The sequence below is a fragment of the Mytilus trossulus genome, chromosome 9, assembly GCF_036588685.1.
Source record: "Mytilus trossulus isolate FHL-02 chromosome 9, PNRI_Mtr1.1.1.hap1, whole genome shotgun sequence".
Classification (NCBI taxonomy): domain Eukaryota; kingdom Metazoa; phylum Mollusca; class Bivalvia; order Mytilida; family Mytilidae; genus Mytilus; species Mytilus trossulus.
Window position 1 is genome coordinate 32,891,681 of NC_086381.1, and position 72,089 is coordinate 32,963,769.

At 30.9% G+C, this 72,089-nt stretch overlaps 2 protein-coding genes across 6 annotated transcripts; one reads left to right on the forward strand and one right to left on the reverse strand.

Moving 5' to 3' along the window:
• Positions 1 to 3,555: 3,555 nt before the first annotated feature.
• Positions 3,556 to 8,366, reverse strand: LOC134685591 (large ribosomal subunit protein uL15-like). The gene is made up of 5 exons (XM_063545423.1): positions 8,175 to 8,366; positions 6,905 to 6,968; positions 6,005 to 6,080; positions 5,243 to 5,414; positions 3,556 to 3,709 (listed from the first exon to the last, which is right to left on the reverse strand). Exons 1-5 carry the CDS (start codon positions 8,349 to 8,351, stop codon positions 3,581 to 3,583), a joined length of 618 nt encoding a protein of 205 aa, XP_063401493.1. The 5' UTR covers positions 8,352 to 8,366; the 3' UTR covers positions 3,556 to 3,580.
• Positions 8,222 to 43,975, forward strand: LOC134685590 (DENN domain-containing protein 2C-like). Of its 5 annotated transcripts, XM_063545418.1 has the most exons (20): positions 8,222 to 8,332; positions 9,484 to 11,025; positions 13,948 to 13,986; positions 16,814 to 16,951; positions 17,714 to 17,813; positions 20,374 to 20,450; positions 21,772 to 21,912; positions 24,785 to 24,835; positions 25,636 to 25,653; positions 28,616 to 28,701; positions 30,497 to 30,566; positions 31,153 to 31,230; positions 31,876 to 31,995; positions 32,566 to 32,628; positions 34,479 to 34,585; positions 35,228 to 35,405; positions 36,131 to 36,254; positions 36,554 to 36,672; positions 38,566 to 38,701; positions 39,416 to 43,975. In XM_063545418.1, exons 2-20 carry the CDS (start codon positions 9,586 to 9,588, stop codon positions 39,511 to 39,513), a joined length of 3,183 nt encoding a protein of 1,060 aa, XP_063401488.1. In that variant the 5' UTR covers positions 8,222 to 8,332; positions 9,484 to 9,585; the 3' UTR covers positions 39,514 to 43,975. The 5 variants fall into 5 exon arrangements, with proteins under 5 accessions (XP_063401488.1, XP_063401489.1, XP_063401491.1 ...); XM_063545419.1 differs by lacking the exon at positions 25,636 to 25,653; XM_063545421.1 differs by lacking the exon at positions 24,785 to 24,835.
• Positions 43,976 to 72,089: the final 28,114 nt, after the last annotated feature.

Consider the following 72,089-nt stretch of genomic DNA (forward strand, 5'->3'; position numbering starts at 1 on the left):
CGTGGATCGCTGATTACAATAAAAAAATCAGATCCATAATTCGTGGATTTCTTTTTGATTTAGGAGATCATATTACCTCCTTGGTTTGATCAATAATAAAAAAAAAAAAAAAAAAGGAATTCATTGAAAAAGTTTTGAATTGTCAAAATCCTTGCTTGGTCAATTTAGGTTAAAGTGTTCATTAAAATCTTCTAGCACAATACTGGACAAAGACAACTAATTATTTGTTTGTTTTACGATTTATAAATGCTTGTCGGAATTCTATAATGCAATCAAAACTTTATGATAGAAAGCTTATTTCCCTAATCACGATAAAATAAACAGTCATATAAGTAAAAGGTGTGAAAATAAATGTTGCTGTCATAAACAATATTACCTACGGGCAATATCCCCGTACTTAATCCCATTGATTTTCAATCACTAGTAAACCAAACTATGACACGGTAATTAATCAAAGAGCTGATAGCTCTGAAGTGGAAGAAGGTGAATAAAAAGTAACTTGAATTACCATAAAAGCAGCCCCACTTACCCAGGCTGCTTTGTTCCATTATTGTTAAAATGTATTTTTTTCTTCAAACAAGAAAAGGTCATAAGTACATGGATTTCCCATCCGTACAATCATTTTCTATGTTCAGTTGACTATGAAAATTAGGTAAAATCTTTAATTTGGCAGTAAAATTAAGAAGATCATATCAAGAGGAACACATGTGTACTAAGTTTCAAGTTGATTGGATTTCAACTTCATCAAAAACTACCTCGACCATAAACTTTATAACCAGAAGCAGGACGGTCGGACAGACTAGAAAACATATTGCCCATAAATGGAGCATAAAAATAGTAAGACTTGTTACATACCCGCCAACTTTTGAAAGTTCCCATATGGGTTTTTAAAGGTTACCATTTTTAGCGACGTATTTTGCAAGATCTGGATTGTCTAGAAAAAGTGTCATATTTGTATGATGAACTTACATGCCTTTTCCTTAAGTCTGTTTGCATGATTCTACTTATATATTAAATCGGTAGAAAAAATATACATGAAGCTAGGAGACCAGGGTTTATTTTCCAGATTAAGAATATTAGATGCTTGTTGAAATTTCCAATTTTGAATAATGCACAATGATGAACCTTTAACAGGTTGGGAACAACACTCCAAATGAGGGTAACCTAACTGGAAGATCATCACAACCCACTGTAAAAAATGAGCACAAAAAAATTCATTTATATTCATATTATTTGATGAAACTTTTCCCCAAGAACTATGCATCTATTAAGTACTGAATGGTCAAAACATCATGTTTTTTTCGACATAAATTTTGTCGTAAATGTGACCAAATAATGTAGAAATTGTGTTTTTTCTTCAAATTTCCATCAAATTGTAATGTTTATAGTTCCCTTATTGACTCTATTTGAATAAAATAAAATAATAAGAAGAATCTGTTTCTTGTTTTGTTTTGTTTTTGACAAATGATTGTTCACTGCTTGCAAATAAATCATTATATTTATATATCTTATCTGTATATATTTTTGTTCATGTCTCCATCTCCTTATCATTTATAAATGTTTAGACAAATAAGAAAGAAATAAGCTCCACATGTATATTTGCAACATCGTAAATTAATTAAAAAAATAACACACACTAACACTAGTACTGCATGGAATTTAAGCATTATGAAAGTCATATTAAAAGACTTAAAAACAATGTAAAGTATCTTGCTATTTCTTAGCTGACACAATAAAATCTAATATATACTATCATTTACAAATTTAAATTTTAAGATTTTACTAGGAATTAGTCTATTAATCTAACTACTAGTCCTTTTATTAGTCTAGTTGTACATATTGTATGTTAACTTCTCATCAATAAGAAACAAATTTATCATATAAACTTCAATGTAATCCTTGAAAGGAGGTCTAGATTGCTAAAATAATTTATAAATTTTAATTTTTTTATTTGTCCAAAATCATTTAAATTCATTTAATCAACATCATTTTATGATTATTTGATTAAAATATTAATCATTTATAGTCTTTTTACAATTTACACTTTTAAAAGCAAAATAACTGAAAACAGGCTAAAACAAAGGGAAGTAACAAAAAAGTATTTCAATATTCCCAATACACATCGTTTTGATAACACAACGGCAGTTAGCCGGAGGTAAACATCGTTGATTACCAGTATGTTTGACACCCAAGCTGTCAAGTGAAGCCATATAATTATACATCTTCTTTGATGTTCAGGTAAAATTTAACACAGGTGTCAATTACACCCGTACAGTAGTGAGAAATGATCAAATATGGCGTCTAAAAATTTTCATTCATGAAATATTTCATACACGGGAGTTTTTTCTCCTAAACGGGAGGACGGGAGGAGACCCCTGAAAACGAGAGTTTTGTTCTCCCGCTGGGAGGTTCACATGTATGTTACGAAGGACATCTAATTCACATGACAAAGGAAAACCATGAATAAAGACAACACTTTATATATCCTTTTTATTTATATAAAAACAAAATCTTCTTGTCTGCAGGATTGCAAATTCGTAACTTCAAGGGCGAACTTGTAAATAGGGAGAGTTGTCCCAATACCAAATTCACGCATGCGTAATACAAATATCTACAGTTAAAACATCCTGTTACAAGTAAACAAATAACGTTCATGTGGATGAGATGAAATCTAATAATTTACATAAATAAAAGATTCATATTTACGATAGCGATTGTTTTACAATCATGATTTACAAATTAAATGATTCAGATGCCTAATCATGTGTAAAAATCGGTGTAAGGAATCTAAGTTGTTTTGAAATTGTAATACACGAAATGAATGCGGAATACAGAGACTCAATGCCAAGGGTCGGCCCCTTAAGTCTTCAGAAGACTTGACGTCTTCTTCCACTAAAAACTTATTTTCCATGAAGTTTTAATCAATTTTAAAATGGTAAATTATCACTGATATTCGATATATTTATTATTGATTTATTTCAAATACTTGTATCTTCTTTCAATAAAAAACATGTGTTATGTTACAATGTTTATCGCTAGTCAACACTTTACTAGAACTGCATAACATAACCGGAAATAAACATCCGGCTCCATACACACTTATCGGGATTATTCTTCGTTGAATTCTTAAATTCGTGGTTCGCTGTGACCCACGAAAATTGGTATACCACGAACAAAATTGAATCCACAGTACATGTTGATTATAATTATGGCTAATGTGTATGTGTGAGGAATGTGTAAAATGACATCACACCTTCAGAAAGAGAACTATATACTAGGTGGGAATTCTGAATTGACAAATGTAAGTACAAAACTAGTTAACAATTACATACCACAAAATTTCCTCAATTTACCACAGGACATAGAGTCTGAACACAAGTAACAATCAAGGTCAAGAAACTTAAAACCAAAGCAAACAGATTTTTTACCATGTCATCATTAAATCATTTGTTATGGTTTCCAAATCGATTCCAGTCTACAAAAGGAAATGAATTTAGGCTGTTGGTATTCAGCTGTTTAAACAAAGCAATATGAAAATAGACACTGAACCCAATAAAGACTGTAGTTATTTTATTGACACTTATGCCACTAGGACACATGTTCCACCAACAGAGTTTATTTTCTTTTCTGCCTCTCGACTGAAGAATCTGGCTTTAACAATCATTGGCTGTTTTGGTAAATGTCCTTTTCCCAGAACTTTGTAGTATCCCTGTAAAAAGAAAATGTTTGCGATTAATCTCAACTTTGCTGATATCTGTCCACAACCATTTTTGATGTAGTATTTAATATGCAGATAAAGTAACTTCTTCTTATAGAGATCTGGTTATCAAGCACATCTTCAACTGTTCACTATAACAATGCAGATTATCAAATAGTTCACTTTTACACAAATAAGAACATTTTTGTAGTTTGAAATAAATTTTTGAGTACGGATTTGTGTGAAGAAAACCCTTTTTTGACAATGCTTGAGCAATACCACCTGATCAAATATGAAGTTATTTTATTTGGTAATAAAATATAGGTAAAATATTTTAAAGGTGAATGCAATATAGCCCCCCATACTAGATTGGATATACTAATAATCAAACAGGAAGAGTTGTCTCATTGGCAACCATAACACATCTTCTTAATCATATATTTAAAGGGGCACTTGCTACGATGTTTATCAAAAATCTAAAGTTTGATTTTTTTTGTTCAATTAATAATGAAAGTGAAATAGTGAAAAAACAATTTGCTTTTTGCAGCCAAAAAGGTTCAATTTTGTCAAATTACGCTTAGAGACATTGATAATTAGGTTTTCACTTGCAAGTGAATGAGTCGACCTCTTTAAATCCGTATTCATGTGAACTTCAATTTAACCCCTAGCTAGAGATTGACAACGCATGCATTGTACGTGTACTGTTAATTTAAAGAAAAGAATGTCAACAATGAAAGTGAAACTACGGTTAATCATTTGATAACTAATTCAATGCACATTTATACGGTTAAAAGCAATGAGAATCTATTTTAAATCTATATAATTTAATCAAACAGACCTATAAAAATCCAATTGCACATGTTGGTTTAATCTATTCATATCTTTATTTATGTTTACATCGCTTATATGATCATCTGAGGTCAAATCAATAGTTAATTAATTGGCGTCAGGACTAATATACACACGAAACAAACCTATATTTTATCTACCCCATGCTCTGTAAACTGTTTATTTTAGACTTTTGATAGTGTGGATAATTGTTTTACATTGTTATAAATCAAATATGAGAATTTGAGTCAAATCGGTGACAATGAATTTGACAGGAAGTGCCCCTTTGAAGTCTTTTTGAAAGATAAATGTCCTATGGCAATAGAGGATTCTTGAACTAAATGCAAGGTCAATGCAATAAGATTTTAGAAAATGTAAAAAGTACACTAAAAAATGTGTGGAAGAACATATTTCAATTGTAGTGTAATCAACAATCCAATGTTGTATACTATCCTTGGCAGAGATGTTGAATAAAGTGATAAGAAGATATAGGGAATAATTTCAACTTGAACATTTATTTCTTTATAGGTCCACAAATCTAAAACTTCTTTTTTTTTATTACTCAGACAGCATTAAATCCATAACTCTAAAAGGTGAGGAGTACAGGATCTTTAGCTATTTTTTTTTAAAACATAACCTTATTTTGATAAACATAACCAAAAATAAACTGTGGTTGTTACTGGTACGGTGTCTATTTTTCTGGGTCTTCATACTTACAGCTCTTACTACATCAATGACTGGTGCCTTGTCTTTTTTGTCTTTATACACTTGTCTGGTTTGATCTGATACTAAACTCCATAATCTTTCTATGTTAACAGCAGGACAGTGGAACTTATTCAAGGTCTTGTGGTAGTATCTCATACCTACTTTACCGAAGTAACCAGGATGGCTGTCAAATAATATTGAATATCATATCATAATTGGTTAAATAATACATGAACACCACAATTAAGCTTTTTAATGTTAACATAATATGAATGTTGCTGAAACTCTACTCATGATCCTCCAGTTAAATTTTTTATATCATCATATAAGGCCGAAACTCAGTAAAAGCAACGTTTTATATTTTCTGTTAAAAAAGCCAGTAGGTATTTCAATAAACAATATTTAACCCCAATGTTCTATTTTTTTGTCTCGGCAACCATGTTAGTTGGCAGGTGAGATCATGAGATACCTTTTATATATTTTCAAAAAACATTATGCTGTAAAGATGATTGCTATTGCAAATGGTTAAAATTGGCCCTGTAGATTTAAATAAATTTTACCAAAAAAACATGTAGAGATAAGATTGAATCACACACACTGGCTCTTTCAGAACATGTTCAGAATTTTGACCTTTGCCACCAAAAATCTAGAAATGAATTTTTGTCTGCCATTTAAAGTCTGACAGACAAAGTTTGGGACACTCTGACCTTATTATCATTGACCAATACGGACTAGTAGTTGAAAAAGTTTTTGGTGCAGACTGTAAATACTTACTATTTATCAAAGTTGATTCTATGATGATGCTGACCACCAGCATTACCACGACCACCAGGATGCTTCCTGTGTTTGCCTAAAAAGAAAATAAATCTTTACACACTATTCTATGTGTTTACCAACCATGCCAATGCATCTCACAATGTGTCTGAGACGCAATTCATGTAACGTTTAGCCTAAGATAAACTTGATTTTTCTCTACAAAGTATGTATGATTATATTACAGGGCTAAAATGATGTGTTTCTTAAATCTCCTTTAATTTGTCACCTCAATTTTGGCTTTGAAAGCTCAAGTTTTCTTTGAGCATGCAAGATTTGACAATTGGTTACAGTTTCAATGCTTTCCGTATTTCCAAAGTTTCTTTGTTCAGCACTGGTTATGGTATTTTATAGATATTAATGTATTGTTTGACTATTTATTAGTCCATACATGTATATTCTTCAACCATTCTTTCCTTAAAATGTTTTTTCCCCCGTGTTCTGATGAAGATGAAATTTACAATTGCATTAAAATGAGAAGGTTGCGTTTCATCAAACTACTTGTACATGTACATGTAGTTTCATTCTCTTTTATGTGCATTCCATCAAGAAGAACACAAGGTCAATTTGTGATTTATTAATTACATTTGTGGTTAATGTTAAACTTGTTGACCAGTGTGTAAATACAATGTCAAATTTATAAATTTGTTCAGCCTGTTTCATACCATCATCAGGACAATATGGGTACACAATCAACATTAAAAACAATATGGTAATCTGAAATTGACTATTTTAGGGATCTAATTTGCATTGGATCATTTGTAATTGTTGTCAATTAGATAGAGATAATATACTTCAAAGAAAGAAAATCAGTGTAAGCATCTTTCTACAATTTAAACTTAAATAAATGAATGAACATACCAATACGACCATGTCCATGACTGACATGACCTCTCAGCTTCCTGGTCTTCTTATTTTTTGTTGTCTGAAAAAGAATGGTAATTATAATAGATAAAATTATGAATAAGCCTTCCACAAATTTCTTAAATTATCATGTACGAGGTAAGTAATATGCTTTAGTCAGACGTCAAATGGTCATTGTTGGCTACCATAAACGTCAAATTGGTTAAAATTTTACCTTGATTTGTCAGAGGTCACAAATATATAACTTTAGCATCGAAATTAGACAATTTATTTATTGCGTAAAAGAAAGTGTTCATTTCATTATCATACACAAAAGTTTGTAAACGTCAATTAGAATGATTTTTTGTTCGTCATGAAGGTACACCAATTACTACCCTCATGTATTCATGGGAGACCTACTACACAGTGACAAATAAGATTTTTCCACAAGAATGAAAAGAAGCAAACATTGCACTTTAAAACTTCACAATCTGCTAAGTAATTAAAAATAAAAAGTTCAGCGATTAAGCTGACCGATTGATTGGTATTCAAGTTGCCACTTCCAACACTATTGAGCTATTTCGTGGTGATCATGAGTGCCAGGAGGGATTCATCACCCCTAGGTACAAAGTAGGAACACTTACAACCATGGTCAATTAAGATTGGAGTCGGGTGTACCTGCCTTTTGTAGTATTCAAACACACAAACTTAAGTATGAGTTTACTGGCTTGTGATAGTGATACAGCATAGTCGGACTACTTGTATAAATTTGTAGACCACTTGACCATCCAGAGCCCAGGGACTATCATGACCATCTATATATTTGTAATCTAATCAATCTAATAATAAAGTATGCAACTGTTTCGGTGCAGCCTGCATCATATTTAGCCTTGCAATCAAATCTTGAAATCTCATTTAGAAATTGACAATGACGGTTGGTTGAGAGCACATATATTTATACAATGTTATTTCAACTTGGGGAAATAATTATAGACGTCAGTCTCTACATATATGAGTACCCGCATATATGTAATTCTAAAATCGACAATTAATTTATATTCGACTTCATTAATAGACCGGACCACTAGTTAACCTAAACTGAACACCAAATAGATTGTTTCAAAAAAAACATTTATATTTTCCTTCAACATGTATAATAGGATAAAAATTGTGACATGAAACAGCATACACTTTAATTTTTGTTTAAATATACTTTTAAGCATAAAATTATAAAGGGGAAGACAAGATGACTTCGGATTCGAAAAAGACAGAACAGAAAATAGCCCACCATGTTGACAATATTGTACGGAAAGACCGGAAGCGGAAACGAGATAAGAAATATGGCTCTTGACGGTATAGGAAGTGAATAGTAAATGTAAAGCGAAAACATGTAAAAATCCACATAATTAGATAGTTTCTTGTGCTTCTGTTGAATCAAAAGTATAGGTAGGATATACATTGACATGCTAAATAAAGAGTTTTGTCAGAATTTTTCACAAAATGAGCAAATGGACATCTTCTTCTAGTCCGAAATTCAGTTGTTAGTTTCACCAGATTTACTAAATAATGTTTGTGACTAACAATGACTGTCAATCATGTAACATTTCTGGGGTTGCATATTGCAGAAATAGTCATGCCAATTCCATTGCATGATCATAAAAATAAAAGCATCATTATAATTGTATCTGCTCCACAAATGTTTCTATCCTTTACTACTTATTACTATTTATTAGTAAAAAAATAAAAATAAACTTTTACCTATTCAGCATGAGATTCACTGAACACTGTCAATGCATATTTTTTTTTTTTTACTAGCAGAAGATCCTCATGCTAGTTATCTTTACCTCTTTAAATAGGTCACCTTTTTATAAATCATGCTTTTGTGACGACAGGATTGCTTCCCTTAGAAAATATAGTAATCAAATTAATAGTTATAAATAGTAAGCCATAAGAGGTTGAGCTAAGGATTTACATCTTTAGCACAGTCTGTTAACGCGCTGCCTTGTAACACAGAGGTACCGGTTTCAAATCATGGTGGAGGCAAAGATGATGTTGTATTAATGTAAGAAGAATCATGCTCCTCGGTTACACTTTCACTAAATATTTTTAATAAACCAAATAGTAGCTGAGAAAGATTCTACCCTAACATTCTCAATCAGCATGCATACATGTATCAATTAGAGAATAAATTAATAAACAAAATGATGTGTATACATTGTCTTATTTCCTATGTTTCCTCAAAAATGTTTCTAGCTACATATGTCATATATATGTATATTAATAGATAAATGTAGTACCGGGGTAATTGCATATTTATACATAACTGACAGTCCTTTACTGTTAATGATACGTTCATCTTTTTTAGAGGTGAATATACATAAAAAAGAAGATGTGGTATGATTGCAAACGAGACAACTCTCAACAAGAGACCAAAATAAAACACAAATTAACAACTATAGGTCACTGTAAAACCTTCAACAATGAGCAAAGCCCATACCAATAGTCAGCTATAAAAGGCCCTGTATATAATGTATTGGAATTCACTTCCTAATTCAGAAAACTATTAAACATGTTAAAGGAATGTCTTTTTTTTCCAGATGCAAGATATAAAGATTTGTTAAGGAAAATGAAAAAGAAAAGAGAATTTATGCAAAAATGTTCAATATGGAATTTTTTTCTAAAAGCAAACTTTATCAAATATGTCTGAATATGTGAACCCCAAAACAAGTGTACGCCAATTGAATGCTGGTCAGATGGAAAACATCCGTAAAAGATTTGAAAATACTGGAGAAGGTACCAATCCAAAACCTCCAATTAGTCCTAAGAAAATTCCTAGACCAGTATCAGCTGCTGTGTCAAATTCTAGCAATGTAAGCCCAAAGAGGACCTTCCCAAAACCTGCATTGACATCACAAAATGGGAGTAGTAATGACAAGGGAGAATTGACATCAATGCGAGATCAAATTTTACATAAACGTAGACCAAGTAGTGAATCTCCAGCAATCAGTAAATTAGTTCAGAATTTTAGTGAGGGTAATACACAGCCGACTGGAAAGTTAAAAACTGTACATTCAGACAATGATATTGCCTCTGAAGTATTGCGACGAAATCCTGTATCAAGGTTCACTCCCTCGCGGCCAGTTTCTGTTGCAGAAAGAACAAAAAGATTTGAAAGTATAGACAATTCTGAGGATACCTTTGTTACAGGTCAGTCTACAGTTTCCTCATTACGGCCACCTTCTATTGCTAGAACAAGATCACAACGTATAAGTTCTTCATCAGGAGAAGATGATCATAATGTTATTAAACGAACACCTACTGCAAAACCCAGATCACGACCAGTTAGTTCTGAGGTTGATTCTAAAGATATAAAACCAACACCACCAATTAAACCTCGTTCTCGACCTCCCAGTCAAGCTCAAGAGGAAGATAATGAATATGGTGCTGTTTGGGAGTCTGGGCCAACAGGTCCAAATCCACCTCCTGTTAAACCCCCACGTACAGGTGCTCATGATGATTATATGAAACTTAAAGATTTGAACATACAAGACAAACAAATATCTCAGGAAAAATTTAAAGTAAAACATCATTATGAAACCGTTCCAGATGATTTTATTCCAAATACAGTAACACCAGTTTATAAAAGAATTAATAAATCTGAAAGTGAAAATAATGAAAGTGTTTCAAAACAAGCCCTGAGGCCAAACAGACCTCCACCTCCTAGAGACAAACCAGATACCATGGCAACAAGTACCCCTCAAAAATCAAATTCGTTTTGTAAGAGGGAAAAGCCAGAAGTACCAAAACGACCATCAGGAGAAACACACACTGGTAATGTATCACCTCTGTATGAGGAACTTGATTCAGTAAGAAATTCTAAATTTGATTTAAATAAAATCAAACATTGGGATCGACCTGATGATAATATATCTGAAGGAAGTGGCAGCTTGAAAAGAAGTTATAGTGCTGAATGTTTGCGGAGAGATAACTATTTTGACGATCCTATCTATGTTGATCCCATTAAGGTTAACTTCAGAGACGACACAGAGTGTGATGTTTATGTTGATCCATCAGGTTACGCAGTACCCTACAGACACAACATGCACAAACGACTTCAACAAACAGCTTCAACACCAGCGGTAAGATTTAATTGATTTAGATTACAGCTTGTCACAATTGTAAATCCAACATATTTTTAATGATTTGATATAATATAAATAGATGTAAAAAATTTAAATTATACCTGATTGTACGTGCAAGCACAAATGTACAATGTACATGGGAAAAGCACTTGTTTTAAATGTTACTTTAGCATGACTGGTTGCAATTTCATATAAGCTTGATACATGTAAGTCTGTGATAACTTTAATTCTAAATAGGGACACTCAACATGATATGTGTACATTGTAAACCAAGGCATTACACAATGAAACCAAGATTTTTTTTAAAAGCATGAAGTGCAACATCATGAACATGTCATGCATGTATTTCAATAAAATGAAAAGCTTTGGAAATAAATTTCATCACAAAATTAAAGTTGTTGATTATAATTATTCTAAGTAAAATATCAGTTAGTCCATGTTAGTGATGTCCTAAATATATATACATGTTGAATTTGACATACTAAAATACCAAAATTGACCATTTACATACATGACATATATGGACCATAATTTGCTATTGGGCTCCGTTTCCTATAACTATAGAAAAGTGATAAAATGTGAATTACTGTAAGAAAAGTTGCAACTACATCTGAAGATGCCATTATTTTTATCAACATACAAGTGTATGCTACTCTTCCCTAGAAAAAAAATTAAAATATACGAATTTCAAAGATTCTACAAACGTATTTTTGTGTCGTTTCTCGCGTTACTTATTGCTTCTGAAGAGCATAACGCTGACTGATTTATAGATATTCGTCACCGGCAAATTCGTAACTTTTGCTTTCAAATAACAAAGAACATCGACCAATAAGAATAGTGAGAAGAAAATGCTGAGAACTATAAGTATTTATGTAGCAGATGTAAGAACAGTGGCGTGATTCTTGTGTCTGATTTCGTAACGCAATTTTTAGATGATGTAATCTGCTTTGTTGTAATAGAATTCTTAAAAACAATATGCAAATATGAACTCTCGCGAGATGTTCAAACAGGTAAATCCGAGATGATTTACATTCTTGTTTTGATCTTCGTAATAATTAAGTAAGAAAATTACGTTGTCGTTATGTGTTACATTTCACACGAAACAGAAGTCCAGTTATTTATTAAAATTGTTTTTGTCCTTAAGTTCTAACCATTTCTGGTCATACGTGAAACATGTGACTAACATGTGATAACGCCATTACAGACGGATGTACGAAATACTAGGTCTAAACATTGTTTTTGTTTCCAACGGGATGTTAGCAAACATAATCTGTAGACTTGTTTCGTCTTGTTTAAAAGAGGAAAATACAATTGTCAAAGAGATTGCGCCGGTGGTCTGTTATTTTTCCTATGTGCATTATGTTACATACGATCCTGTGTGAAAATAAATGCCCAATGACTTGACAAAATCGATTTCATATTTGACAGACGTTAGAACACACTTCGTTTCCCGATAATGACGTGAAGAGTCCTTGAAAAAATCAATCGAAATTACGTCTCTTATCATTGTACCAATGCTCGTTGGATTGATTTAACTTCAGCAGTAAATATTACTGGATATTTTAGGTGAATAAATATAATTTAATAACAAATACATGTTAATATACCGTTACACTTAGAATGTACAAAGTTGGAATCCTGTCACAGTTTTTAATTAATATTTTTTATTCATGTTCTGCAAACACTTATCAGAAACGCAATAAACTTGTCAAAGGAGAAGTAAACTTTTACCATGCATGACTTGAAAGGAAGTACTTTATTGATTTTAGCCCACTAAAGTAGGTTAAAATGTGGAAACCATGTAGATGGTGTACAGGTAACAAGTATCACATTGTGCCTATTTTAAAGATTTTAATTCCATGTTAAAAGTTTTTTTCTTTACTGGATTTAAAGAATGTTACATTGCCAATGATTTGGAATAAATTGTATATAACTGGAATATGAAAACCAAATATAAATACATTTTGTTTGCTTAAACATCAAGATTCAACGATTATGGTATCCTGTATCAATGGAGAAAATATGGAAAATTCTGAATAAATTGTACTAATTGTTTTCAAAACAAGCACATATTTAGGAGTTTTATAATACTGTTACATTTAAGATGGATTTTAAGAAAAAGTATACTGTTCAGATTATTTTAAGCAGATTTTGCAATAAAATAAAACTAAAAAAATGCTTTCGGTTTCTTATGGTTTCCTGTCAGGTTTAAAAAAAACTTTAATATAACATTGAAAATTGATTTTAAATATTAACATGAAGCAAGTAACACTAGTAATGGTGTTTATTTATGCCTTTTGAATTATATTGTGCAAAATAAAGAAAATAAAGATTGGTTTCCTGTTTGGTTTCATGTCACGTAAACGGTGAATCAAAATGTATTAATTTTTTCTCGAAAAACTCAATTGTTCCATTCATACTATTCTAACACCAACACAACCCACAAAATAAAAGTTAAAATTTTAGAACTTATAAAAAAGGATACAAAAAGAAACCAAAGGCTGAATACCAAATTATGGTCCATATATTAATTACAAACTAAATTCTATTTATATGAGCCTATAACAAACACCAGCTGGTTGACAAAAAAAGAAGATAATAGGCACATTCCTTCAATAATAACAACTACTGGTCATGCTGGTACTAAATAATATTCTGGTTTTTTTTTGGTACTTTTTGCAGTTTTGAACTCATATGCAACATGTGCAAGAAACTTCATGCCTTAACAACATGAACAATGACAGAAAATATGTAGGACATACATGTATACACAATTCACAAATATAAATAGTTCATCTTTCTGACAAACTATAATCATGATAATGTTTTGTGATTATCTGATAAATATAGAAAACCGTAGAATGGTAGATTCTCTTATATTTTCCAATATACAATTGCTACACATACACTGTATTACAGCAACCAAAGAAAAGTAAACTGTACCGTCAGTTAAGTATGGTAGGTGTGGGATAGTTGTTTACATTTGGTACTAACCTATGACACCATAATTTAGTTTTGTGAACCCTTTCTGCCATTGACCATATATATATTATGCTTGTTAAACCTTATTTGTTAGCTCTGTTAGTTCTGTTTGTTTGTTGTTTGTGTATCAACAAATTGTCCATGTTAGGTTTACAATCGTTTATATCTAATACATTTTATTTTGTGTGTTATGAAACCTTTGGGATGCTGGTAAAGTAGAGTTAAAAAGCAATAAAATCAAATAAATATAATCAGCATTTAAACAAAACATGGATTGATCATGATGATCATGATGATAGGCAAAAATGTTTTTAAAAATGTATAACTAATTACAATATACATGTATATATTTCCTTTACATGTATAACCTGCTTTACCAAATGATTTTACAATAAGCACAAAGACAGATTTTTAAAGCCTATTGACATTATTTATAAGCAGTACTTAGTTTGATCATGATTTCTGTAATCATTGACTTTATTTGTTTTTCTTATGTTTTTATATGCCCGTCAAAATTTTGACGGGACGTATTATGGTATACAAATGTCCGGTGTCCGTCTGTCTGTCTGTCAGTCTGTCTGTCTGGCGTAAATATGTCGCACCATGACTTGAGAACGACTTATCATAGTTGTTTCTTATGATTGTCAAAGATCTGTATACTTTTTGGTGAAAATAAGATTAAAACTTTTTGAGTTATGGCACTTTGTAACTAAAACAGGGGTTATTTTTTTCACATGTCAAACCGTATCTCAAAAACAATTCTTGATAATGGCTTAAAACTTTAAACACTTCTTAGTTATATTAATCTCAATATCTGTATACTTTTTGGTGATGATTCAAAATTTTATTTTTGAGTTATTGAGTATTTTGTAAAAAAGGGGGAGTTTTTTTTTATATGTCACACCATATCTCAAAAACGATTTATGCTTATAGCTTAAAACTTTACACATGTCTTTGTTATATTAATCTAAAGATCTGTATTCTTTTTGGTGATGATTCAAAATTTCATTTTTGAGTTATTGAGTATTTTGTAAAAAAGGGGAAGGTTTTTTTTACATGTTGTGTCGTTTCTCAAAAACAATTTATGATTATTGCTTAAAACTTTACACACTTTTTTGTTATACAAATCTCAATATCTGTATACTTTTTGGTGATGATTCAAAATTTTATTTTTGAGTTATTGAGTATTTTGTAAAAAGGGGGAGTTTTTTTTTATATGTCACACCATATCTCAAAAACGATTTATGCTTATAGCTTAAAACTTTACACATGTCTTTGTTATATTAATCTAAAGATCTGTATTCTTTTTGGTGATGATTCAAAATTTCATTTTTGAGTTATTGAGTATTTTGTAAAAAAGGGGAAGGTTTTTTTTACATGTCGTGCCGTATCTCAAAAATGATTTATGATTATTGCTTAATATTTTACACACTTCTTTGTTATATTCATCTTAAGATCTGTATACATTTTGGTTTTGATTCAAAATTTTATTTTAGTGATATTTAGTTTTTTGTGAAAAAAAACCAGGGTTGGGGGTTTCTCATGTCCCGCCGTGTCTCAAAAAGCAATATATGGTTATTGCTTAAAACTTTCTCAGAAACTATTTATGATTATTGCATAAAACTTCCACACAAGACGTCGGGCATATCATCATGATCATGCGCTCATGGCGCAGCTGTTTATTAAGTTGCTGTCTCATCATTGCTCATTGACATGCATGAAAAACCTCCCCTTATTTGTGTTAATTTTATAAGAATAAATAATGAAATATTTTTCCAATCAATGGTTATTCATCACAATTTATAAGCCATTTTTTTTTTGGAGTTTATATATACATTAAGTAAAAATGAGATTTATACCTACTCCACTGGACCTTGTTGATACACATTTAGCCAGTTTTTGATCATGTTGATACTGGTTACTGAACATGATAGTGAAATTTTGAAAATACCTATATTGGTTGTTGGTTACATTGATCCTACATATACATGTTTAAAATGTTTAATGGCAACATAACTACACACTTAAGAAGGGAATCTGATTGGTTCATATATTTTCAATAGTATTATTGTCTAAAACTTAGTGGCAACAAACATCAAAAGTATCAACTGTGTTATCTTCTAAAATTAAGTGACAACTAACCTCTGAAATATCAACATGTACAGTATAAATGTATTTTAAATACACAAGCTAATATATATACTGATATAATTGTTCATTTGTAAACTGTAAAAAAATGCTGCCAAAACATGTAAAATGCGTAAACATCCAAATTGAATATTATTTTTTTGTTGGTTTATTGAATAGCTATTTTACGAAACTTGCTATAATTTTAGTAAGACAGTAACACATGTAACAGAGTATTGAGTGTTTGTTAAATAAATTGAAACCTTCATCCTGTTTCAACTTATTTTATTGTTGGTCAATATTTGTGCAACATGCACTTTCGTTTCCTTGATTTGAAATACATTTTTAATGTAGTTTTAAGTAAGATTTTCAATATACAATGTATATTTTAACATTAACAGAGACAAAAATCATGAATTGAAAATGATAGCAGAATTTTTGTGTGGACTATGTTTAAAGTCTTAAAAAATAAGCACATGAAGCATTTGGTTCAACTTATATATTAAAGACAGTAACACATTTACATTACATGCATTATAGTGATCTGAAGTCAGTTTGTTTAAAAAAAAATAAAAAAAACCCATTTTAATGATAAGATGATTATATGCTTTGAAATTTAATATGGTTATCCATGAAATGAGAAAAGGGATTTTATTTTTTGTTGATTTATTTACAGGAAGCCAGACCTATAAGTCAAGCAGTGAGATGCAAGCTGGGAAACTTGAGGAAGAGAATATTCAGTCCGGACACTCACCACTTAACTAAAGATAGAAAAGAATTTGACATTTCAAAGAATAAGAAGAAACTCCAAAGTGTATGTAACATTGCTGATGGCATATATAATTACTTTATTACCTTCTGACTATATGGTAGAAAAGTACAAGATTGTGTTGAGTCAAATTAAAATCAAAAGCACACACATTCTGGGATACAAAATTCCAAATGAAGTATGACAATTATATAAGAAATGTAGTTCAATAGTAGAAGTATTCACGAGAAAAAAACCTAAATGTATTATGAATACTTTGGATCTCTAATCTACATGTACCCAATATCACATTTATGATTAAACTAATGTTTAAGTTAAAAATAATTATTATTCTCATTTCATTTTTCAATCAACAACCTACTGGGTCAGGTAGATAGATATACTTACACTTATATGTATATATTTTGTAAGCCAGGGGTTGTTACAACATTTCCAAAATACGAATACATTCACAAATGGAGAATAACTGCCTTTTTATCACAGAATCCAATATAAAGAATTTAACAAATAATTTTATTGCTTTAATTTAAGACTGTCATGGTTGCTGTCTACTGTACATATATAGACACACTGCATGTCCCCAAAACCACAATCATAATCATGATAAATAAATCAAGGAAAAAACACAAAACCATGACAAAAACAAAACAAACATAAAAACAGCATAGAAAACTCAAAGACTGGTTGATTATTATTTAGAATAATGTTTTAGGGTGAGATACAATATTAATGTAAGATTTACTTTAATCTACTTAAATATCTTTATCAATATTTAAGAGAAAAAATGTGTTGACTTTGTTCTTGCAGGTTAAAATGAAGATCAATATAGCGTTTGCAATTATGAGGAAAGCAAAGAAAACAGAAAATGAGGACCATGAAGGATCTCAGAGTCCTGAATTAGGTTCTTGTAAGTCACCGTACTTAAGAATAAAGATATATGGATATAGAAAGATGTGGTATGAGTGCTAATGAGACAACTCCCCACCTAAGTCACAATTTATAAAAGTAAACCATTATAAGTCAAGGTATGGTCTTAAACACGGGCGCAGGACATTTGAGCGCCACATTAGAGCCCATTTAAGCGCCGGATTAATCTGCTCACCTGTATTTTCGATAGTTCCGTGCAACTAAAATGGGTTAAAATTATGGCACTCAAATGTCCTCTGTCACTTCAACACAGAGCCTTGGCTCACACAGATGTCTTCAATTATCAATGAGGTAACAATCTAACACAAGTTTAAGTTTACATGTATTCTGAAGTTGAATACTTGTGCCAACCAGGGATGGCAATCTATTAAATCTTAAAATCTCAGCTTTAAACATATGTTAAATCCCAAAGACCAAAGATATGAAATAAGAAGGACAGATACCCACTAGGACAACCTAGTTTTGATTGGTTGTAGATCAATTTTACATTTAAAAAAACCCAGGTATTTGATAAACTACTTGAAGGAATTATTTTTATTTTACATAAATGGTGATTGTAGACTCATCAGAAAACAATGGTAACAGTTTTTTTATTTATTTGTTTCGAGATATAAGCTATAAGAAATTTAAAGAAATGATTTATTATTTATAGGAAAAACCATAAAATAATCAGCAGAAATATTAAACATATCAGCATTTTCTTATTACTGTAAATTCAGAAATTAATGCGAGATTTTTATTATTGCTAAAAATGCGACTGAGTTGTAAACGCAATAATTTAAACTCGCACTTTGAAATATTTTATATGAATTTAACAGAATTTTTCTCAAACTGGTCAAACGTAAAATCGCATTTAAGTCTAAAATGACAAAATCGCAATAATAAATGCACGCAATAATTTCTGAATTTACAGTAACTAAATTATTAGTTCTGTGAATTGATATTAAAATTTTTCATAGCATTGATAAACATGATAAATGAATAAAATTTTAAAGGGTGCTAGGCTGCAATTAACTCCTCAGCAACCATTGGCAATTGTGTTTGTTTTTAAGGTATATATCTGGCTGAATAATTATGAAAAATGGTAATTTTCTGTATATTTTTTTTATATATATAGAATGATGTAGCTTACAACACTGTTGTTCTAAAGCAAATAATTAGTGTGAATTTGCATATTCAAAACTACTAGTAAGAGAATTAAATTTTGGATCAATGTACTATGATAAAACACCACAATTTACTTTTGAATATTCTGTTTGACTTGATATGGGTAATGAAGTAATAAAATGAAAGTTAATTCAATAAAGTCCTTCAATAACACAAAATCTTTGCTATTTGAAGACTCATGCATGTTGAGGAATTATTTAGAGCACAACCATAACCCAAAAAGAAATTTATGTAACAAGTATATTTTTGATCTTGTTATTTATTTTTTATTCACTGTCATTATTCATGTTATTGGGTAATTCTTGTGCTCTAGGTTTAATTAACAAAATATTTCTGCAGTATGTCAGTTTTTTGTTTATTTTAACAAACAAAACTTTATAACATCACTTTAATGCATCCCATTGAAAGCATTCATTCTATAAGCTTATATTCACATTTAATATAGGCCTGTTTCTGAAGTTTTTAAAACTCAAATAATCATGTTAATAAGTATCTAACATTTTTTTTTTTTTCCCCATGAATTTGCATGAACTTTTAAGGAATGACTGTAATATTTTTTCTGTCTATGAAGAAATAATATAAAAATGTGGTGCACACTGAATAACGTGCATAGCGGGTTATTTAACCGTGTGCAGCATGTTTTTTTTTATATTATTTCGAATAGACTGACATAATATTACAGTTATTTCTTATAAATTAAATCTAAATTCCATTTTAAACTGTAAATCACGAAAAAACTGTGTTGACCTCATGGTCACATGACAAAATTGTGTCAATAATATGATAAATAAAACGACGTCAGCCAAAAAGAAAATGTGTTACATCCAAAATTAAATTATTTCAGTATAATTTAAGATAATTTTTTTATTATCCAGAGCTTGTTACAAAATGGTCTAAATACTGACATGTAAGATTGGGAAGGATGGCTCTTCATAACAGGTTCTAAAGAAACAAAAAAAGATCACAAAGGGCAAAAGATAAAAATTTACAGGAGTTGTTCACTACATACCAACTTATTTTTCTCAGAGAATTCTTTTTTTTGTATTTTGTATTTATGTTGTTTGAGATTAATAGATATGTTGGATGTAAGTTAATGCAATAGTAACCTAAATACATCTAGAGGTCAAAACACAGTCTTCATCAATAGACAACTGAATATAAAATATATCAATCTCTAAATCACACTATATATCTAAGAGTGATGTATTCTTATGAGAAAAGTCAAAACTTTAAACTTTTTTTTCTTCTCACAAAAATTGTGTATACAAATTGCTAGCAAATATTTGCAGGTCTCTCAGTATTTGTATACTTGATTTAGATTGGAGAATATTTAGAAAAAGAATATTTAAATTTTCCTCAAATTATAATTTCAGTGGAATCTGACAGTTTGGTAGATGAAAAAGAAATTGAAAAGAGAAAAGATTATTGTAGTATTGTTAGGAGAAATACAGTTAGTATATATACAATGTACCTTTGGTTTGTATCAAACACAGAAAGAGAGCATAGATAATGATTTCTCTAATTCTTTGTCAATTTATCCCTTTCTGCACCCATTGTAAAAAAAAAATTAATCAACGTGTGGTTCATTTGATTTCAGTTCTTCATTGGTTTAAATCCGATGATGACGTCCAATTTTTTAGCTTTCCTCTGAATTTCCTCTTGTGACGGCATGAAAAAAGGAGACCATGTCTGATGACGTCACATAGAAAGAACAATATTTCAAAAAGAAGGAATGCGTTTGCCTGCATAATGTATGAAAATCATTAGAGAAACAGATTCTATCTCTGCATCTCCTGTAATACGATATTTAACCACTCTTGACAATTAAATTTTAAATATTTAAAACGCTCAGTGAGCCTCACGTTTTAAATTTGAAAATTTAACTGTCTCGAGTGGATAAATATTGTATCACACTCGATGTGGTAGAATCTATATGTATATGTCATATGAAATATTAATTTGGTTTTAATAGTTTATGGTACAGAGCATGAACAATCGTTAAATTTTTGCTTTCTGTTTTTGTTACTGTTTAGACTGGCAGTTGCAGTAATTCATTTTCATTTACCCTAAAAATTTTGTTTAAATGATGGGAGACTTAAAATTCATAAAAAAATAAAAGAGTGAAAAATAAACTTAGCTACTAAACAGGAACCATGTTCAGTCACAGTATCATATATAGAAAACATAAACAAAGATCATATTTTTCATGAGGAGGAATGTCATTGTGAAAACAAAAAAGAGATACATTCAATATAATCTCAAATACAGATGTTTAGCATGTATGAAATTCATGCTTTCTGGACAGCAAAGAGCTCAAGAAACAATTCCAAAAGGTGTTTAAAAATTTATTACCTACTAAATGCACTCTAAATTCTGTTTCCTGTCAGAACTACTCAATAGTATACATGTATAACTTGCAAATAAGGGATTCCTCATTGTTTATAAATACAAATTTACAAGAACTTTGCTTTGGTTGAGAAAAAACAAAATGATAGACATATTCCTTCAAAAATACCTAAGTATCATAAATATAAAAAAGAAGATGTGGTATGATTGCCATGAGAAAACTATCCACAAAAAGACCAAAATGACACAGACATTAACAACTATAGGTCTCTGTACGGCCTTCAACAATGAGCAAAGCCCATACCGCATAGTCAGCTATAAAAGGCCCCGATAAGACAATGCAAAACAATTCAAATGTTTATTTAGATTAAACAATTGTAAAGTGACTGACATTTTAAGTTTTCCCAATAATGTTTTAATTACAGGCCAAGAAGAGAAAAGACAACAAACAAGCCCAGTCAGTAGCCTATCCTCAGTTGTTTGACTTTGCCTTGATCGTAGGTCTTGAGCCTGTCTCTGAAGAAGGAGGATACAGGCCGTATATTATATACAAATTTCCTGAACAGGTATAAATACTGCAAGTCCTTTAAAAGATTTTCACAGTTTAAATTCAGAGGTTGTAACTGATACATTTTATTGCTTGCACAGATTATTTTACCAATGAAAAGTTTCTGCTTATTTTAATTTTTTAGCTTTTCCCATCACTTTGCGTCTGTCGTTGTCCGTCATCGTCCGTCGTCGTTGTTATCTTTTACAAAAATCTTCTTATCTGAAACTGCTGGGCCAAATTAAACCAAACGTGGCCACAATCACCATTGGGTTATCTAGTTTAAAAAATGTGTCTGGTGACCAGGCCAACCAACCAAGATGGCCACCATGGCTAAAAATAGAACATATGGGTAAAATGCAGTTTTTGGCTTATAACTCAAAAACCAAAGCACTTAGAGCAAATCTGACATGGGGTAATATTGTTTATCAGTTCAACATCTATATGCCCTGAAATTTTCAGATGAATCGCACAACCTGTTGTTGGGTTGCTGTCCCTGAATCGGTAATTTTAAGGAAATTTTTCTTATTTTGGTTATTATCTGGAATATTATTATAGATAGAGATAAACTGTAAACAGCAATAATGTTCAGCAAAGTAAGATTTACTAATAAGTCAAATGACCGAAATGGTCAATTGACCCCCTAAGGAGTTATAGTCCTTTATAGTCAATTTTTAACAATTTTCATAAAATTTGTAAATTTTGATTAACATTTTCCACTGAAACTACTGGGCCAGGTTCATTATAGATAGAGATAATTGTAAGCAGCAAGACGGTTTAGTAAAGTAAGATGTACAAACACATCACCATCCCCAAAACACAATTTTGTCATGAATCCATCTGCTTCCTTTGTTTAATATTCACATAGACCAAGGTGAGCGACACAGGCTCTTTAGAGCCTCTTGTTTCTCTCATCATTAGCTTGGTATTTAAACCTATACTCAAGTGTTATATTTAAAATATAATACAGGAATGAAGTGTTACTTCCAGGCCTAAAACAAAAGCTGTGTACTTTCTGTTTTGACTTTAAGTCAGAGAAAGGGAAAAGGTATTTTTTTGTGAAAATCAATTGCATTGAAATAATGATTTTAAAGAAAAAAACATTTTGTTGAATGTTTGTGATAATGTTTTCTATATACCATGCCATTAGCGTCATCTCTTTTTTACATTGTTGAACATTATGAATTTGAAAAAAACTGTTTCAGTGACAGTTTGGTCAAATTTTTATTAGCTTTTTATGAGCTTTTTATGAGCTTTTCTCATCACTTGGCGTCCGTCGTCGTCCGTCGTCCGGCGTCGTTAACTTTTACAAAAATCTTCTCCTCTGAAACTGCTGGGCCAAATTAAACCAAACTTGGCCACAATCATCATTGAGGTATCTAGTTTAAAAATTGTGTCCGGTGACCCTCCCAACCAACCAAGATGGCTGCCATGGCTAAAAATAGAACATAGGGGTCAAATGCAGTTTTGGCTTATAACTCAAAAACTAAAGCATTTAGAGCAAATCTGACATGGGGTAAAATTGTTAATCAGGTCAAGATCTATCTGCCCTGTAATTTTCAGATGAATCGGACAACCCATTGTTGAGTTGCTGCCCCTGAATTAGTAATTTTAAGGAAATTTTGCTGTTTTTTGGTTATTATCTTGAATATTATTATAGATAGAGATAAACTGTAAACAGCAATTATGTTCAGCAAAGTAAGATTTACAAATAAGTCAACATGACTGAAATTGTCAGTTGACTCCTTTAAGAGTTATTGCCCTTTATAGTCAAGTTTTAACCATTTTTTCGTAAATCTTAGTAATCTTTTACAAAAATCTTCTCCTCTGAAACTACTGGGCCAAGTTAATTATAGATAGAGATAATTGTAAGCAGCTAGAATGTTCAGTAAATTAAGATGTACAAACACATCACCATCACCAAAACACAATTTTGTCATGAATCAATCTGCGTCCTTTGTTTAATATTCACATAGACCAAGGTGAGCGACACAGGCTCTTTAGAGCCTCTAGTTGTCTGTAGCTGCAGCTCTAATTGAATACTAATATATTTTGATATTTTAACTGGAGATAGATATAGATAAAGTAAAACTTATCATTTATTGCCAAATGCTCACTGGGTATTTCACTCAATGAAAAATTAGCTATACAAGCTTTTAAGGAAACTTTTTTTTACAAATGATAATGTATAAAGGTATATTCATTTGACTTGAAACAATAAATTTGAAGATGAATGAAAATAAATTAAAAATATAATTTCTGTGTGTTAGGATTAAATCAAAACCATAGAGGTCTGTCAGCAGGAAAAACCTGTCAGCATTATTTCTGATCTTTATCCTTTTTAAAGTCATAGATGCATGAGATAGTTAATATCATGTTTCTTCAACTTTGTTACATAATTTTGTAGATTTTTAAAAAGTTTTCACTTTTTTTAAGAAGCAAGATTTTAACTTTTAGTACATGTAATTATTTTTTTTACAAATGATAATGTATAAAGGTATATTCATTTGACTTGAAACAATAAATTTGAAGATGAATGAAAATAAATTAAAAATATAATTTCCGTGTGTTAGGATTAAATCAAAACCATAGAGGTCTGTCAGCAGGAAAAACCTGTCAGCATTATTTCTGATCTTTATCCTTTTTAAAGTCATAGATGCATGAGATAGTTAATATCATGTTTCTTCAACTTTGTTACATAATTTTGTAGATTTTTAAAAAGTTTTCACTTTTTTTAAGAAGCAAGATTTTAACTTTTAGTACATGTTATTAATAATATTTGAAGAAAAGTTATATTTATTACCAAGGCAAAAAAAAAAGTTTTTTTTTTAAATGGCAGCTTTTCATAAACATGTATTCTTTTACATTTTGTTTATTCTTACTACTGAAAGAGGAACATCAAAATAACTAAAAATGGTCAATTGATATTCTGTTCTTGTGGGGTAAGTCAAATCATGTTCTTGTTTGGTAAGTTAAATTATGTGCATGTTGTTTATTTGATTTCTAAGTTATCAATAAAAACTGAGCACCTCTAGTGTTATTTCTATGACACAGCCACCAGATCATAAAATGCATCTAGATAAATCACTGTTCAGAGTTGAGTTAAAATGACACTATATTGTGAATTTCATGCATGTATGTAAAGCATATTTGTCAGTTTATTATTTTACATATTTGTTGTTTCAAATTGTCATATTTGTAACTGCTGATGGTCTTTTGTAGTTATTGAAAGCATAGTTGTATTGTCATAGTACAATGAATTTCTTCAAATGTATGTACTGTGGATTCATCAGTATTCGTTGGATACTAATTTTTGTGGATTTCATGGGTTCATTTAAATGTTCAACAAGTTACAAATTTTCTTAAGGAATGTATGCAGACCAAGAATTTAGATATCCACCAATATGCAAGATTTTCTCAATCCACGGAAATTGGTACCCACGAAAATAAAAGAATCCACAGTATAATGTTAATATGTTAATATATTGTTTAAGAACTATAAAAGATAGAGACTTTTAATAGCAAAAATATACGAGAAGACAAAACTTATATACTTCATGTATATAGAAGTTATTGGGCCTTATTGCCCTTGAATGACATTTTTTTACCCAATTTTTGTATTTTAACAAAAAGTTTTGACATGATTTTAGTAGGTATATGTATCATAATCTAAAAGCAGTATAAAAACAAAGTTATATTTTGCTGAAAGGGAGCATTATTGTTTGAATTTAAATGATTTCAGCCTGCGAGAGATGGAAAGGTAAATTTAGATATATTTTTTTTAAGTTAGCATAAAACCTGCATCCATATAAATCCTTATTTACTCAGGAAATATAGATAAACAAGAGGTTATCTCCCTTGTTTATAAATATGTATTGATGAAATATTTTTGCATTTATGGTGAAAGAATAACCAACTTGCATGACAATGGGAACTGATTAATATTTTATCACTGTTTATTTTTTATTTGTGTATTTCTGTTTTTCCAAATATAAAAGGAGTTTTTAGATTTATTCTTTGTATATTTTAAATGACCATAAGTTGTTCATTTTTATACCCCCGCTTTAAAAAAGGGGGAGTATACTGTTTTACCTCTGTCTGTCCGTCAGCCCGTCCGTCAGTCAGTCAGTCCCATGAAACTTTCGTCACATTTTTCTCAGGAACTACAATACAAGGATTTCTGAAATTTGGTTTCAGGGTTTATCTAAGACAGCTATACTGTGTGATGCGTTTTCAGATTGATCACCTGACAACTTCCTGTTTACCGAACACTTGTATGATTTTACACATGATAGCCAAGTTGAAAATTTTCGTCACTTTTTTTTCAGGAACTACAATACAAGGATTTCTGAAATTTGGTTTCAGGATTTATCTAAGTCAGCTATACCTTGTGATGCGTTTTCAGATTGATCACTTGACAATTTCCTGTTTACCGAACACTTGTATGATTTTACACATGATAGCCAAGTTGAAAATGTTCGTCACATTTTTCTCAGGAACTACAATACAAGGATTTCTGAAATTTGATTTCAGGATTTATCTAAGTCAGCTATACCGTGTGATGCATTTTCAGATTGATCACTTGACAACTTCCTGTTTACCGAACACTTGTATGATTTTACACATGATAGCCAAGTTGAAAATTTTCGTCACATTTTTCTCAGGAACTACAATACAAGGATTTCTGAAATTTGGTTTCTGGATTTATCTAAGTCAGCTATACCGTGTGATGCGTTTTCAGATTGATCACTCAACAACTTCCTGTTTACCAAACACTTGTATGATTTTACACATGATAGCCAAGTTGAAAATTTTCGTCACATTTTTCTCAGGAACTACAATACAAGGATTTCTGAAATTTGGTTTCAGGATTTATATAACTCAGCTATACTGTGTGATGCGTTTTCAGATTGATCACTTGACAACTTCCTGTCTACCGAACACTTGCATATTTTAACACTATTAATATTATCCACTTGCGGCGGGGGTATCATCAGTGAGCAGTAGCTCACAGTTTCACTTGTTGTATTGTTCAAGCCCATATGATAACTGAGCAGTAAGTGGGAATAGAAGAATGTTAGCCGGACATTAAAAAACTTTTGCAAACTCAAGTCTGTATTAACCCAGTAAAATAAAATTTACATCAGCTACATAATCCTTTTAGTTACATGTTTGATTTTACCAGTAATTATAACCCCCCTTTCAAATAAGGTGGGTATACTGTTTTACCTCTGTCTGTCAGTCCGTCCGTCCGTCAGTCAGTCAGTCCGTCCCATGAAACTTTCGTCACATTTTTCTCAGGAACTACACATCCACCCTTTCTGTAATTTTGTATCAACATTTATATATGTCAGCCATACTGTGTGATGGGTTTTCAGATTCATCATTCATCAACTTCCTGTTTACCGAACACTTGTATGATTTTACACATGATAGCCAAGTTGAAAATTTTTCGTCACATTTTTCTCAGGAACTACAATACAAGGATTTCTGAAATTTGGTTTCAGGATTTATATAAGTCAGCTATACCGTGTGATGCGTTTTCAGATTCATCACTCGACAACTTCCTGCTTACCGAACACTTACATATTTTTACACTATTAATATTATCCACTTGCGGCGGGGGTATCATCAGTGAGCAGTAGCTCGCAGTTTCACTTGTTTTTACTTGTTTAACATTGTATTAATTAAACCCTTGAAGATTATTATATATCTTATTATGACAATTTAATAATTAAAGGTGCATGTGGAGATAAAGCTCAGCCTAGGTAATGGCACAATAAAATTTGATTTTGCATGATAAAAACCTTTGCATATGATTTAAGAATGAGGCTACTAATTGTTCAGATCTGACTAATTAACCCGTTTTTAGCGAGGTACAAGCAAAGACTTATGTTCAAGAGTAAAGGGCCACCTTTTTGTTTCACCAAATTTTATTAATAAATCAGCACTCCAGATTTACATTGAACATATAAATAATTGAAGTGTTTTAATTGCTAGAATTGTAAGCATGGTATTGTATAAGATGTAGAAAAATAGTACTTATTTAATATCAGGAGTATTTATCCATGTATCATACAATATGTTATATTATTGTAGTTAAGAGAGACTTTTTAGTCTTATTTTTAACTCACCTGGCTAATAAAGTCCTCTTTGGTCCACTTGGAAACTCCTAAATCATTTTTTCATATGAAGCTACTGAAACTATTTAATCAAAACTGGCAACCTTTAAGATGTCATATCACATGGTTTTGCCAACAATGAAGATGATTATTAGTCGGTTAAACAGCTCTTAAGAGCTCATGTTCTTTGTTATTATGTATATATATATGCAACCCAACTTAAAAAAAAAGATTACTATATTTAACTGCAAATAAAACATAAATAAGGAAGAATCTAGTTTTGAACCATCAGATCTTAAACTGATAGGGTAAAAAAATTAAGAATTATTTTGAACATTAGCAAGAAATCAGATTGTCTCGTACATTGATTAAAATTATTTTATATAATTTGTAAAATTCTTTTTCACTAAAGTACATTCTCAAAAATCCAAGTGATGTTTTCAGGTCAGGTACAGCTTATTTAGTTACATTTAAATAACACATGTGAAGGGTATAAAAGCTGGCAATGTATGAACACTTTTGACCAAAAAGTAAAAAATTGAAAAGTCCAATCAAACAGTACGGTGATTGTTTCAATTTTCTTTTTTTTGTGTATTCCAGATAGAGAGTAATATCTCCATTCCCCAGTTCTGTTTTCCTGATGCATTAGAATTTGATGTAAAAACAGCTTCTCCTGCAGCACCAAGGTTTGTCAAATTGTTTTAGTGGGAGAGTTGACTAATTATTATATCATATTAAGTAATTGCTATATCAACTAAGTACTGATAGTTCATAGTGATACAGTCTATAGGTTGCCTCAGTGATCAAGTGGTAGCATGCTTGTCTTGAGTGAACCGGCAAAATCTATTCGTGGTAAGGCCAAACCAAAGACTTCAAAATTGTTGGGTTTTTGCTGCTTTGATGCTTAACATTTGGCACTTGGGAACAAGAGCAAAGATAGGTCAGCTTGACATCAAAATTGTGAGTCATGGTTTGATAGATGATGTGCATTCCTGTTTTAAAACTGGTACTTATGAATAAGCTCTTCAAATTCTGACTAAGCATGTTTGTCTACAACCCAGTTTTCATATTCAAATCACATTAACTTCTTGATGGTCTGATAGTGATATGCATGTCACATACGCCACAACTAGACATTAAACAAGAATCGAACTAAAGATACATAATAGTTATATGTGTCATGGTGTGTTATTTGGCTTAAATTTGTGTTAGTGTTATTTTGGATAAAAATATGTTTTATTTTATGAAAGGACATTAAATGTTAGTATTTTGTAAAAGTTTTAATTAATCTGTATTATTAATTTTACCTATGCTGTGGCATTAGTACTCGGAATGTCACAGTTTGCTCAAAGCACTTAATTTTGAAAGACTAATTGTAATTAGCATATGTCACTTGGAAAGTTTATGTTTTTTATCAAAGTTTTATCAAAACATTATAGGATTAGGCTTTGTTAATTAATGTATATTTTTTGTTAATGAGAGTAATATTTACATGTCGAGTCATATTGATTTATATTTGGTTTTAATATAAATAGCGTTGTAAAATTTAGGAAAATCAGTCACCTTTCGGAAACCAAACCTTTCACTTCTTAAGTCTATTATACTGGTACTGTAGGACTGTCGATCAGTCTACCAGTTGACTTTGTAGTGTTTAGACAAAAATGTATTTTTTGACTCACATTTTATTTTTGAGAATTTTTAAGATCTTAGTCAGTGTTTCGGAAGCGTAACCTCACACTTCTCATGTCATTATACTGGCCCTATAAGACTGTCTACCAGTCTACCAGTTGACTGTGTAGTGTGAGACTAAATTTATCTCTGACTCATAAATTTAACTTTAGAAAATACTTTGGAGAAACTTTTATTTTGAGACTTTTATATTTTGAAATTGAGATTAAGTATACATTTTATGATTTAGTAATTTTGGCATTTAGTTTATATCTTACATTTTAAGGAGAAATAGTTTTACTTTGGATCTGATATTTAGATTTGATACTTTGTACTTTAATTAGATTATTATTATTATTTGGAATTGGTTACTAATTGATTTGTTATCATCATTCGTTTAAATTGTTACAGTAATTAAATTATGAAAACCTTCCTTGCGTTTTAGCTATGCCTATCAGAACATTAAGTCTAGCGATAGACTGACCCCCTGTCCCTTGGTTCCAGCACATACGAGTTAGCTCCCCCTTTTCTAATAGTGCTCTGGAGCGGACCTTGGTGACATATGGCCAATAAAGGGCACAGGTCAATATATTATAGACCAATAAGAGTAAACAAAAACATAGTTTTATGTAGTGATTTTGCTGTAATGAACAAATGATTATACTCTTAAATTGACAATTTTGACTTTATTTTGTTTAATAGCTCTATAATAACTTCAGATAATATAAAATTGAGAATGGAAATGGGGAATTTGTCAAAATATAGTTTGTCGATGATGTGGTAAGCATTTTAGTAAAGTTGTTTTATTTGCAGTGAGTCTTTTTCCTTTGTACTGACCACCTTTGATGGACAACATGTATATGGATACTGTAAAAGACTTGTGGTAGGTTATTTTTGCTTTAATTGGTCCTCATGTAAAATGTCAGATAAAAAATTGAAAAATATCATGTTTTTGTTAACATTTGACACAAAAAAAAATAATCCAAACTTAGCTGAAATTGTTTTATTTAAATATGCTGATAAAAGTTACAATTTAGAGTTATTTTGTAAGATGACTGAATACAAACATTAATTAATGCATACTTAATCTCAGACCAAAAGTGCCTGAACAGAATCGACACAATCACCAGAATCAGATTTACCTGAGGGAGTAACATCTAAGTGTTGATACTTACAAAATTTATAAACCAATGATTAATCATTGTTTTACGAGTGGAGTATGAACAGAGTTAAAATAGTTTCTGGACATATTATTTAAGGTTTATCTTATTTCATAATTACAGTTTAAAAGTAGAACTTATTTATGCATAGCAAGATTTTGGATGTCCATATTGGCTTATGTAATCACATTTTTTTTAAACAAAAAGATGTGTATGTTTTCTCAAGAAAAAAATAGAAAATAATTAGGTAGGTTGGTTAGATTTATTCATAAAAGTTGGAGATGACAATATATACTATTTTTATTTCAGCCTATCGACACACCAGCTGGATTACCGGAGGTTATTTGTATTGTTAGTCCTGTAGATGCTTTTTCAATGTATAATGATGTAAGATAAAGAATATTTTTTTATTTTTCTATGTTTCTGTGTTGTTTTTTAAGTTATATATATCGTTGATTAGTGTTTAATGTCTTACACAGGTGCTTTATCCTGAGTATGCTGGATGGTCATATTTTAAGTAATAATAAATAAGAGAATAAATTGATTGTAATACTTGTCATACAGAAATGAACTGTGAAAATGTGCAACAATATATAACCTTATAAATATTGTACATGTCGTACATTGTTTATGAATTCTCCAAATTTAGAATAAATAACTACATTATGAATTTTAAATCTTCTCAAATGTCTTGAAGTAGCATATTTCTATAAAAATATGTTTGATGTTTAATATTTTAAGTTTTTATTAGTATTATGCAAAATATAATAATTTACTTAAGAAATAGGATATTTGTCACATTTCAGAATCTATAGACCAAATATCATTTTCCATGTTATAACCCCAGAATGAAACATGTTTTTTTTTTTTACTTTTTTAGCAAATGAGATAGTTTTGAGTCTATGCTCTAGAAAATTTTACCTTGAATACTGCAGATTCAAGAATTGACACAAGAGGGATATTTGCGATTATATTGATATATAATAGTTTATTTTTGAAGGTATATTATGTACTTGTTTACTTTATTTCTAGTTGTTGGATGAAATTGAAGACAAAAGACAACTATCTTTGACCATGGCAAAAGAGTTGATTGTAGCAGCTTTTGGTAGACCCTTACCAGAACCAGGAAAGATGGTCCATGTCAGGACATTGGTATGAAATCTCAACTCATAGGTTTTAAGATAGCTCCTAAAACAGATCTTTAGTCATTGTTTTTAAATTCTTGTCTGGGAGTCATGGGGAACCTTTTGTTACTCTATTAATAAGTGGTAGTTCAGCATATCTGTAAATTTTACTAATAAAAAATGATGACCTTAAGCCATATTGGTGAGGAGGTTTATCTTTTGTGCATTGCTATTAAGAATCATTGTTTCTAGTTTGGTTTAGTTTTGATAAACATTTAGAAACAGTTACTTAATTTATTACTTTGATTTATAAGATTAGAATACAAGAACTATATGTCTTGTTCCTATTTTAAAGATGTAAATAAGTTAATCAGAATTATATTTCTTACTTTTACATTTAGAATGAGAATTGGGAAACATGAACTATATTCCTTGCTTTTTTTCTTAGGATGAGAATTGGGAAACCAGAACTAAATATTGCTTGCTTGCTTCTTTTTTTAAAGATGGGAATTGGAAATCAAGAACTATATATATTTTGCTTTCTATTTTAGGATGAGAATAAGGAATCATGAAATATATTTCTTGTTTCTATTTTTAGGATGAGAATTGGGAAACAGGAACTATATTTCTTGCCAGACCTTCTGATGACAGAGTTGATAATGTAAGTAAAATGAAGATAAACGTTTTGTAAATAGTTAAAAGATATATTTATGGAAAAAGCATATTCAAATAATGCTTCTTTTTTATTTAGAATTTGAATAAAAAGGGATAACTTTATGTCTCCCCTTTCAATAATTCATTTTAACTGGTCAGCTAATGTCCATATAAAGTACAGTGTGTTATTTTAAGTTAGAAATATAAATTAATGAATAAGATTGGGAAAATGGGTCAAATAAACTACAATCCAATTTTATTCTTTAGGTCATGCTTCTTTCTTTCTTCCAAACTTATATATACCAATAATTTTATAGTTTACTTTTGGATGCATATATATATTTTTATAATCTGTTCATTACTATATATCATAGATGATAAGAGTGAGTACTTTTTTTTTTACATATATATGTGCATGATTTATTTCAATTCACGCTTGTGTTACTATAATTATGTCGATTGAGTTAAAAAAAAAAAAAAAAATTTTTTAACACCAACAGTAATATTGTAAGATTGCAAACCTATGACCTCACATTATATATTGCAACTTGCTTAATTTAGCTGCATTTTGTCAATATAAGAAATAGTTACATTTTGAGACATTGATCAAGGACATGATTTTAGCAATAATTTTAAGGTGTTTTACATGTTGGCATGTTCTTTGATTACTTGGACTGGTAATAATTTCACATATTCTTACAATATTTTAACACAATGTAATGCTCCATGAAGACTGGCTACTTTTGAATGTTTATGATTATTAGATTAGATGTTTCATAGTTCTGGGACTTTAATCCAAAAAATCTTGTACATCTTAAAACACTTTGAGCATGCATTCTCTCACAGATCTATTTATACTTTAATGTAAGGTTTTGACTTTCAATGCATTGCAAGGTTTTAAAATAGGCAAACAATTTTTCAAATTTTATGATATTCAGGTAAGTCATTTGTTTAAATTTTTGTTGTTGTAAATAAGGCATTTTTCATGTAACTGTGTAATAATAATTCATGTATGCAATTTGTTTCTCTAAATTAATTGCAAAAAGCTATTACATGCTTTCCATTCCCTATTAATGCCTTCATTGTATACATACATTGTTAATAAAGTGTACACACTCATTTTACTTTTTATATATCTAGAAAAAAAAGGTGGTCGTCGTCCAAATACATTTAATTTTTGTACAATTACTTTAGTAAAAGTAAATACATGAAATTTTAACACAAAGTTTATGACCACAAAGAAAGTTAAGGATTGATTTCGGGTAGGTGAAAATAAAAATCAGGTGAGGGGGAAAAGGACAGGGGGGGGGGGGGGGGGGGGGTAAAAAGAAATTGGGAAGTAATTTTTTTCAATACAAATTTCAGAAATTAAAAGGAAAATTTCTCCAAATATTTTATTTAGGGGGGGGAGAGGTTAAATCACAACAGTATAGTGTATTGCACAAAAGAAAAAAATAGAATATAAACTCAAATCATCTAACAAATACTAAGTTCTTTCACTACAGTATTCTGTGTCAGAAACCTATTATGCGTCAAATATTCAATTACAATCCAAATTCAGACCTGTATCAAGCACCAATATTGTGTTCATTTTTGCCCCAACTGTTCAGGGTTGGAAATCTGCTGCAGTCGTATCCAGCTGGGTTTGGTGAAGCAATTTATTCAAGATATGGGAGATCTTGCATCAAAGAAATCATCTTTGGTAAAAATTAGATTCATAATTTCTGATTTATTCTTTATCAGGAGTTAAGCTATCCAAATATTATGTGAAGACTTTGTTTATGATCAGATTTATGTTAAGTATATATTAACTTGAAAAAAAATCTTTGTAACAATTTTTATTTTACTTTTTTTCAGGCTAATAGAGAAACACTATTACATAAGCTTGGTGTAGATAAACTTATCAAATTATTTTCTGTGATGTTACTGGAGAGAAGCATTCTTTTCTGTGCCAAAAACCTTGGGTTTGTATTTATGATTAAAGATAACATAAACTGTAAATTCAGATTTTTTTCAAGTTTTTTAATGAATACATATATTAGTATTGCAACTGTGTAAGTCTCCAGATAATAAGAAATTCCCATTCTGATATCTGATACATACATCTCTATTAAATATTTTTCTGAAAAAAGCAAGACCTACTCAAGAATTTTTGAAAGTCATGTTAACATGGCAATTATCAGTGCAATAATTTCGGAATTGACAATATTAATCAGTACAAAGAAATTAGGAAATCTAAAGGGTACAAAGCATCCTATTATTTGTTAATGAAAATTCTAGATTATTTCTTAATTCCATACTTATTGTATTGTAACAAGCAACATTTTCATATAACATTGTACAAAGTAAACAGAACTGTTGAGACTTCTCAAATGTTTCTTTTTTGTATAAATAAAAGATGTAGGATACACCTCAATGAGACACACACCCAATGACACAAAATAACTACAGAGATCATTTGAAGTTTTATATAAAAGATTCTAAAATACTGCAGTTTATGAATTTAGATGAGTTAACTATTTCATTTTAACTGGTTTCATTGCTTTTACTATTTTAACAGACTTCAAATACCCTTCTGTTATTATATTTCTGATATTATATTTCAGGATTTTATCCCAGACAATCCATGCCATGAGATCTTTACTTTATCCATTCTCCTGGCCCCACACATACATTCCCGTATTACCAGATACCATGTTAGATATCTGTTGTTCTCCCACACCATATGTTATTGGTATACTGTCATCACATCTACAGAAAGTTCTTAATCTACCACTAAGTGAGGTGAGAATAAATACCATATACCGGTACCTCATATCTAATATGTTCGCTATTTTGTGAAATTTTCGTTTGATCTTACTGACTGATAATTTCCTATCTCAGCACAGTAGAGTGATGAAAAATTATTGCATTATGCCGATGTCAATGAAATTATCAACATCGTCATAGGTAAAATAACAATAAACAGGTTATCATTGGTCATCTCACTTTCGCTGTTCCTGCTAAAGCGAGAAAATCTAATCTCCTTAAAATAGCCAACGATAATCTTTAATTCTTTATATATTGTATTTGGATAACATGTAGAATAACTTGAAGTTCTATATTTGACATTACAATTTCTTTCTTAAATGCTGTGATCATTACTGAGGGTTTTACAATATGAGCTGAAATCCTCAAACTATTCAGCTATAGTTATACATATATATGCTTCTGAAGATGCATAATAATATGGAGAACAATTGCTGAAGCCTTCCTACAATATTGGTAAATAGCTGTTTGTAACTGATGCCCTAATAACTGTAAGTAGCCCTTGTGTTTGAGCATACACTTATTGTGTTTCTGTTTTTGTTTAATTTTATATGTGTGGCAGAAGTACCTGTAGTAGATTTAAACAAAAGCAAAAATTACAAAATATGTCAAACAGCAATGATCCTGATTATTTTAAGAGATACTTTCCTAAGAGACTCTTTGACGAAAAATTACTAAATAATATTTTGTTACTATTTTAGATATTTATATTTGACCTTGATAAAAGACAGGTGATTAAGTCACAAGGAGATGAGGATACACTGCTGCCTAAATCTGTACAGAAAGCATTAAAAACAGTCCTTAACATGTGTAAAGTTGAGGGAGGTATGAAATTTGAAGTTTTAAATTTGCATTTTATATGAAATCTTTTTTGAAAATTTTACCATTAATTATTGTTATTAACCTATCAGTGTAACTCATTATCAGTTTTGATATAAACCTTTTTTTTAGAAATGGACTTGATAGTTTCTTAGCAGGTGTTATGGTTCTTGATAGATTGTTAACTGGCACTTTATGTTGTTTATGTGGATTTGATTATTAATTCTTCAGTCAATGCTCATAAAATTTCAATATGCTGGTGACTAAATGGTAGTCAAGTTTGTTATCAATAATTATATTTTCAGATCTGAAAAATGCCCAGAATTTGCTGATATCAGAAGCTTTCCTTAGATTCTTTGTTGAAGCCATTGGACATTATGGTAACCACATTACAACTCAGCAAAATGGTCAGCTTGTTTTTGAGGTATGTTTTTCTATACTTTTTTTCACAAAAATATATGATAAGATCTGTTCTTTATCCTTGAAATCACAGAAATAATTAAAAAAAAATCAATATTTATGACATCATTAACCTGCTCTGTTTAGGCCATTAAATTTTTTAGCTTATCATGAGTTTATATTTCCCAATGTGTTTGGTCTCTAGTAAAAGCAGTGTATTACCAATATTATTTCAACTGATCGGGTGGAGCTTATGTTTTAATTTGCATATTGACAGTCTATTTGAAGATGTATGCAATAAGGTTGATTTCCGTTATAATTATTATTGATTTCTAACATTTGTCTAATCACCTATCAGTGTCACAGAACAGATGTACGAAAGAACTAAGTGTATAGTAAGGGACAAATAACTTGACACTTCATTGATGAGTTTATCCCAAAACTCCTGTCTATAGATGGACTGGTCTTTTCAATAAGCAAACCAGATAAACCCTGTCCAGTCAAGTGAAATAAATCAAGTAATACACACAAACATTATATCATGTTTCAATAAAATCATTAAAAGGAAAAATAGCCAATTGAGATTTTGTTCTGCTAGTACTAGGAGGTATACTTTTTAAAATACAAATTTGCAAATCAATTTAGGTAATAAATAATATCCAGTGTTCCAGCTAGACCGTTTTCAGAGGGCGCTGCGCCCGCCCTTTTCCGAGTGGCGCCCTGTGCCCTTTTTACAGTTTCCAGGGCGCCCTGCCTTTTTTGAAGATCGATTGCATATTAATTTGCGTATTGATATGATACGCTAATTACTAAATTTTACCTGGGGAAAAGTTTATGACTTTGTTTACGGCCCCAAGCTAATCAATGGTTACAACTAGTGTCATAATCTGTTGTTATAGGTAATCCGTTTATCGGATGGGTCATTAATGATCATCAACATTAATTCGTTTAAATAGAATCGTTCAGTCGGCAATTATCTTTGAAGAAATGTGCATACAACAACTTGGGCACAATTTGCGATGTTTACCGTAGTTTCATGGAGGAAACATAATGACAGAAAGTTGGAAAACCATAATAAACTCGTTGAAGACATTGTTGTACTTGTTTTCTGTAAAATAAACAGAAAATTCAGACGTATTTGTCATTGACTGCCTTCATTTTTGATACAAAAATAACAAAATCTGCCCCAATATTGTGATCATATTTACATCATATTTACGTACTGTTTATAATCCTCCAAAGAAGGAGCACACCCGAATAAAGAAAGATAACTCAATCTGATATTTTTCCTAGCATTGAGTAACTCATTTACATATTCTGAAATATGTCTCCATACTTCTTGCTTAAGCATATATATGTTAAGGTATTTATTTTGAGTTATGGGAAAAGTTAAAGAGGGTCTTAGTAGCAGTGTTGGTAGAGTGCCTTGGTCATCTTTTTCTGTATTCTTTTTTTTTAATACTATTTTTCACTGTTGCTTTATATCCTAAAATTGTGAATTTACTGAGCACAGCTGTTTTGTGCTGTATTGTCATCAAGCACAGCAGGGGTAGAAAAGTGAAACTGGTAAAATGTGGCATACCATAGAAACAGTATGAAACAGGTCTCCTTTCAAAACATACTGCATATAAAGTTCAACTGTGCCAAGCAATGATAAAAAAATTGTGTGACAAGCTGCTTGACAAGTTTTTCAGCCTTAAAAGTAGAAAGATAGAGTTCTATATGGGCTAATGATGTTGTTCTTGTATAACCTGTGATTCAACGAATAAACACAAATGTTTGATTAACATCTTTTATTAAAATATGCCCTTTTCATATTATCATATCGCGCGCTAAATGCCCTTTTCAGGATTGGCACCCTGCCCTTTTGAAAACCTAGCTGGAACACTGATATCTATATGAACAATATGTGTTTTAGAGAGATAGTTTTGTAAAGAATGCACAGTCCTCTAGTATGGAACAGTTCTTAGAATGGTTTACAGAAACACAGATGTTTGAAGTGTTCCTGACAGATAAAGTGGAAACTAAAAACAAATCAAAGACGAGTACTCTAAGTAAGTTTTCAAAATTAATTCACAGAAATTATCTGATATATGATTTGAAAATATCATAATATTTACTTTAAAATACTAATAGAAAAAAGATTGTCAGTGAGACATCTCTCAACAAGAGATATCCATTTCATTTCAAAGCACAAAAAGCATCTATAAAATTTAAAAACCATATTCATCACTTCGCGTGTCTGATGTCAGAAAATGTAAATGTCACATAGGATGAAATTTTGTTGTTCAAAGTATTTTCCCAAATTTTTTAATTTCACATGGGAATGGAGGTATACAGGGTAAAAAAATCAAAAGTTATGTTAGCGCTAATTTCAGAAACAGACAGAGAATTAAAAATATCCAGTAGTTCTTTAGAAATTTTAATAATCCACATATGGTTCATACCACTATGTGAGTAAAATAATTTTGTCGTTCAAAGTATTTTCAAATTTATGATAGAACAATAACATAATGATGGGATCTTTACTAGTACAGAGTCACGTCATATGAACCAAAGAAACAAAAAAAGTCGCACATACAAAACACACCAGTTACGGGAATATAATTTATGGTCTGTTAGATAATGTTGATATGCTGGGTTGAAATTGACTGATGAGGCTAATGAGAGCAGGATCACTGATAACTTTGGTTAGAAAAGGAATAGGTTTAAATGTTTACAGGATACCAATTGACAAATATTAATAAGTAATTTTATTTGTCTTTTAGATATATTCAACAGTCGTATTAAGGAGTACAATGAGGAATTAGAAGAAGCAAAAAAAGACAAGAAGAAGTCAAAAGGATTTCTAAAATTACTGAAATAGTCTCAGTCATTCAGTGTCATAGTCACAAACTATTTATATTTATCTGCAAAAAATTGTCTCATGTCAAATCAGGAAATGATTATACATTGGATATAAACATTATAAACTTATTCATGAAATATATTTATACATTTTATGCATGAAATATAGAGTCATTGTATAGAAGAATAATATTGCATTTAATAACAATTGTACTAAGTCATAATTCTGCAGTGAACTTTCTGCTAAATTTGAAAAAAAGTTCACGATATCATTTGATTAATAATTCAATACACATATTTTTTGTTGTCTGAAAACATAGAAAATTGAAAACAATTATGACAAAATAAGAAGAATAAACAAAGTAGATAAGTGAAAGTTTTAACTTAAATGCATTTTCTCAACACAACTCAAACTTTTGATAGCATGCAATATAAGAAGTTTCAATGCTAGGTGGTTTAACATTTTTATTGAGCCAATTTTTACACTCCTTGTTAAACCTTTGGTTAAATTCACTGACTTTATGAATGCTTTTCATGAAAAGAAGATCTTTTGTGTTTCTGTGATATAACACTAACATGAGTTTCAAACATTTATATACAAAGAACATATCACAAATACTCTATGATCTCTCTCTAACTTTGATAAGTTTTTCATCATGCATAATTCTGGCATAAAAAGTGCAATGACAATATGCAATAAGGATTTTAGTTTTGATAATTGGAAACATGTTCATACATTATTAATGTATTTTAAAGAAAATTAAATAACACAAAGACATTTTTAGTAAGTTCTGGAAAATTATATTTTTAAGTAGTGTTTGGAATCATGATTTGTAATAAGAAGATTGAAGTTTAGTATTATTTGTTTTGCCCCCTTCCTCCCCCCCCCCCCCCCCCCCATCCATAAAAAAGATGAAATAAGTAGAAATTCAAAATACTAAATAACTTTTTTGTTAGCCATAGGGTTATCATTATTTGATTTTGGGAATTTCAGTGCAGAAATCGTAGAATGTATAATGTAATGATATGAACAGACATAATTAATTTGTTTCGAGAAAAGATCCTTACTCTAGAAGATATTTAAACCTCGAAACAGGCTTTATGAAATGCTTTGTTCAACAAAATATCTTGCTACTCATAGCTATATGTGAATGTGGTATTGTCAATAAATATATTACATTCCAAAAAACTCAGCAAATATAGTTAGTTTTAATCTTTTTTTTAATGTTTTTTACAAGTTTAGTTGTTTTTATCTCTTGAGTATCTTAAAGAATCTTGGGAAATTTTAAGGTACAAATAATAGCACTTAATCATAACCTCTATGATTTAACTACCCTCATTTTATTTTGAGGAAATAATTTTTATTGATTGAGGAAATAATTTTTATTGATTGAGGAAATAATTTTTATTGATTGAGGAAAAAACTTTTGTAGATTGTTGATTATTTTTTTATGCCAAATTTAGAATACAAGTCTCTAATGAAATTGTATATTTTTAAACACTGATATACTTGGTTCACCTATGTCAATGACATTTATCAATCTGACATGTATAAAAATAAGTTTGCAATATAAGAGCTGACATTTTTTTGTAAGCAATTGTTAAGTCATTATATTATTCATTTGCTAGCTGCATATTCTAGTTAAATGAAAGTAAAATTTGTATAAAATGACTTATCAGAAAACTTATCATGACAACAAGTGGCAGAAGGTTCTGGATTTAAAAAATAATAATTTGCATAATATCTGATATTTATTATTATAATGGACAATAATCCTGCCTTTTTTCTGAAATCCAGTATCAACCCTGAAAAAATAAACTGTCTCAAAATCTATTCTTTGATATTAGAACATTATCAGATAATGAAATCTCATTTAAACAAATTGGTAAATGATATTGTACTTAATATATATGATAAGAATCTCATCCAAGCAAATTTATTAACATATGTTTCACAGTGATCAGCAATAGGTCATACTTCTCAATAAATTACATGAAATAACAGATTTAATTTGGAAGGGATTAGTTATTAAACTGTATTCAGCATTGTAATTTTAGATTTGTTAAAGTGTATATATATCTTAAATATAAGTAATAAGTGTGTTATTTTTAAAGTATATATATATATAATCTTTTGTATGAAGGAAGGGTAAATAGGTAAAAAATTACTATGTAAAACATTTTAATATTATTATTGCTGTTGTTACAGAACAAAATCATCCTACAACTAATTGTTTTTATGCATAATTTAAGAATTTGTACTAATTTGTTTAAATTGAAATTGAAGACATTGTTATTTTAAAATAACTTAATACATGCATTTAATGACAAAAGTTTTATACATTGCATTTTAAATAATCACTTTAAAATCAAATTTTAAAGTTAACCCAAGATTTTTCATTTGCCTTTCAATGCATGTGAACAGTTGCAAAATACATATTCCTTAATTTCCAATTGTAAGTTTTTCCTTCATGGCTCATTTTTCATGAAATAGGCACAAGAATAAAAAAGTTCTTAACCGTAGTTTATTGACAATTGTCCAGAATGGGCCAGTGTAATATGTTTGTTTTAAACTTGAATATTTTCATACATATTATATCAAATGTGTCATGTTTTATAACTGTAGGGTAGATTTAATAATTTTAATGATATATATAATAATGCTGATGATTTCAAACTGGTATTTATTTGCATGTGCAATCTAACAGATTATCATCTGAAGTAGCAGTCATAAGCATATATAAAGTCCCATGATGTATATAGGTTTATAAGAATATTATTTATCTGTGATATTTATTATTTCTGCTTAGTATTATTGCATTTATATTTTATTGCTAGGGGTAGATTTTCCATGCTTAATTATCTCAATTGTTTGTACATTGTTAGTGAAATGTTGTTAGATGGTTTTAAGGGATTTTATCAGACTGATCATTTTGATCATCATAGTATTAGTTATATATACTAACATTTTTAATGAAATTATAGAATCATATTTTTAAAGCATTTTTAAGCTTACAAATATGAGAACATAATACAATATGGTTCTATTCATCTGAAATATTACTAAGAAGAAAGATTATGGTGAAATAATTTGACAAAACATTAATGAAAATTGGTTTTACATTATTATTCTTATAAATTAACTATAGGAAAACAGTTGGCTAAATACATTACAAATACAGTTTTTAACTAAGTGTATAGGTGAAAGGCAATGGAAAATCTCATTAAATTGATGAAGTCTTTGGCATAAAACGCTATAGAATCCTTAAAGAAATTTTGCCTAAATTTCAATTTATCTTTTTCTGTAGGAAATAACTCTATGCCAATGTATTCAGATTAATTCTTGAAGAACAACATCTAATATACAGTTCTTCCTAGACCAATTTAATGTGAGAGGGCTTACATGAAACATAAAACTGCTTGTAGCAATTTGTGATGCAGAAACAGTGCTGTATAATTGTCAATTTGGCAGGATATACGAATTTATCTTATATAATTTAGAATAAAATATGTTAACAATTCAGGCATAATCCTTATAGTTGTTTTGATAATGATGGCATGGTACTTTGTTTTAAGAGACTGGTAGGGTTGTTTGCTCAAAGTAACTTTATATTTTTTTACTAATTTATAGCTTGTTTTGATTTGATTTAAACAAGAAGAAAAAAATTCAGGTTGTAAAAGAAAAAAGTTTTCAACACTATAAATGGTTGTAACAGGTTATTTGGTGAATGGAAATCAACAGTTTTTAAACTATTTCTAAGGAAAACAAATATTGTCATTTGATACAGTAATTGAATATTTTGAAAAAAGATAATAGCCGTCTTTGTGTTCAAAATCAAAGTCAAATGGTTACCATATAAGATCTACATTGGTCAGTTAAAACAAAACAAGAACATCAATAAATTGAAAATCTATCTCTATCTTGATTTTTGCTTGCTTTTTATTATTTTACGCTATTTATCTTAAAAATTGTAATTGGTGGATATAAGTTGTTATATTTGACAGTACTTGTATTACTTAAATATAAAATTATTCTAATTTCTTAGTATTTCATTGCAAACAATATTGGATAAAAAAAATCCATTTACAACGTTTTTTTAATTTTATTAAAATGTAACAAAAAATAAAAATGTATCAATAGATATGAATTGAGTTAAAAAAATGTATGGTTTTGAAGATTTTTTTTGTATTTTTGTTATTTTATAGTAATAAACAAAACTCCCAATTAAATCATGTTATGAAATTAAGGTCTTTTTGTCAATCATGATGAAAAAAGTAAAAATCACTTGTGGTAGGTACTACCAATTACATACTAGTACTTGGTATTCAATTTTTTTTAACTGTAATGTAAAGGTACTACACATAGTTTGTACATTTTGCTGCAGCTTGCCTGCTTTATTATTTATGGCACAGTGAACATTTATTATTTCTTTTCTTTGCATTCCATATCAAAATGATAATAAAATTTGTTATTGTTTCTATATATTTGTTTTTTATTGCATGAAAATAGTGCTTTTTGGCAGACATTTTGATAATAATTTGGTATTGCCTTCTGTGTGTTGCTTTGTTTTAAATACATGTTGCAATGCTGTTTTTTATGACAGTAAGGAAACAGTATGCTTTTTGTTATAAAATTCTCCATATTTTATGTATTAGAGTCTTTTATGGGTTCATATTCTCTTTACCATATTAGTGTGTCTTTCAATTTTGTGGTAAATAAAGGCAACAGTGGTATACTGTTGCTAAAAATTCGTACATTGATTAAGAGAAAACAATTCCGTGTTACAAACGTAGATAGAGGGAATCTCATCAGCTGTAAGAGGAAAACTAAGAAACTTGAGAGACACTGAAGTGCAACAAAAACAAATGCCAATGCACCATATATTTGGTAAACAAAATTGGGAATAGAAATGAGGAATATGTCAAAGAGAATACAACCCGAAAGCCACCAATGTGTCTCAATGCAGCGAGATATCAAGCTCCCAGAGATGGACCTCAGCTGGCCCCTGAATAAAATATGTACTAGTTCAGTGAAACTGGACGTCATAATAAACTCCATCACATATAAACGAACTAAAAAACATAAAACACATACAGGACCAACTAAGCCCATAAGCTCTTGACTTGGGACAGGTGCAAAATGCGGTTGGGTTAGACATGTTTTGTGAGAATTCAACCATCCCTTGTTTTTCTAGCCAATGTAGAATAAAGAAACAGCAATACTGACTACAAAACTTAGTATAAAAGTAAGTTTCTTGATTAGTTTGTTTTTTTAAAAAGGTAAAATACAAGCTAAAAAAATGTATAGTATTTTACTGCTTTGGAAAAGACGATGTTCCTACTGGCATCAAATCTGCGCACAATTTTGATCTGCGTTTAAAGATTCTTTTTAGAATTTCAATAGTATCAAACTATCATATTAGATAGTATGCAGTATGAGTGTTTGGTGTTATTTTACTCTAACAGTCTAATGTTCCTTTGGTGTTTACTAAATAAGCTGCTTCATGCAAAATGTTCTATCATGTACTAATAATATTCTAATTTTCGTAAACGTATCTTGAGGCGTGTTGAAGGTTCAAGAATTGAAACATATGTTTTCAGTTATAATTAAAAGAAGTGATACGCATCCAACTAAGCCACATATCTCAGGCCTGACAGGTTATGTTTTCTATTGTTGTTTAATTTTTTGTTACTGTTAACCATTAGAAAATACTCAAATCAAGAAGGAATAAAAACATGCCTTAGGATAATTCTCAAAAACTTGTATACAGCTGCCTCATTTGGAAAAGTGTCCGTATGTCACATGTCAGTTATCCTACTGAGCAGTTTCATAGTTCAGCGACTGCTTCAAGCCGTCAATCCCCTATGGGATTGACCAGAGTGACATTCCCTCACGTCATTCATTATGTTTGTATAGTGTGGACCCCCACCCCCATCAAATCTTACTGAGATTGATGAGAAGGAGACACACACATGAATAGATTGACTTTAAACACTTTTTTACACATTTCCCTTTTGTTTCTCGCGAAATTATCGTTTCTTGAGCTCTCATTTACACTATTTACGTTTCTTTAACAATCCGGAAAAATCAGTATGACGAGATATTCTAAATGTATCCAACCTACATTATCTTTAATAGTGACGTCATTGTGGGAATGCCACACTACGCAGAAGCAGGGATATCCAACACTGGTTATATTCAGCTCTTTGATTTTGTCATCTTACCATGTTAAATTGAAATGGACTGATTTGTTCGCGTATTTACAGTTAAATCCAACCGCATTCAGTTATCAATATTATAAATTCAGCTGAGTTAATGACATTTTTATGGACTTTATTTAATCCTGTTTTTATACAAATAAATTTATATTCGAATGAATTTATGTTAAAACATAAATTCCGATTCATTATTTTGTATTTATCAAAAAGTAAACACACGGAGGTTTTTCCTATCAATCTTTTTTCTACAATAGTATTACTTTCTTAAGACAGTAAAAAGTTATCGGAGGTACCAGGATTATAATAAAGTACGCCAGACGCGCGTTTCGTCTACATATGACTCATCAGTGACGCTCATATCAAAATATTTATTAAGCCAAACAAGTACAAGGTTGAAGAGCATTGGAGATCATAAATTCCAAAACGTTGTGCCAAATACGGCTTTTCGTAAAAAGGAAATTTATGAAAATGACACATTATTGATATTCATGTCAACACGGAAGTGTTGACTACTGGGCTTGTGATACTCTCGGGGACGAAACGTCTACAGCAGTGGCATCGACCCAGTGGTGTAAATAGTTATCAAAGGTACAAGGGTTATTATTTAGTACGCCAGGCGCGCGTTTCGTCTAAATAAGACTCATCAGTGACGCTCATATCAATATATTTATAAAACCAAACAAGTACAAGGTTAACAATGAAACTTTATAACCACTGATACATTAATGAATATTCATCAAAGATATTGACTTTGCGTCCGTCGTCCGTCGTCCGTTGTCGTTAACTTTTACAAAAATCTTCGCCTCTGAAACTACTGGGCCAAATTAAACCAAACTTGGCCACAATCATCATTGGAATATCTTATTTAAAACATCTGTCCGGTGACCCAGCCAACCAACCAAGATGGCCACCACGGCTAAAAATAAAACATATGGGTAAAATGCAGTTTATGGCTTATAACTCAAAAACCAAAGCATTTAGAGCAAATCTGACATGTGGTCAAGTTGTTTATCAGGTTTAGAATTATCTGTCCAGAAATTTTCAGATGAATCAGACATTCTGTTGTTAGGTTGCTGCCCCTGAATTGGTAATTTTAAGGAAATTTTGCTGTTTTTTGGTTATTATCTTGAATATTATTATAGATATAGATAAACTGTGAACAGCAATAATGTTCAGCAAAGTAAGATTTACAATAAGTCAAACATGACCGAAATGGTCAATTGTCACCCTAAAGAGTTATTGTCCTTTATAGTCAATTTTTAACAATTTTCATAAAATTTGTAAATTTTTACTAACATTTTCCCCTGAAACTACTGGGCCAAGTTCATTATAGATAGAGTTAATTGTACGCAGCAAGAATGTTCAGTAAAGTAAGATGTAAAAACACATCACTATCATCAAAACACAGTTTTGTCATGAATCCATCTGCTTCCTTTGTTTGATATTCACATAGACCAAGGCGAGCGACACCTGCTCTTTAGAGCATCTAGTTTACTATAAACACGTGTTTGTGATCACATCAAGCACATGTTATGTGTTTATGTTCATTTTGATTGAATGCCGTATACCAACAATGCCGCTTTTATGCGCTCATGATCGTGAAAAGCATAAAAAGGAATATTTAATGGGGTTCGCTTTAGAAAAGAAATTATTCGAAGTTTGCTTAAAGTTAACGTAGCAGCAGTTCGTTATTATGTTAAACCACCAATTCACTACTTTTATGAGTTGATTATTTTTAATGTGGATATATACAAATATCACATTATAGCAATATGAATTTTGATAATTATAATGATTGTGTTACTGTATATTCTTTTATATGAATGTATAGTGAAAAACTTTAGATTAAAGAATTGTGAAATTTAATGTTATTAATATTTAAGGCTGCTACATCTGTAGGCACACTTATCCTATTTGTATTTTGTTATATTTATTAAATAATTTATATTCGTTTGAGCTGGCGAATAATAAAAATAACAAGTAATATGCAAGAGGATCGACTTTAAATTAACATACCTTACATAAGAATATATAATTCTGTTGGATGCAATAGAGACATTTCTTAATGGGTAAGTATTGAGTTCGTTGTTGCACGATTTGTATATTTTTAAAACTCTTTTCAAAAAGTTACACGCTCATTTTTATAATAATGCCGGACGCACGTTTTGTCCACAAAAGACTCACCAATAGCACTCGAATAGAAAATGTCAAAAAGGCTAAATAAAGTACGAAGTTGAAGAGCACTTAGGACCAAAAATTCCTAAAGATTCACAAAGGGCATGTAATTGTAGTTGCAACATTTTGAACATATTCATTGTCATCTGTGAAATAGATATTCCATAACGGTCATTCAACTCGTAATGGCATCCGTAGGATTAACTTAAGGATGATTTTGACTTCGTCACTTGGAACCCTTGGTTTAATAGCTTCCATTCGAGCAGCTACACTCTTTCAAGGAAATCACGATAGGAAATACAAGTCCTGGAATATCGTTTTAACTGGGAAAAACAAACTGTGTATTTTGAAAACAACACGTTTAATAATTTCTTGCGTCCAAAGCGCTTCAAAAATTAAAATGAAAAACTAACGGCGTATTTAAAAATGTCAGACAAGATGTATGACGGACTGCATCATGAGTACTAATGATATGAAGTTCGATTAGATCGAAGTCATCAAATGTTGAATTATCCAGTAAAAGATTATCTTGTTTATAGCGGAAAGTAAAGTTAAAGGATACTCTTAAATAACTTTTTTTCCTAATGACAAATTCCCGAATGAAGTTAGTCTAATAGTAATAACATTGACTGAAATACAAATAATGGAAAGAGCTGATTTACAACTACACGAAGGGCTAGCCTTAGGGAACCAATTTTGATAAGGAACTAATTTTGGTTTTTTGAATAGAATTTTCCTATTTATATTTAGTGTTTTGTTGCGAGCAATGTTAACATTCTTATACAAATTGATGCTAATATATTCATTTAGATTTGAATTTTAGAATAGAAATAGGGAATGTGTCAAAGAGACAACAACCCGACCATAGAACAGACAACAGTAGAAGGTCTATTCTATCTAATCTTATTGAACTCAATTAAAATTCTTATATTCATTTTTGACTGTGTAAAGATATCTAAAGACAAAAGAACAAGTAAGGTACATAAGAAATAGCTTGACAAATATAAGGAAATGACGATATAAAAACTATATGATTTTTAGCTCAGCTGGCCCAAAGGGCCAAGTGAGCTTTTCCCATCACTTGGCGTCCGGCGTCCGTCGTCGTCCGTCGTCGTCCTGCGTTAACTTTTACAAAAATCTTCTCCTCTGAAACTACTGGGCCAAATATAACCAAACTTGGCCACAATCATCATTGGGGTATCTTATTTAAAACATCTGTCCGGTGACCCGGCCAACCAACCAAGATGGCTGCCACGGCTAAAAATTGAACATAGGGGTAAAATGCAGTTTTTGGCGTATAACTCAAAAACCAAAGCATTTAGAGCAAATTTGACATGGGTAAAATTGTTTATCAGGTCAAGATCTATCTGCCCAGAAATTTTCAGATGAATCGGACATTCCGTTGTTAGGTTGCTGCCCCTGAATTGGTAATTTTAAGGAAATTTTGCTGTATTTGGTTATTATCTTGAATATTATTATAAACTGTAAAACGCAATAATGTACAGCAAAGTAAGACCTAAAATTAAGTCAACATGACCAAAATAGTCAATTGACCCCCTATGGAGTTATTGCCCTTCATAGTAATTTTTTAACAATTTTTATAAAATTTGTAGATTTTCACTAATATTGTCCACAGAATCTACTGTTATAGATAGAGATAATTGTAAGCAGCAAGAATAAAGTAAGATCTACAAACACATAACCATCACCAAAACACAATTTCGTCATGAATCCATCTGTGTCCATTGTTTAATATTTACATAGACCAAGGTGAGCGACACAGGCTCTTTAGAGCCTCTAGTTTTTATTATTGATGATTTCTTTCTATTTGTCAGAATACTTACACTCGTATCATTCTTTGGAAACAAAAACACTGGCAAATAAATTTAACGAATTATGCCAATAATTTTCTAACATTATTTTCCGTTATATTTTCATTAATATTTTGATGTAACATCTTGAATGTGGGGAACAATAACAAGGAAACAGTTATGTTTAACAGATTAAAATATATACAAATAAATTAAAGTTATAAAGTACAAAGCATAAGCCTTTGGATCAAGAACTTTTACAATATAGAAAACTTACTTAAATAATCATGATAATGGAAAAATTAAACAGAATAGGTAGTGTTGTTAGACAAATACTAGTAAACAAAACGCTGTTTGTTAATTTAACCTGTAGCTTCATTTCAACAAGTAGTTTTGAAAGTTGATTTCGAATGATTTTTCATCATAATAGCCCATGTTTAATAAGTTTACATTCGCAACAAGGCCACATTAAATTATTTTGTAATTTGTAATTTAAAAAAAAACTGTGGCATGATAACAGCATAATTTTCTTCATTTTCATCAAATATAATTGGTATCTTGTATCTAGGATACCAATAATACAACCTTTTTAAAAAGATACAAAAAACATTTGAAACCATGATGGTTTTTGATTTGTAATAAACGTTTACAATGACTAAGGCATGCTGAAATATTGATAAACCGGCTACATATTTGTAAAGTAAATACAAAGATATTTTAGATCAGAATATTGTTTTTTAATTTCTGCTTCATCCCAAAATTTTAAATGAATTAGAAGATGTATTCTTAAAGTCTTTTTGAATTTTTTAAAAAGCGTTAACCAATATGTTTTACTCAAAGTAAAATGAATTGGACACAAGAAAACAATGAATTGGATAAATACGGATACATATTGTAATATCTGCAGGTTTTTTTTTCAAACGAGAGGTTTACCAGATGATAATAACGTAACATTGAAGATAAAGTCACCAAAGAGTCATCCAATATTGTATATCCACACTTCTCACTTGTACCTTTATAAAGAGCATTTAAAAAATAAATGGTGGATAGATTCAATGTCCTAAAAGCATAAACTGGTTAACTATTGCTTCCGAGAAAGTAGATTCAAGAAAGATTAGACACCATAATTATAGTCAGTTGCTTCCGCGGTCCATATAAATAGTGTATCGATAACTCATTTAGTGATGAATATAAATTGACAAAATACCTAATTCATAAAATACACGTTGCTTATTCGTGTGTTAATGGTTTTACTTGTGTAAACATGTTTAAAAGCAATGCGATCCATGATTGTACAAACACAGCGTTTTGGAAAGATGGGTTTTTAATTTGAGGTAATGACGAATCGCTTGTGTTAAAATACCCAAGCATTATCAAACAGATGTATAGTATGATTTTTAAAGAAACCGTACTGTCTGAATGCAGACTTTCAACGTTCTGTAACCAATCACATTTTGTTACGATGCGAATTGTCATTCCAAGACTGAGTCTGTACAATTGTATAAGCACTACAGAAGTCCAAAAGTCTGAAAAGACCAGTTTTTGTCTGAATTTTCATGAATTTTACTCGACATTCTTAATTTGCCTGAATAATCAAAAAAAAATTCTTGACATAGTATGAATATGTCTTATAAGGTTCTTGATTTTTCTTCACAAGTGTCTTGACAGTATGAACTCGACACTTTCTGTATCATCTGATATGAGTCTTGATTAGTCTCGACAAATTCCTGACTTTCTAAAATTTGTCTCGATCAATCTTGACATAATCTTGACATTCTTAATAATGTCTGAATATGTCTCGACATATTCTTGACATTCTAAATAATGTCTGAATATGTCTCGACACATTCTTGACAATCTGAAATATGTCTTGACACTATCTCAATGACATAAATTTTGCCTGAAAAGTGAACAGACTTATTATTGCTGGAGTAGATAATAATTTTATTTCAATCTTTGGGAATTATTCAATTTGTGTTTATGTTAAAATAATTAACTTCATAATTTTGATGAAGAAAATCCATTGCAATTCAGTTTTTCATTGATCATCAAAACAAACTTTTTAAATTGTAGTGGCATGGCCAGTCAGCTGATAAATTGTATGGCTGATTTCAGGTAAAACAGTAATTTCTATTTGACAGTCGCATGTACTCTGGGGTGTGGAATACCTAAATTTGTTTGGGAACATCCTGTCCATGTCTAGTCCAACAGATGACATTACACAAATGTTTCTTCTGTTAAATGAATGATTTGTATATCATCATGATTTGCTATTTATTAAAACCACATTTTAATACAATAATTATTTACCATATAAACATTGAATATTATGAATGTTGAATGAAATATGTCTACAGTATGATTGAAGCATTTAAATTATAAGATTTGGGAATCAAAATGTTTTAATTCATAATGTTCAGAATATGTCAAGCCATACTGAGAAAAAATAAGAATGTCGAGATTATGTCGAGAAATTTCAAGACAGTATTCAAATGTAAAGAATTTGTCAAGAAATTTTAAGACCATATTCAAAATGTCGAGAATATGTCAAGTAAATTTTATACAAATTTAATATAAATGAGAATTTGTCAAGAAAAATTAAGACACAAGTCATACTTTTTGAGAATGTCGAGTAAAAATTCATGCAAAGTAAGATAAAGACATGTCTTTTCAGATTTGTAGTCTTTAGTAGTGAAGGTTACATCAACTTTTTAACATTCAATTCACAATGTGGTGATCTAAAAATAAATGGGGATATTACAATTGGAGTATGATGTTTTCTAAAAATTACAGAATACTGAAGATCTTGTCTAGGGGTAAGACGTCAACAAAAAAGAAATAGGTATTTTAAATATTATTTTGAATTTCAGAATTGTGAATGTTTAGAAACCGACACAAATGTATCGATATTTCATTTTTAGTGCATTCATCGGTAAGTTAATTATACTATACAGTTACTCACAAAGGAACTCGACAATTGTTTAACTATGATCAAATAGTGTCAATCAATTTGATAGAGAAAAATCAAGATAAAAACGAAGCCGTCAAGAAGCGTGAAAACTTAAAAAAGAGCAAAATTGTACGCGTCGACAGGGAAAGCATCAAATGTATGTATCATCTCACAAGAAAATAATTTTTCAATCTTAAACGGACGTTTTTGTCTTAATTTAATTTGAGAAGCCTGCAAAATCAATTATTTGGTCATGTCCAGACATATCCGCTGCGGTAAATTCAGAACTGCTCAGACAATTCGCTTTCAGCAAATTCTTTATAATTATAATCATGGTTATACAAAAATACTATTTTCTATATAAGCGGCGAAAAATACCACTCGAACTCATTTGTCGAAAATTAACTTGACTTCTGCAATAGCAAATAGAGAAAACAAAGCAACAGACTAAAACATTACAATATATAAAAATGAAGATCTGGTATGATTATCAAGGAGACAACTTTCCAACAGACACGAATGACACAGCAAATAACAACTATAGGTCACCGTTCGGCCTTACAAAAATAGCAAAGCCCATACCGCATAGTCAGCTATAAAAGTCCCCGAAACACATCACAAAAACCTAAAGACTGAGCAACACTTACAATTAATCCGGGGGCATGTTGCAAACGTCGTGTTGACCATGAAAGTTCCAACTCGGTGAAAAGTCTCATTTGACAGATTATAAGTCTCTTTCATCCAAGTTTAAACCACCATTTACTACATAAGGAATATAACGGATCTTATTCATTAGCTTGCAGTATTCGGGCTTTAGATTCTGTCATTGCAGTTACAGATTTTCCGTTTGAATTATACAAGGAGTTTGTTATTTATGTGATTTTAGTTTTATCGAACTAATATATTGTCATAGTAATGATAAAAATGGTACATTGTAATAATAATAACATAACAGTAATAAAAATCATTCTTTATGTTTGTAGTGTTCTGCAAGTCTACAGTGAGTCTAAAAATATTAATTTAATATTTAATGAGTATAATCGAATTTTAACAGGCATTAACAATGTTCTTTATCAATGAAAATCAAAGAATTTGAAAAAAACATACACATACACATCCTAAAGGTAAAGATGTGGTGTATTACATTACTAGTATATAGTAACAATTTAATTATTATTCAAATTAAGATCAGATTAGAAGTGAATAGCATAGCATTTGTTTGCAAAATCTTATACTAATCTAGAAACTACACATACAGGTTACCAGAAATTGACCAAGCAAGTTGGTATTTATTCTTTAATTAAATTTTTTGTTTTTTGTCATTTTCTGATTTATATATTTCATGTATACCAAATCTCTATAAACATGATAATAGAGGAAATAACAAAATATATATACATTCAATTTAGACGTTCCGCCATTGTTATATACAACTCGTCTAAACATCAACCCCATAATGTTAGATCTGTTAATTTGCTTTCGCAAATTATTTGTTCTTCCGTCGCCGGGATTCGAACCCATACTACTGAGATATCGTGACACCAAATCGCCAGCACTGCAGCCGTCCCGCTAGACCACACCGCCACCTGGGCTTCACAATAATAAAGCTTTCGGTGGCCGTGAGTGACCTCTCCTCGTCAGTTTTAATGTTCGAATCCCGGCGAGAGAAGAACAAAACAATTGCGAAAGCAAATTTACAGATCTAACATTGTTAGCTTGATGTATATACATAATGTACACAGCCATTTATCCCCATCATTGCTGGTGATCCGATGGATAAATCTGTTGTAGAGTTGTTACTTATATAGCTATCAAAGGTATTAGGATTATAACTTAGTACGTCAGACGCGCGTTTCGTCTACAAAAGACTCATCAGTGACGCTCATATCAAAATATTTATAAATCCAAACAAGAACAAAGTTGAAGAGCATTGAGGATCCAAAATTCCAAAAGGTTGTGCCAAATACGGCTAAGGTAATCTACGCCTGGGATAAGAAAATCCTTAGTTTTTCGAAAAATTTAAAATTTGGTAAACAGGAAATTTATAAAAAATGACCACATTATTGATATACATGTCAACACCGGAGTGCTGACTCCTTGGCTGCTGATACCATCGGGGACGAAACGTCCACCAGCAGTGGCATCGACCCAGTGGTGTAAATGGTTATCAAAGGTACCAGGATTATAATTTAGTACGCCAGACGCGCGTTTCGTCTACAACAGACTCATCAGTGACGCTCATGTCAAAATATTTATAAATCCAAACAAGAACAAAGTTGAAGAGCATTGAGGATCCAAAATTCCAAAAGGTTGTGCCAAATACGGCTAAGGTTCTCTACGCCTGGGATAAGAAAATCCTTAGTTTTTCGAAAAATTCAAAATTTGGTAAATAGGAAATTTATAAAAATGACCACATTATTGATATACATGTCAACACCGGAGTGCTGACTCCTTGGCCGCTGATACCCTCGGGGACGAAACGTCCACCAGGAGTGGCATCGACCCAGTGGTGTAAATGGTTATCAAAGGTACCAGGATTATAATTTAGTACGCCAGACGCGCGTTTCGTCTACAAAAGACTCATCAGTGACGCTCATATCAAAATATTTATGAAGCCAACCAAGAACAAAGTCGAAAAGCATTGAGAATCCAAAATTCCAAAAAGTTGTGCCAAATACGGCTAAGGTAATCTATGCCTGGGATAAGAAAATCCTTAGTTTTTCGAAAAATTCAAAATTTGGTTAACAGAAAATTTATAAAAATGACCACATTATTGATATACATGTCAACACCGGAGTGCTGACTACTGGGCTGGTGATACCCTCGGGGACGATACTGACTCAGACGTACTTATAAATATAAATATAATTATTTTCTGTGACTGTATCTTGCATTTATTTGTAAAATCCTTTACTATAGATAATTGAGCTGATCTGTAACAATAACATCTCCATGCCTTATATATCATGTACTGTAGTACGCCGCTAGATTAAAACTGACGAGGAAAGGTAACATACGGCCACCGAAAGCTTTATTATTGTGAAGCCAAGGTGTTCACGAGGTCTAGCAGGACGGCTGCAGTGCAGGCGATTTGTTGTCACGATATCTCAGTAGCATGGGTTCGAATTCCAGCAAAAGAAGAACAAACAATTTGCGAAAGCAAATTTACAGATCTAACATTGTTGGGTTGATGTTAAGACGAGTTGTATATTAGCAAATTTTCAGATCTAACATTGTTGGGTTGATGTTAAGACGAGTTGTATTTTAGCAAATATACAGAACTAACATTGTTGCGTTGATAAACACCGCAAATTTCGTTGTAGAAGGGTCTAAATACAGCACAAACAACATTTTCCAAAAGACTAAATAAGTGAAAAAGTCTATTTAAAGAAAACGCATTTGACTAACAGGTCGAACAACTGATGTTCTTAGACACTGCTGACTGCCATTGGGGATTGCCAAATAAAATTGATCACGAAATGTAACAAAATGGATTTAAATATAAATTTAATGCTAAACAGAAAACGATAAACTTGTGACCAAGATGTTATGCCACAAACACAAGGTGTCAATATTTTTTTTGTATACCAGATCTAGCTTTCGACAATATATGTCTCTTCAGTGATGTTAGGGATCGAAACGGTATTTAGAAGTCCATATAATTACCCCTCAACTTCAGATAGACTCTTGAATTGTAAGAGTCAATATAGGATGAACGGAGCATATAAACCGGAAGGAAAATATGATACAAGCCCAAACGAAAAAACATAAACGATTCTAAATTGAAAACTACGTTCAAACCTATGATTGCGTTGGGTACAAACCGCAATTTTTATACGTGTGCATGTAAAACAAATTTCGTTGTAGAAGGGTCTAAAAACAGCACAAACAACATTTTCCAAAAGACCAAAAAAGTGAAAAAGTATATTTAAACAAAACGCATTTCACTAACAGGTCGAACAACTGATATTCCTCAACCCTGCTGACTGCCATTGGCGATTGCCAAATAAAATTGATCACGAAATGTAACAAAATGGATTTAAATATAAATTTAATACTAAACAGAAAACGATAAACTTGTGACCAAGATGTTATGCCACAAACACAAGGTGTCAATAATTTTTTTGGTAAACCAGATCTAGATTTCGAAATATATATATGATTTAATCTGCAGGGCTTCAGTGACCCTAATTAACCCGAACGACGTAGGATGATTGGTTAAAGGGTCACGCGAGCTGTGCAGATTAAATCTTTTATACCGATTTGATTGGTCAATAAATGTTTTCACTAATGACACCACCAATTTACGTTAACGTTTTAGAAATGTGCGGACGATATTTCACAATCCACGGCACCAAGGAAAGTTTCTAATAGGGTAAAGAAAGGGGGAAATACGCCTTTATGTAGTAAAAGGATTGTAGTATTTTAACTATGATTAAACTTGTCATATTAAGGTTTCTTCCTTTATTGTTACTTTTTATTTAAAGAATTGCGATTTAATGGAAGATCTATTCTATCGTTTCTGTTAAATTTCACAATTTTTATTTAATTAGTGATGATTAAGACATTGACATATAATGTACTTTTAAATCGATCTAGAAAAAACATAATTGAAAGGGTTATTTATTCTTCCCCTTAATGATATGCTTAGAGAAAGAGAAGCTGAGGAATATGAGAAATGTTTATTGGACAGAAAAACAAACCCGCGTCTCCTTCCATTACGCCCCAAATAAATTTGTTCTACTGTATTCATTTTTAAATACATGTCCATCTAAACAAAGTCTGATTAGTTTCAACTGCAGCTACCCCTGTTTTGACACAAATTTAAATGTGATCTCCATTTAATTTGATCCTAAAATAGTCACTTTATAGGAATACATATTAAAAAAAATCATGATACAATTTCGTGGGCGGCGCGAATAGGTCGTCCATCCTTGGATTGGACAACACATTGTGTTTTAGCATAACACCGACAACATGGTATTGAGATTCGCTACACTTGTTTTTGTAGGATACCAACCCTTTCAAAATCCATGAACTGCCACTACAGGTAAAACTACATATGTGCAGTATATCCGAGGTAGTTAATGGACATCATAGCTGTGCATTATTCAGATTAAAGCACAGCAAGAACAAAGTCAGAATACACACATTTAACCAATGCCATATGTTAATCTTATAATAATGTTCAGAAATAAATGTGAATATGCAGGTTTGTTTATCTTTTAAAACTTTGATAATGATTTCCATCGGCTTTGATGGTAATTTAATTGAGTGTTTTAGATTTTACAAAATTGAAAATAACAACTTATAAATTTTGTCCGTACGTTAGACAACACAAAATAAAACTGAAAGTTAATTATGTACAAACATCTGGAAACATAGTGAGTGACACGGAAGGAATTGGCAACTTAATTTTAAATTTGTATTAAATAGCTTTTACTTGGATTTGACAACATTTTATGTTTTAGCATACAATCGACAAAATAGTATGTAGTCTCGCTACACTCGGTGATATTGATTTTGATTTTTTGTAGGATTCCAATCCTTTCAACCCTTTCAAAATCCGGGAACTGCCCATAAAGGTAAAAATATATTTCATACATTGCAGTATATTCCAGGTAGGTAATGCACAGGTTAGATGTGCATTATTCAGATAAAATAACAGTAAGAACAAATTAAGAACACAGAGATTTAACCAACGCCATGTGTTAATCTTATCAAAATGTTCAGACATAAATGTCAATATGTATGTTTGTTTATCCTTTAAAATTTCTAGAATGATTTCCATGGGCTTTGATGGTAATATAATTAAGTGTTTTAGATTTTACAAAATTGAAATACTAATTTATAAACTTTGTCCGTCCGTTAGACAAAAAGCAAACAAACTGAGAGTTAATAATGTACAAACATCTGGAAACATAATGAGCTGTTTGATCAAAAGTGACATGGAAGGAATTGGCAACTTAATGCTAAATTGGATTTAAATAGCTTTTAAATTGATCTACATAGACTCAGTGCAAGTCGTTATATATATATAGATTCTTACATTGATACCAGTGGATTATCGGATTTATCCAATCGAGATAGTAAAATTATCAATTTTAAAGTCCGAGCCGCCTCGTCGAGGACTTTAAAATTGATAATTTAACTATCGAGATTGGATAAATCCGATAATCCACGAGTAACTATGTAAGAATCTGTTTCTCTAATGATTAAAAAGACATTTTCTTTTTTTGTTTACCGAAAATCCCCTTCCAGTGCCTTTCACATTGCACGTTTCATTAACACCTGTTGTCAAATTTTGCTTCATCCAGTTAGCTAAAAAGGTCATGACCCTTAAAATCATCCAATGACCTTTTGAGATCACCAGCAACCACACGTTGATTAAATTCTTTTATACAATGGGTTCGGAAAGGGATAACTTTCCATAGAATTAGAGAAATTTTGTTTATACATTTCAAATCTAGCACCACTCGTGTACCATATTATAAGTATTGTATCTTTGATTAAATTTGTCAACCACTTGTTCGATGTCACATCTGGTGACGTTATTGAAAAAAAGGTATCTTCTTGCCCAGTATTCATCATTTTGTCTTCTGGTAACTAAAACAAAACTTTTATAAAGGAAAAATGTCTTAAATAGTTATTTGCTGACGACAAACTTTAGTATCCCAAAGAGGAAACTGTTTTCACTTGGAGATTCAGTAACTTAATTTACTCATTTTCAGGGTTTTCAGGGGATTGCAGGGGGTATAAATGCCTTTATAGCATCTCATCCATGGATGGTGTCTGTTCAGTTCAGACAAGATGAAAATGAAATTTTTACCCATACCTGTGGAGGAGCAATCATTGACGAAAGTTGGGTTCTAACAGCGGCACATTGTAATTCATTTAATTCTGAACGACCGTAAGCTATTTTATCTTAAGTTATATATCGGTCTTCACATGCTAGATACATAGTCATCGGAGGATGAATACAACGTTGTAAGTTTGTCTCTCGAAAGGTGACTTAAAAATCGATTCTGTAGGAAATTACTATGATATTTAGTAGAAACAAAAGGCTTTTATAAATCGTTATCACATTATCTTTGCATCGTATGACACATCTTTAGAATATCGGATGTGCTAGTTGCAGGCATTGTTAATACCATGTAAAGAGCAGATAATCTATAAATAAAATTCAAAAGTGTCTTGATATGTAGATATCAATTGTACATTGATCAATATTGCTGTAGCGGATTGGAATCAACGTAATTAAAGCTCCTTACAGCATTTGTGTATATGTCATAGACAAGTACGTGTTAGAAGCTTTCGAGACAGCAAGGGTAACATTACTACAGTGAAACTCCTCTTTTTAGGATGGGATCTTATGTAGTGGTTAGAATGTCTCTCTTTTATTATGTATTTGTTTATCGACGAATGTGAACAATTCGCCTCTCGAGGGTTTACTTGATAGGAAATACTAGAACATTGTTTGGTAAAGAATATTTGTTACCTGTTTTGCCAAGTATGAATTTGTCTTGTTACACGACGTGTTTATTTATTTCTATATCAAACATTCATGTAATAGTCATGATGTTTCTACTGTTAGTTCTGTGGAATATTTTGATATGTCTAATGTTCGCTGTTGGAGACGATGTGGTTCGATATTTATATATCCCGCTGTCAGACATTTTGTTGTTACTTTCATTTAAGTGTGTGTTCAGTAAGTGTTTTTTTGCTGAGTTGAAGTCTGTATATATCGTACTTTGTGGTTTGAGTTATGCATAATCGGTACATTGCGCTTTGTATGAACTATCATAGAAAATGTATATCGATATGCTAAGTGTTATTGTGTTTGTTCAAACTGTATTCCTGTCACGCATCGTTGTCATGGGTGCAGTATTTTAAAAATTGCCTTGTTAGCAGGAGGTTTAGTTAGCTATAACACTACACTCAACCCACGGTGTTCTTTCTTAAAATTTTGGTATACTAGTAATAAGTCAGGAATAAGACAGTAGTTATCTACAGTTTGTTTTTCCATGTTTTTGGGCTTTTGTAGTTGCAGTTTAGTATTTCTGTTGTTGAACCGTTATTTTCTTATGATATTTGATGTATTTTTTTCTCAGTCTCGGTTTTTATGACCTGGATTTGTATTGATTAAATACATTGATGATTATTGAACAGCGGTAAATTACTGTCGCATTTTAAGGTGGTATCCAACACATTTTCTTTATCTACTTTGACTCGTTTAATTTTCTTAAAATTTTCACAAATATTTACTTATTCCCTTTGACAAAAACATAGGAATTAAAAAGAAAATACTTGAACCACACACTTTATCGTAAACATGTCTTTGCATATATAGCAGTTTGACGAACACTTATTTTGATAATTGATAAGCTTTATATTATAACAATAAATCGTGATTGAAACGTTCAACTGATTTTTACAGTCTTGTCTTCATGTAGTGTTATGTACCACATAAACTAAATAACTAGATAAATGATAAAACACATAGAAACAATATATTTCAAGAATCGGTGTGAGGAGGCCTATGATTTCCAACCTAAAGTAACTTTTGAAAACCGGAGTTAGTATATCATATCCATTTTTTCAGTCAACAGGTTATGCAAACTAAGTGTTTATTTTCAGAATCACAGTAAGAAGGCTATACTATGACTCCGGAAGTAATATACAGAAAATTGCAAGTTAATCCCTACTTGGCGTTACAAAAACATCCGCTATTGTTTTTTTTTAATCATTGCAAAAAAATAAGCTTTATTCTGTCACTGGAAATGATATTGTAAGCCGGAGTTCTAGTTTGCAATACTATTTGCATTTATTGTTAATAGGACTTCAGAGAAAAATTGAAATATGAAGTTGCATGCTATGTTATCACTTGGGAATTGATGTTTAATTTTTCATGGTATTTACACTTTGTATAGACGCTTGACAAAGACTGCATGATGCATTGCAGCTGTCTAGGTTTGCTCGTCTGGATGCAGTAAGTCCGTTCAAAAGTATTGTTTAGTTTGCAGCTGGTAATTGATGAAAATCATATGTTTTTTTTAGATAAGAAATACATGAAAATAGGAAAACAACCTTACTACGGTTAACATGGTTATAACCTGGTACATTTGCAACTGGAAATTGCATTTAATTAATCTAAAGTTAGCATTTATTCAAGTATTTGAATGTAAAAATATGTTTCTAGAATCGTGTGAAGTTACAATTCCAACCGTGTCAAATTTACTCTTTACTTTGTAACATTTGATTTTCAGAAACCAATTCCTGTTATCATGATTTAAGTGCAATCGTAATAATGTTGTTTCGCTATTTTCATGTATTCCTGATCGTAAAGTTTTGATTTTTACTCACCCTCATTGTCAATTTCTAAATATAAGTCAAGCTATGAGGCCGAATTAACTGTATCTGTTGTATCCTTTATCTCTAGTTCGATTGGATGGATGCATTCAAAATAGTCATCAAACTTTTAATTATTTAGTGAGAGAACATCATATATATAGCGGAAAGTAAAGTGAAAGGATATTACTAACTTCTTATCTTTCTTCCTAAGAAGTTCCTGTATGTAGTCAGCCTCATAATAATAAAGAAACAAGTCGGCAGGAAGAGGGGCACAACTGGTTCCCTTTGGAATGCCGACAAGTCGTCTATCAACCTTAAACATTGCACTTTGACATATCACACCATCGGTCTTTACCGACGACAACTGCACTCTAGAGTACATATCATATCGCCAATACTTTCTTTATTAAAGATTTAATATAGGAAGATCGCTTTGTATCTTTTTAAAGAACAAAACTGTCTATAAATGTATATATATATTGTTCAGTGAGACCAAGAACCCAATAGTACAATCATTTAACGATATTTTCTAAAAACAATTACGTTTTCCCTTTAATTCTACACTTCAATCATATTTCATTTTAGGGCTAAACATATTAGAGTACTAGCTGGAAGCTCTAAGTTGAGTCAGATGAATGTACGAATACCTGTGAAAAAGTACTATGAGGTATTCACATTTAGTAGTTTACAATTACCTAACTATACAACAGAATGGGAACAATATTGCATTTTCATTTCTCTGTACGTCAGATTGTACAACATCAAGTTATGACATTCATTTTATTTTTCTCATGTTGTACTCAACACTTAGATTAGATACGCTATAACATACGTATTGACCTAAATAATTGATATTGATATGCTCAGCTGTTAAATGATAGAACATAGTACTTAATCAAAACCATTCTTTAATCACATTTTAGACTTTTATTAATTTCGACACTATCACGGCTGGTAATCTACACACGCAGAACATTTGGTTCTGCAATGAAAACCGTGAGAGGATTTTCCGGTTGTGCTTCAGTGGAGCAATTGTCACCGCTTCAAAGGGTATAGACATTTCTAAATCGCAATTTTCTTATTCAACTGATCAAAATATTGAAAATCGGAGAATGCTATGCTGTGGTGAATACTTGAACAAAGAGATACATGTATCATTTACTGTTGTACGTGGAGTTGAACTCCTACAAAATCAGTTGCCGCACGAGATTTTGCCTAAAAAAGTGACATTTAAATTTTGAAATGGTTCTAATTACAGACGATAATGTTCAAATTTACTTTTTATTCGGTCAATGGGTATGAATGTCGATTTGGGCGGCGTGTACGCTGTCCGGTGTTGATCGACATCTTAATAAATCTAAAGACCTCATATTTTTATTATGTCATGCGTGAGGGGATTGATTCTGATTGAGGACATCGTGAATGCGTGAGGGGACGTGAAATCATAATATTATTTCCAAACTATGAGTCTTTGAAAGTTGCCTAAATGTGGTCAGATTGTTTATGAAAAAACACATTTGTGTGCATAAATAAAATTAATGATATAGAATTTTGAAATACATTGTGGAAAGATATGTTTTACAAACATTCATGGAAAGGAAAAAATATGTCAACGATTTGTTTCTAGCTACAAATAAAAGTTGAAAAATTTCATATCAGCCCATCAGCCCAGTCTATATTTTATACGAAAAGAGTTAACTCGCGTTATAATGCGTATTTTAAAACAAAATGGATTGCTAAAACACAAATGTTGATATTTGTTTGAATATTTTGATTTATACAATACATCACAAAGTTTTCTGTGTATGAATAAACAGTCTAACCAATTAATTGCAAATACGTCTCCAATAAAAGCAACAGTAGTAAACCGCTGTTCGAAATTCATAAATTGATTGAGAAAAACAAATTCGGACTACAAACTAAAACTGAGGAAAATAACCAGTGACGATGAAAAAAGTTCGTAAGCCAAGACAAGTACATTGAGGAACAAAATTTCCAAAAATGTGTGCTTTATACGTATATAACATATATAAAGGTTGAGGATGAACACGGATGCGGCCACTTTCATTTTCACAAAAAACATCTGAAAAGTGACACTTTTCGGCATATTTTGTAGTTTTTCATATTTGAGCTTGAAACGGATTGTTTCTTATGACTAAATCAGTTAAAATCTTTCACATAAATTAATTGAATCAAATGAAATAGTGTTTAAAAAGTAGTCAAAATCTTTCAAAAGATGAACCTGAAATTGGAGGCCAAAATCGGTCCTTACCGGACCTACTCCTTTGTTTTTTCATAAACAATCTAACCATATCAAGGCAACTTTCAACGACTGATAGCTTATATATAAAGATATAATTCCAATTCCCCTCACGCATTCACGATGTCCTCAATCAGAACCGATCCCCTCACGCAAGACACAATGGAAATATGAGGTTTTTAGATTTATTAAGATGTCGACCAACACCGGACACCGTCTACGCCGCCCAAAACAACATTCATACCTATTAACCGAATAAAAAGTAAATTTGAACTTGAAGGTCTCTAAATAGAACCATTTCAAAATCTACAGTCACTTTTTTAGGCAAATTTTCGTGCGGCAACTGATTTTGTAGGAGTTCAACTTCACGTACAACAGTAAATGATACATGTATCTCTTCGTTAAAGTATTCACCACAGCAAAGCATTCTCCGATTTTCAATATTTTGATCAATCGAATAAGAAAATTGACATTTAGAAATGTCTATACCCTTTAAAGCGGTGACAATTGCTCCACTCAAGCACAACCGGAAAATCCTATCACGGTTTTCATTGCAGAACCAACTGTTCTGCGTGTGTAGATTACCAGCCGTGCTATATCCAAGCAAAGTAATGGTATGAAACTATAAAGGCATATCTATGTCATTTTGTGTAAATCATTCATTTATAACTTTCCAAGGAGACTGGGTCAGACTGTACATTAACAACTTTTGAGATGGAATATAATGCACTGGTTTATGCTCCTCCAATTCTTTGTTATTCAAACGAGAAGCCATCAACGGCTGGAATTTAGAGTTAAATAACTAAAAAATTCTGCAGTCATGTTACAAAAAAATGATACCTACGATTATATTTTGTGACGCAAAACGCGCGTTTCGTCTGCATAAGTGCATTAGTGCAGTTCAGATAAAAAAAAGTTAGAAAGTCAATCAAGTATATATAAAGTGGAAGAAATTCCAACACAAATTCTGCCAAATACGGTTAAGTTACCATATGCCTGGGGTAAGAAATTGTTAGTATTTCGAATAGTTCATACTTTAACAAACAGTAAATGTTTAAAAATGACCATATAATTGATATTCATGTCATCACCGAAGTGCTGACTACTGGGCTTAGTAGTGATACCCTCGGGGACGAAACGTCCACCATTAGTTGCATCGACCCAGCGCTGTTAATAGTTATCAAAGGTACCAGGCTTGTAATTTATTTCACCAGACGCGCGTTTCGTCTACACAACACTTTTTGTTTTGGTCTTGTAGGTTTCTCCTCAACTTACTTATTTTAGTTTCTTTTTGTTTTTTAATTCTTTTTACAAATGTGAATTGAATTACAAGAGACTGCAAATCATCAAACCAAAATATATGTATAAAGGAATAAATCTGTAATCCTCTAAAGTTTTAACATTTTATTACATTGCCTTTAAATATGATTTGAAAAAAGACACTAAAATAAATCAGGATCAGTAATATTAAGATTGATCATAACTGTTCGTATCTCATGTATTTGGCACACCTTTTTATTGTTATTTTTAATTCAAATTGTATCAATGATAGAATAGGTTTTTAGAGACAACAAATAGGTTATTCTTTTCCATCACCATATCTCTTTCCATTTGATAATTCTAAATGAAGATCTTATCTCTAATTACTTGAGGGACATGTCTTTATAAAGAAATGTATGTACCAAGTTCGGAATATGACTGTTGTTGTCAATTGGTTTGAAGTGTTTTTGGCTTTTGAGAAAGGACTTTCCATTTTGAATTTTCTTTGAAGTATTCGATATATTGATATTTATTTATCAAGTGCAATTTCATACAATATTTACATGAGCTTCCAAAATCTTCTTTCCATGAGAAACGTCGTGTTCGAAAAATAAAAAAAAAACCAATGCGTTATCAATAAAAGATTAATATTTTTTGTAAGAAGTTTAGACATTTCCCGGAAGACGAAAATAATCAACAAAGTTTCTTTGTATACATATTTGTTATTAATAATCATTTTCCTTTAGCACGAACAATTTGATTTAGCTATAAATGGAATACCCATCAATGACATTATGCTACTGCAGCTTCAAAAACCACTTGAATTTGGGAACACCATCAAAAAGATCGACCTTGACACTGAGATAGGCAAAAATTATACAGGAGAATTGTGCACAATAACAGGATGGGGAGATACAGATGCAAATTTAAGTACGTTTAATGTGAGATTGAAACTTGAAAACGAAAAAAGGAAGTATCGAAGGGAAGTGTACACTCGTAATAAGTTGAAAGCAAACGGCGAATACCATAGCATATATAAAACAAACCAACAAACAAACGAAAAAACGACGAAAAAAAAGTACAGTAAACACATCATCAAGGGAGCAAGCTGATAAACGGTTGGTACTCTGCTTTCAAAGAAAAATATGTGTTAAAATAATAAAGTACTTGTTTATGTGAATAACAGCTTCGTAAACATTTATTTAGAAAACTAAGCCTCCAAATTTGTCTGTTAAGATATAATTATACACAATCATTTGGTCAATTCACTTGCTACTGGGTCGTTTTATATTTGTTCCTGGTTTCACTTTTTGTTCCGCTTGTTGGTTTTAGTACAGTTAGGCCAGTGTTTGCTTGCTTAAAGTCCGTTGTTTTTTTACCTGTTAAACATGACAACTATTCAATTTAAAAACCAAAATAACTGCTTACTGATAATGATCAATGTCTGGAAAAAGATTAACCACATATAAGCTTATGTATTACCTTATTGGAATCTTTCTTGTCGTTGTAAAATGTCAACATCATCATCCGAACGAATGATATTCTGTGACATAACAGTGGTTCATCAGCGACTTCTCAGACACTAGTGAAGTTTTAAAAAAGGTTGAGTGACAGTTGCAAGCCTTTAAAATACCGAATATATTTGGAAATGTATGTCACATACGCACATATATAACAGAGGTGAGGAAAATTATTTATTTCAAAATTAAAATCGTCTCTTTGTCTCGTACTTAGTTTACCGCTTATGACAAATTGGAGGTACAAGTTTAAAAATGAGACATTTATTGTCGAAATGTTTCTGTGGTGAAGAAACTAAATAGTACCGTCAATGTTATACATTGAAGTATACTGTAAACCAACTTATTTTCGCAAGTAGAAAAATAACGCGAATATAAATCGTCGCGAATATGTAAAAGCTTTCAATATTAAGCTACGGCATTTAAATGAAAAAATCGCAAAATTAAATAGCTGCGAAGTTCACTAGTAAAAGTAAAACGCGAAATAAAGTATCCGCAAAAATAAGTTGGTTTACAGTAATCAATTGCTTTTCAATTCTATATGATACAGCTCATATTAAAGCACAAACTCTTATTATATAAACACAGTTGTTGAAACCAGCGTTTTACCTGGATAAGAAATTTCTTTTTTTTTCATCCTATTTGACACTTGCAGGTAGGAATGACATTTTTGAACAACAGAAAATTATTTGAGTCTTCAACGCCTTGATTTGGTTGTCAATAGTGCAAATAATTGCTGCTGTTGCCTTTGAATTGTGGTGTTTCAGAACATACTCTAAACAATTCCTACAGAAAAATAATAACACTCTAAATTGAACATTGACTAATTGACATTGACTATCTAAATTTAACTGATTACAGGAGGGAAGTATCCTGATCGTCTTCAAGTATTGACTATGCGTGTAGTAACTAAAGAACACTGTGGAACTGTCTGGAATATTTCAAAAGCATTTTGGGATAAATTGATTTGTCTTCAAGTTAAGGATAAGGATTCTTGTAAAGTAACTATATTTCATTAGACTCAAACCTTACATTCACTGTGGTTAAACATAAATTGCAAATCTAACATTGCTTAAGTACATTTCCGACGAAGAATATTTGAATAAATGACATTGAACGACTTTATTCACGTAAATAAATAATATGAAAACTATCTTACATTTTGTCGACGATATAAAAAAGAAGATGTGGTATGATTACCAATGAGACAACTTTCCATTTAAGACCAAAATGACACAGACATTAACAACTATAGGTCAACGTACGGCCTTCAACAATTAGCAAAGCCCATACCGCGTAGTCAGCTATAAAAGGCCCCGATAAGACAATGTAAAACAATTCAAACGAAAAAATAAACGGTTTGATTTAAGTAAAAAAATTAATGAAACACAAATATGTAACACATAAACAAACGACAACCACTGAATTTACAGGCTCCTGACTTGGGACAGACACAAACATAAATAATGTGGCGGGGTTAAACATGTTAGCGGGATCCGAACCCTCCCTCTAACCTGGGACAGTGGTATAACATTACATCATAGGAACGAACTATAAAAATCAGTTGAAAAAGGCTTAAATCATCAGATGAACAAAAATACAAGTGGACGTGGCCGGGTAAGATGCCTGTATAGATATTGCACTTAAAAGTGGTGTTCAAACACCAGCAATCAATCTATCAATAAAGGACGTTCATGTTTGACTGCCATTGGCGACTGACAAGTAAACGGATCACCATATGTAACAAATTAATCTTAATCAATAATTAATACCAAACAGAAAACAATAAATTTGCGGAAAAGATGGTACACAGGCATACATCGAATAATATATATTGATATAAGAATAAAATGAAAATTATATTTCGATGTAATGGCTTGGTAATTACATGACAGACAAATGATAGCTGACCCAAAAGGTATATCATCTTACTTGCCATTTTACTTCGTGTAGCATTTAACATCCCCATGTAAAGCAGAAAAACTGAAAAAAATTCAGCTTGATTAATTGCAATATATGTTCTTTTTCTAGAATCAAATAATATTTTTGTCCAAGTTCTCTATTAAAACCTAGACCTCACTCACTATTCGATATTCGTTTTTTTTCTTTTAAAGTTTGTACATGCTGGTTTTTTTTAAAGAATAGCCCCTCCTATTAAGTGCCAAATTAAATATGTTAAAGGAAAACGTTTGCAGGGTCATCACAATAAGCAAAAAGTGGCTGGTGTTCCTCTATACAACAATGAATAAAACAACAAAAAACGTTACAAGATCAGTTTAAAATTTAGAAAACAAAATGGTGAATATGCCGTTTGTCATACTTCAGAATCCTCTTAAAATCAATATTTCCAAGCAAAATAAACATTGATAAACAAAGTTTTGCTTATAATATATATATCAAAGAATTGACACTGCATTTACTATATTCATAAGTTATGGTTAAAATAGCGATTGATTCAATTGTAATTAATTACAAATTGCGGCTATGCACACTCAAATATATTATTTAAGTTATTGTTTTTCTTTAAGCATGATAGTGGTGGCCCAGTTGTTTGCAGTAGAAAGCTAGTTGGAACACTAACAACTGGTGGTCTCACTTGCGATGGAAGTACTCCAAGTATACATACCAGAATTTCTGCTTATTTAGACTGGATTAAAGACAAAATGAATACAAAAAATGATAAGAATAACAAAGACATAAAACAAAAAGAATATGAAAGGCGAAGAAAAGGAAAACCTGAAAAATAACAGATAGTAAAATTGTAACAGTTACTTTAATAAAGTTAAAAACAATTGTAAGCAATTAATTATGAAGTTGTTGACCTGTTTCTCTCAGACTTTTTAATTGAAAGATAAATACAAAGATGAGATCGCAAACGTTAAAAACACATTTTACACTGTAAAAAGGTACGATTTAGCTTTGAAAATACATTTTTTGCACGTTTAGATTGTTGTTTGGTTGAACATTAAGTTTTCAACTGAAATTGTAAGTCTGTAACAATATCAACACATACATCATATGATTACATGTTAAATTATATATTGTGTCTTCTGTTTGATTTACGGAGTCTGATTTTAATATTTGATAAGAGGATGACCAATCTATTTCCCGACATTGGTAGTACAATACAAACAAAATTACTACCAACGGTTATGATATTAAGGAAGTTTATCGCTATTTTGTAAAGAGTTGATCCATCTTGTTCGTTATAGGGGAAAATATTATAACTAAAATACCAAAATCTGAGGTATATATAAAACGGGTGAGTTCGTAATTACGAAACGCTCGAATATATAAACAAACAAAACGACTAGCAAAAACAAGCAGTCAGTTAGGAGTAGACCCATGAAGATTAACACAACTTGTGATGAATTTCTGCATGAATCTTAGTGGAATTTAAATTTTCAGCTATGACTCAGGATGTAAGAAATCGAAAATACTATAAAAGCTTGGAAAAACCAAAATATTTTCTCCCCAAATTGGACAATACAAGTGATAAGATATTTATAATATCAAGTTAAATAATTTATTCCTATCCATACTTTGTCTAAATAGTACAAACCTTGAACATTGTACTGACAAGAAGTAAAATCACAAAAATACTAAATTCTTAGGTATATTTAAAACCATAAGTCTCTAATCTAGTGGCAAAATCCAAAGCAAACAAATCAATTTAATGACAACAACTGCCATATTCTCGACTTGGTACAGGCATTTCCTTGTAGAAAATGGTAAATTAAACTTGGTTTCATATCTAGCTACACAACCTTCTTGTATGACAGCCGCAATAAATTCAATTATATTGACAACGATGTTGGAACAAAACAAACAGACATAATAGATAAAATGTCACAAAACAGGGGAACAGCACTCAACATTGTTTATTTCTTAAACACTTTAAAAACAATCAAATATATAAACAAACTGTTAACATGGTACTACACCACAATGACGAGATATTTAAGTACAGACCCACGTCATATGTAATAAAACAAAAAACACAAGTATGCATATCTTTAAAGCATACTAGCATACGTGAAAGACAAGAATAATCAACTTATAGAGCAACATCACAATAAAATTAAGAATGGAAATGGGGAAAAGTTCATAGAGACAACAACCCGACCAAAGATAACAGTCAACGGCCACCAATTGGTCGTCAATGCAGTGAGAAAATATCGCACCTCGAGGATCGGCCTCAGCTGGCCTTTGAATAAAAATATATACTAGTTCAGTGAAAATGGACATCATTCTTAACTCCCAAACATAAAATGAAATAAAATTAAAATACATAAAATACTAACAAAAAACAGATGGGGACAGACCCAAACATGTGGCGTGGTTAAACATGTTTTGTGAGATCAGTACAGAGCTATGTCATATGTATCAAAGAAATACAAAAATGCATAGGGACAAAGCATATTAGCAAAAAGGGAAGACAAGAATACAAAAACTGTCTTCGAACAATAACGCCATGACGGATGTTTAAATACAGAGCAAAATATATTAGCAAAGATAAAAGACAGGAATACATAAATTATCATGGAACAATAACACAAGTACAGAGTCATGTCAAATGGATAACACCAACAATAGACTAAACAGTAAAATAAAAATGTATAGAGACAATTAAAGAAATACTATAACATGTTAAAAAGATGATAAACAGTACCCAGAATCTATCCTTCACAACAATCGTGTATTATTTGTCAAGTCAATACGGAAAAAATGTTAGCTAGGTCTTTCTACTTTCCGATGAACTTTTGTTTAGCAAAGAGGACGATACGTGTTTATGACATGTGCTGACATGAATTGTCATTAATATGGTTATATTTATAAATTTACCGTTTACAAAATTTTGAATTTTTTGAAATACTAAGGCTTTTCTACATCAGGCATATAATACCTCAGCTGTATTCAACAACACTTTTAGGAATTTTGGTTCTCAAAGCTCTTCAACCTCGTACTCCATTTGGCCTTTTGAACTTATTTGGATTCGGGCGTCACTGATGAGTCTTTTGTAAACGAAACGCGAGTCCGGCGTATATACAA

What these genes read in the sequence shown, in the direction of transcription:
- LOC134685591 (XM_063545423.1), bottom strand. Translation starts at nt 8,351, where the DNA reads ATGTCAATGTATATCCTACCTATACTTTTGATTCAACAGAAGCACAAG. An exon ending in CGTACAATATTGTCAACATG is followed by an intron (nt 6,969 to 8,174) that starts GTGGGCTATTTT and finishes ATTCTTTTTCAG; the next exon opens with ACAACAAAAAATAAGAAGAC. An exon ending in AGAATCAACTTTGATAAATA is followed by an intron (nt 5,415 to 6,004) that starts GTAAGTATTTAC and finishes ATTATTTGACAG; the next exon opens with CCATCCTGGTTACTTCGGTA.
- LOC134685590 (XM_063545418.1), top strand. Translation starts at nt 9,586, where the DNA reads ATGTCTGAATATGTGAACCCCAAAACAAGTGTACGCCAATTGAATGCT. An exon ending in TTCTGTGCCAAAAACCTTGG is followed by an intron (nt 34,586 to 35,227) that starts GTTTGTATTTAT and finishes ATTATATTTCAG; the next exon opens with GATTTTATCCCAGACAATCC. An exon ending in TTAATCTACCACTAAGTGAG is followed by an intron (nt 35,406 to 36,130) that starts GTGAGAATAAAT and finishes TTACTATTTTAG; the next exon opens with ATATTTATATTTGACCTTGA.